Below are 72,089 nucleotides of genomic sequence, written 5' to 3'. Positions count from 1 at the left end.
ACGCCCATTTGCCAAGCCGTGCCATTGTGCCAATGTATATTGCCGTGTGCTGGTCAGTATGCGATTAAAGTGTAAGTCCACTTTTACAGAAAATCATATACCTAGTACATGATCCTGTACTTCCAGGTCTGGGGCGTGCACGCATGCTGCTGGCAATCCACTCCCACTGTAAAAGCAGAACGGCAGTCTGCCTATGTAAACAAGACAAACTGCCGTTCTGTCAGTAGGGAAGGTATTGATCCTGTGTTTCTGCAAAGCAGGAACATGAATCAATGCCTTCCCTTAGCAAAAGCACCTCCCCCACAGTAACCAAGCACAAGCTAGGCACGCAGTTAGCAAGCACTCCCTAGACCAGTAATGGGCAACCTTTTTGGCGTGGTGTGTCAAAAATCGGCAAAAAATCTAGCATAACTCGCGTGGTGTGTCACTTCGACAAAAAAACATAATTTTGCGCAATTTATAGTTTAAACTACAAAAATGCATAATTGCAATATATAATTGTATTTAATAAACCAAAAACAAATTATTTAACATACCTGCTTAGTAACTTCTTTGTTCATCAGTCGATTTCGTATGTTGCCCTTGATATTATTGAACTTGTTTGGGGTGCCGTGAACCAGGGCTGTGGAGTCGGCTGCTTCCAGCTCCACGTCCTCATCAACATGCCGCTCCAGCCCGCCCCTGCTATGAATATTCCTAGTGACGCGAGGGCGAAGATTATGAATATTCATAGTGGGGGCGGGCCGGAGCGGCATGTTGATGAGGACGTGGAGCTGGAAGCAGCAGACTCCACAGCCCTGCCGTGAACTGAGATAAGTGAGGGGGAGGGCGAATTCTTTAACTAACCTGCCTATTAGTGACTTTTTTGTTGCTGAATTTCATTGGCTAAATCTTCAATTGAAGGTTGGTATTTTGTACAGTTCAGGCCCAAGAAAGCGCTACTAACCTCATCTGTCAATCTGTTTCTTTTGTTGGTTTTGATATTATTTAATGCTGAGAATAAGGTCTCACAAAAGTACGTAGAAGGAAAAATTGTGAGTAAAGCTGTTGCTATATTTGTCAGGGTGCTAAAAGTGTCAGGTAGTCTGTTCCAGGCACTCCAAATTTCCTGTTCGTAGTGGCACTCATCTTTATTCTCCAAGCGGCCCCTTTCCAGATTCTCCAGCTTTGACCTCAAGTCGACAAACACCTGAGCCCAGATGCTGTCTTGAAATTCTGCAAGCTGCATCTCCAAATCATCTATTTGCATCCATTGGAAACCATTTAATTCCAAACTATTGTAGACTACTACATCAGGATACTTAATTATTTTCATGGTCTGTTCTAGGCTTCTAAATTGACTAAATCTATCAGTAAACTGGTCAAGTAACGAGTCTAAAACATGCTGGTACTTCATATGCAAGAGTTCCACTTCATTTCGTACAGCTGCACTGGCCTTCTCAAAATGCTTTTGTACTCGAGGAAAATACTTATACGTTTTAGTTTCTACATCTCGCTTGAAAATTTTTACTTTACTTTCAAAAGCTTTTATGTATCCAAACATAACATCAATACTTTTGCCAAAACCTTGTAACTTTAAGTTCAGTTCATTAACATGAACAGAGAGATCTGTAAAAAACATCAGGGTGTTGGCCCACTTATCATCATTGAGCTGAGGAAAGTTTCCCAGATCCTTCTCTTCAAGAAATACCTTAATTTCTTCAAAGCACTCCACAAAGCGCTCAAGAACCTTGCCTCGGCTCAGCCATCTTACATTATTGTACATCAGCAGTCCACTGTAGGTGGAATCAACCTCCTGTAAAAGTGCTGAAAATTCTCGCTTGTGAAGGGGGCGAGCAGCTATTAAATTAACTATTTTTGTTAGAATTGACATTAAGTCATTTAAGTCAGTGAATCCTGCCTTGGCACATAAAGCCTCCTGATGGATAATACAATGAAAAGGCACAATCGCATGTCCAATAGCTTCTGTAAACAATTTCACAAATCCAAAGTTTTTCCCCACCATGTTTGGGGCACCATCTGTCGTCACTGACACAACTTTAGATATATCAATGCTTAGGTCGCAGAATGTTTGCATAACAACCTTACATATTTCTCTTCCTGATGTACTTGTTGGCACTGATACTAACTTTATCAACTCTTCTCTCATTGTGTGACCATCAGAATATCGACCAATAATGGCCAACTGAGCATGCGATGTGACATCAGTAGTTTCATCAAGAGAGATGGAACAATATTTACAATTCCTTATGTCTCTCTTTAATTGCTGTTGTACATTTGTGTTCAGTCTCATTATTCGGTCTTTTATGATATTTCTACTGAGTGGTAACTCAGATATTCTCTTAATAATTGCATCTTTATTCTGCATATCATGAAATAGAACTGGCGCACATCTTAGGAGAGTTTCTTTAATAAATTCTCCCTCATTAAGCGCTTTTGCATGCTGAGCTATGGAGTGAGCAATGCTCAAACTTGCTGAGTTTAAATTTGTAGAGCCTTTTATAAATTTAAGGATGGAGTTAGATTGGCTCTTATAAAGGTGTAGCTTCCTGGAAATGTATTCCCTCCTTTCATCCTCACGTTTTTCCAAGAGCTGGGAATGATTAGTTTCAAAATGTCTATTTATATTCCACGTTCTGCTTACTACCGTTTCAGTACATAGAACGCAAAATGATCTGCCATTTTTTTCTATAATGCCATACATCTCGCTCCATGTCTCTTGAAAGGGTCGGCCACTGCTACTACCACTCCCTTTACTTAACCTTTGTTTTTTATTTTTTGGGTGCTCCATCAGTGGGCCAGTGACAGCAGATTTATAGATAGCTTGTTAGGCTAGTTAACCCCTAATTGGCTAACACAAACTCCCCCTCACTTATCTCAGTTATTGTGGGCAATCCATGGCACCCCAATAGTTGCTGCTAATGGCGCTCACAGTTCCCCTTGGCACTCCGCTGTTCCCTGCTGTGGTGCGGTCATAACCGGCAGTCCCAGGAGTCTGTGCCGGCCTGACTGGAGAGAGGCGCGCACTGTTCCCGCGCTCCTCTCCTGCGGGTCCTCCCTCGCCGTGCTGATGACGTGTGTGCGCACGGCACGCACGCCTTACCAGTAGCCCCTGCGCTCAGAAAGGGGCGGAGATACAGTGAGTGAGTGAGTGTGGGCGGGGGAAATCGCACGTCCCGCCCCCCGTTCCTCCAGCAGAGATTCTTTCATCCTCGGCGGCCGTGCAGGAGCCGAGGATGAAGCGCTGTGCGTGTCACCCCAAATGGCTACGCGTGTCAGCACTGACACGCGTGTCATAGGTTCGCCATCACTGCCCTAGACACACAGTTAAACCCCGGGTGTCAATACAGTGACAGTTCATGTTTTTAGCACTGATCACTGTATTGGTGTCATTGGTCCCCAAAAAATGTCACTTATGCCCCGTACATACGAGCGGATTTTCTGTCGGAAAAAACTTGGCTTGCATACACACGGTCACACAAAAGTTCTCTGAACTTTCGACTGTCAAGAATGCAGTGACTTACAACACTGCGACGAGCCGAGAAAATTAAGTTCAATGCTTTTCGAGCATGCGTTGAATTCTTTCCGAGCATGCGTAGGAATTTTGTGCATCGGAATTTGTACAGACGAAAAGCTCTCATCTGACTTTTGCTGGCGGAATTTCCTATATCTATACACGCTTATTGGGATTTGTTTTTTAACCAAAAACATGTAGCAGAACACATATTGGCCTAAATTGATGAAGAAATTCGATTTTTTTTTTTATTAGAAATGTTTTATAGCAGAAAGTAAAAAATATTGTTTTTGTTTATTTTCAAAATTGTCGACCTTTTTTGTTTATAGCACAAAAATTTTAAATCGCAGAGGTGATCAAATACCACCAAAAGAAAGCTCTGAAATAGCCACCCAACACAGTCCTACCGTGTGGTAAAATATACCTTAACCACTTGTTATCCACTCACTGTAGTTTTATTGAGGGTAAGCAGCCCAGGCAGGATAGACAACATGCTTGTACATCGCCACCTGTCTTCTTGGTTTTTGGGGCATGGATGCATGTCCACTGTCACCCCATGCTACGATTGGACATAGCACAAGTTAATTAACAGGTTTCACCCAATGTTTTTGAAGGAATCCTGCTAATCAGCTGTGTCCAATCACAGCATGCAGTTCTGTGTTAAAAAAACACACATAACTCTGTACACAGAAGAGCAATTTGGCTGTTTCTTCTCCCTGGAAAGCAGGGAGAAAAAAACAGCCAGTTCTGTAACTAAAAACAGCACATATTACACACATTATACTTGCTAGGCACATAGTTAAAGAGGAAGTAAACCCTGATGAGTTTACTTCCTCTTTCATTCCCTGCATCGCATAGTAGTCCATTATGTGTCACTTACCTGACACAGGAGCCAGCGAAGTCACTGCTGTCCCCTGTAGTCCACCGCATCCATCTTCTCGGTGGGTCTCGCTGCTCCGCCACTGTCATTCGGCGAAGCCGCAATGACGTCACTCCCACGCATGCGCACGGGAGCCGCCGCTCACGGCATATCGCTGTTGACCGCGGCGCGCTCAGTGCGCCTGCACGCCGCTGTCTACGGCGCATGCGCCGTAGACAGCGGTGCCTGTCTTTCGGCAAATATCTCCTAAACCGTGTAGTCTAGGCTTAATCTAGGCTTACCTGTAGGTCACAGTGTGTTGTAAGGGTTTACAACCACTTTAACCCCTATATGTTAACCCCTCCCCAGCCAGTGTCATTAGTACAGTGTCAGTGTATAGTACTGTATGATTTAGTGGGACTGTGATAGGGTAGCAGGAAATCTGGCGCTAACAGACCCTCACAGGGAGGTACACTGACTAACTGACATCACTAGTGACACAAATACAGTGATCAAATATAATACTTAATATAATATATAATATAAAACTTTTTATACTGTTTATTAAAATTGATCAACTATTTGTATTTTCATTCTTGAGAATAGGTACGTAAATTGGGGAAAGCTTGTAGGGGCCCCAGTGCATTAATTTGACCAGGGGTACATGATGCTATTAAGATGGCCCTGGCTCACACATCCCCAAAACATCAGCGATCCACCTCCGTGTTTCACAGTAGGAATGGTGTACCTTTCATCATAGGCCTTGTTGACTCCTCTACAAATGTAGTATTTATAATTGTGGCCAAAAAGCTCAATTTTGGTCTCATCACTCCAAATGACTTTGTGCTAGAAGGTTGAGGCTTGTCTCTGTGCTGTTTGGAGTATTGTAAGTGGGATATTTTGTGGCATTTGCGTAGTAATAGCTTTTTTCTGGCGACTCGACCATGCAGCCCGTATTTCTTCATGAGCCTCCTTATTGTGCATCTTGGAACAGCCACACCACATGTTTTCAGAGAGACCTGTATTTCACCTGAAGTTATGTGTGGGTTTTTCTTTGCATCCCAAACAATTGTCCTGGCAGTTGTGGCTGAAACCTTAGATGGTCTACCTGACCGTGATTTGGTTTCAACAGAACACCCTTATTTTCCACTTCTTGATTAGAGTTTGAACACTGCTGATTGGCATTCTCAATTCCTTGGATATCTTTTTATATCCCTTTCCTGTTTTATACAGTTCAACTACCTTTTCCCACAGATCCTTTGACAATTATTTTGCTTTCCCCATGACTCAGAATCCAGAAACGTCAGAGCATATATGCTTATTGCAATTTTTTTTTACCAAAAATATGTAGAATACATATTGGCCTAAACTGAGTAAAACATTTTTTATATTCTTTGGGGGGACATTTATTTATGCAAAAAGTAAGGCTACTTTCACACTGAGGCGCTTTACGGGCGCTACAGTTCTAAAAATAGCTCCTGTAAAGAGCCTCTCCTGTCACTCCAATGTGAAAGCCAGAGGGCTTTCACACTGAAACGGTGCACTTGCAGGACGGTCAAAAAAGTCCTGCAAGCAGCATCTTTGCAGTACTGTAGGAGCGGTGTATACACCGCTCCCAAAGCGCTCCCTGCCCATTGAAATCAATAGGGCAGCGCCGACCAAAATGTTTTAACATGGTTTTAACCCTAGCAGGGGTTAAAACCGCCCCACTAGAGGCCAAATAGCGCCGCTTTACCGCTGACACCCGTCCGCCCCAGTCTGAAAGTAGCCTAAAAATATTGCTTTTTTTTCAAAATTTTCCCAATTCTTTGTTTTTAGCGAAAAAAAATTAAATCACAGAGGTGATCAATTACTACCAAAAGAAACATCTATTTGTGGGTAAAAAATGTACATCAGTTTTGTTTGGGTGCAACGTCGCACGCAGTTAAAGTGAAGTCAGTTAAAGCGACACTGTGCCGTTTCGCAAAAAATGGTCTAGTCAGGAAGGGGGCAAATCCTCCTGGGGCAGAAGTGGTCAATAGCCATTTAAACCCCTTTGTGTCAACTTGTGTCCATGTTATTAGGCCAAACTCACCAGGGTATATATACTTTTGATCAGGGTTATTTGAGTAGTTTGTTGTGATTATGATTTAAAAAGAGTAAACACAGTTGATTGATAATAAATGGCTTCAGACAAACACTAACCATGAGTGAAAGGAAAGTATTTTATTTTTATTTCTTTCCATAAATTTTTTTATTGAAGTGAATGAAACGTACATTTTTACAGATGATGTCAAAAGAACAGTTAGGGAATGACTGGTAGAACAATAAATCATATGAGTTATCCTAGGACTAAAGTTAGCATCTGTATGACAAATAATGAGATAAGATATGCGTTTTCATATCGAAACTGTGCAAACGCGAGTATTGTTTTCCCTTGTTAAGACGTAAGTCATTGTGTGACAATGTTGGTTATATGGTATTTGTGTTTAACGTTGAAAATATTTTGATGCTGATTTAATTGTATTGCAGTTCAAATAGGAAAAAAGAAGAAAGGAAAAGAGGGTATAGAGGTTGGTATGGGAGGAAAAAGGGTAGGTGGGGGGGGGGAGAAGGGGGGGAGAGTGGAGGGGGATTTCCCAGACTCCCCTCTCTCTCAATTCAGATTGATAAGGAACATTTATGCCGCGTACACATGACAGGACTTTCCGGCAGACTAGGTCCGACGGTCTTCTCGACGGACTTTCGGCAGAGTTCCAACGGACCTTCTGAACAGACTTGCCCACACATGAATGGACTAAGTCCGTTCAAAAGTCTGTTCGTTTTGACTGTAATGACATAATACGGGACTAAAAAATGAAGTTCAATAGCCAGTAGCCAATAGCTTCCCTTGCGTCGTATTTGGTTCATCGGAGCAGCATACAGAGGTTTTCCCGAGGAGTTGAGTCCATCGGACAGATTTAAAACATGTTCTATTTCTAGGTCCATTTTTTATGTGAAAAACGATCGGATTAGCCCACACGTGATCAGATTGTCCAACGGACTGATTTTGTCAGACCTAGTCTGCTGGAAAGTCCGGTCATGAAAGGCATAAGATATTTGGAGAAGTAATATCTTATTAAGAGATGGATATGTAGGTCCCATTTATCCATGAGGATTGCATTAGGTACCGGAGGGGAAACTGCCAGGAAGAATAGTTTTGGATTTTTTATTACAGTAAGGTGAATGTGTCATCCATTATTCATAGAATATGCATCTGTAGTCTTGAAGTGCTTGATGAAATGTTGCCAACTGTATCATGTTGATATGAATTTGGGTTGTTTTTCGTGGGAGTTCTTCAATTCTTTCTTTTTTTTTTCTTGACTCAATGTTATTGAGTCAGTCTGCGATACCACTCCTCTTTCGTGGGGGCAGATGGGGAGTGCCAATGGCATGGAATGCATTGTCTAGCTGCGTTTATCATAAACATGTTAAGTGACTTGATATAACGCCTCTTAGGTATGATGGTGTGATGGAGCAGGTAAATTGCAGGTCAGAATTCAATTTTAATTGAGATGATGGTGTCATGGTCTATCTTCCAAAATGTTTGGATCACAGGGCAAGACCACCAAATATGAAGCATGGTTCCTTCCTCTGCATCACAGCGCCAACATCTATTTGTGATTGAGCGTGAAAATTTGTGAAGTAGTGTAGGGGTGCTATACCATTTCAATTCGGATCTTAAATCTGCATTCTTGAGTGGCTACATTGAGGGTACCCTTACGAATATATGAACAAATTAGTTCCCATTCAGAATCAGTGATTTTTATATTTAGGTCTTGTTCCCATGTAGTGAACGCCTTGCTGGAGAATGCTGAACTATCCTTGAAAAGTGACAAGTAAAGGGCAGATATGAGATGTCTTTGGGGGGATTTTTTGGAACATAGTTCTTCCAGAGGGGATGGTAGTGTGTGGTAGCTTTTCTGGTCAGAAAGTGTCTCAGTTGTGTGTATGTCCACCATAGTATATATTTGGGAGATAATTTAACATTTAGTGTTAGGAATGCTCCTCCTCTATTAAACAGTTTGTTTGCTAGTATATCTCTGTGGGGCCTAATATAAACAAGGCAATTGTCATTTGTACCTGTGTGGAAGTCAGGGTTGGTGCGTAGTGAAGTTAGTAGGCTCAACCATGGAGTGGGGTTTGTTGCTTCGGTCGCGTTTTGGAATATTGTCAGTGTGGGGCTTATTAGGGGGTGATGTTTGGTTTGAGAGTATATGTGATGTGGTTGTATCCATGGTAAAGATCTCAAGGATTTGGGGGGTGATGGAGTGTTCTAGTGTGACCCAATCTTTTACATCCTGATGGATGTTCCAATCCACTATCCTGGTAAAGTGTGTTGCCCAATAGTACTCATGTAGATATGGGAGGGCTATTCAACTTTTGGGAAGATGAGGCGGTCAAATTTAATTCTTGGCGGTTTGTTTCTATAAATAAAGGAGGAGCAGGCTTGTCAAAAGGAGTTTAAAAAAAGCAGGGATTTTGTATTGGGATGGTTTGTAATAAGTACAGGAAGCATGGAAGAATTGTCATTTTGAGGAGTGAAGCTCTGCCGAACCAAGACACATTAAGAACGTCCCATCTTTTTAAATCTTCCTTAGTGTCTTTTAAAACTGGGGCAAAATTGTCCTGGAAGAGATTTGAGAGAGATTTTGGTACTTGTTAGTATTGCTCTTCTCCTGTAGTCAGTCAAACTCCAGATGTATTGATAAGAAGAGAATTTATTTCAGATGTATCAATACAAATGGTTGAATCTCTTACAGCAGGAGATTAAACAAGATGTCATTAGTCCAGTCCACTTACCGAACATCCCTCAAGCCAGTTTGTCAATGGATCATTAATACCTGAATTTTCTGCTAATTCATTCGATAGGGCAGTCAAAACTTCCAGGCCTCTGGTCACGGTTCCTCCAAGAGCTGTGTTGTTCAGAATTAAGGTGCCACATATACTGCCAAACATTTTGCATATCCCTCTTCTTTTTAGCCAGTACCATATATAAGGCCATGTGGTTCTGCCAGGCCATTAGAGATGTGGCAGTCCCTGGCCAAATGTCCTTGTTGCTGACACTTCCAGGACTCCCTTCTCTCTACGCACTCTTTGTTCTCCCATTGCTCTCTACACCTTCCTCTCCCTCTCGACTTTCCCCTATTTCTGAATCTTCCCCGACCTCTTCCCCTGTTGGGGCCTTCTGGAGCCACTTCCGCGGTGTACTCTTCCACATCCTCATCTCCCTCTTCACCTTGCACAAAAACCTTCACTTTCACATTCTTTTTTGGCATTGTTTTTAAATACTTTTCGGAGTACTTTGCATATTGTAGAAGGTCTAAAACCCCAGCCGTTCAGTAAGTGATCATATTCTTGATAATATAATCCTTGTGGTCTTGTTTTAGTCCATTAACAAAAGCAATATTTAGCTGTTGCTGGTATGCACTATTCCCATCCTCAGCTTCAGGGAGCCCAAAGAACACTTTAAAAACCTACCGTAATTTATTTAGGTAGTCACTGACACTCTCTTTGCCTTCCTGGACTGTCATATTTATTTTCTGCCAATCAGTCCATTGCACCCATCTAGCTTGTCATCTGGTCAATAAGACAGTCAATCTGTTTGTGAAATGTGGGCTATCTGGAGCCAATGGATTACTTCGCCCCTGTCCGACTACTTCACCACATGGGTCCCAATCCCCCTTTACCGAAGCCCAATCTGATCCTAGTACTCTCCTCAGGGCTCTCTCCACCTTTATCCCATTTAATTTATAACTGTTTTGTAATCCCTCTGTTTTCAACAAACTCAGCAGGACCTAGCTTTAGATGTTGTATGTGTTCCGTAGCCTTTTTTATGTCACTTTTGGTCCCTGGTCGAAAAACAGTCATAGTCAGAGGGTATGGTTGACCCTGTGCATCATTCTGTCCTTTTCTTGGGTTCGGGACCTCTATCAAGGGATATTTCTCACCCTCCTCTACACCATACCTAATAGGAGGTTTACTTAGTCTCTTGGTTCCCAGTGGGGCACCGAGTACCTGGGTTATGGCGACAGACACAGTTTAAAGATCGATCTGTTTATCTCCAGGATGGTGCTACTGTCTGGGGAGATTGGGGAAGTGGGAGCTGAGTTTTGTCAAGGGGCGTCACCTCTAAGGGGAGCGGATGTTGCTGGAAGGGCGGTACCCTGGCTTGCATGGCCTGGGGAGGGTCATTATAAGGAGGTGGTCTTTGGGTATATGAAAAAATGGGTGTACCCCTCGCCAACCTAATTACAATATGTGAATTAAAACAAACTGAAAAAAGCTGGTCCCCTAATTAAGTAATAATGATACTCGAGATACTGATAAAATGAAGTGTAGAGGGCGCTCTAGAACAATATATGATTGACTAAGCAAAAAATAAAATGTGGAAGTGTACTCAGACAACTATCATCTAAATATACAAATAAAGTGCAATGTGCCATATGTAAATATATACAGGTGATATAAACATGTGATGCTGGCAATAAATGAACCAGAAAAGAGTGAAACGAAATGTCCCAAAAACACAACAAAGGAATCCTGAGAAACTTCTGTATTCAAATTCTTAAGAAGAAATAGTGAATATTCCTTCACCAGCTGATAAGAATACAGCTAACATGCTCTTATATAAAATCTGCTTACCAGAAAATGTTGACCCTTTAATTAAAAAGCGAGTCAGAAAAAGCTTTAGCAAGATAATGCTTGCTGCAATGAAAAAAAGCCTCCATATAGAGTAAATCCGGTTGATCGGGTTAATACGCTGGCTCGAGACACCTCATACTGCGCTGTTCTTATTGTTCAGTTGAACCATTTTTATCTTTATATCCATCCGTTTGGATTTTTTAACCCAATAAATTCCATCAACCACATTTATGCTATGTGGAGGCTTTTTTTCTCTTTTATGCCTTGAATATACATATCCACCTATGGAGGAAACACTTGGAGAGTTGTGTTTGCTACTACCCACTGTTGGGAAGTTCCATCTTTCCCTACACCTATTGGATTATCTGGATTTCCACCAGTCTACAGAGGGGACTGTCCTATGGCTCATCCTGGTAGCCTCACTTCACATCTTCGGTTCCATGCCTAATAGATCCACCACCGTACGGTTAGTTGGGTCCGCTAAGGTAAGGTACCCTCTTTTTTTCCCAAATTCCCTGGAAGGTGATCACACTCCTGGGTGTATTTTCCTATTGTCCACACATCTACTCAAGAGACTGTCAGAGATCTCTAGCAACAGTGTGTTCTCAGTTGCCACTGTTCATTCTGATGTTTTATGGACTATCACATGTCTGTTTTTTGAATCAATATATATTTTTTGCTCACTTATCACATACCTATGATTATACATGGGTTTGTTTCTTTCATTCACATATGATATTGTGTTTTGGTGTTTTGTTCAGTTGCCACTGTTTATTTTGATGTTTTATGGACTGTTTTATGTCTGTTTTTATCCACACTTGAATCAGTATTTTTTTTGTTTACTCATTACATGCCCATGGTTATATATTTGGTTCCCTTTTTGTCATTTACATATGATATTATGCTTCTGGTACTGGGCTATCAACTTTATGTCACCATATGTTTTTTGACTACACCGCCCCACTGAGGTTAACATATTTTCATCACAGTGTTGGGATTTTTTTCTGCAATTCACTATTGCATGAGGTTGCTCACATCTATTCCATGCTCTTCACTATGAGAGACGGGTCATTATATATTTACAATATATAGCTCCTTTTTTAAGGTATGCTATGTTTTTTTAGTTTTTAGTACTACACTTATTATTTACATGTTTGTTCACAATTAGTCTTATTATGGTGTTGGCTGCTTATACTTGGGGTTGGTGCAGTATTTTTTTATATTTATTCCACTTAGCACAATACCTAACAGATTCAGGTTCTTTACCATGCATACATTTCTTATCGCCTTATAATAGAGCATTAGGAACACAACAGCAACATAAACAGGCACAAGACATTCTTTTACAGAGAATATTCCCCATTGTGAGCGTTAGTTGGATCTCTCATCAACTTATAAAACACCGGACTAGCGATCCTCGGCTCACGGTAACAATAAGAATACAAGAAAAGTAAAAATACCAAAACTCCCCACACCATGGGGAGAATCAAGAAATAATTAAAACTTCTCTCCGCAGTACCGTTGAAAAGAGAGGTGAAATGGGGGCAGAAGGGGCATTGGGACTTTATATGAAACACAACACTAGGGCAGGACGAGTCATTCAATAAAAATAAAATTGATATTTATTAATAGCCAATTGGAGCATAATGCAATACATGATACATATATTAATCAATAAGTATGACACAGAGTAGATAAAACATAATTAATACATCATATCATAGTAAAATAGTAAAATTGGTAGCATATTTAAACGCATGATTAATAGTAGTAACATCAGCAGTACACCCAGCATGCATAAACATATTAGATATTGTATTTAGTAAAATTGATGACATTTGGAAGTGCTTTAAGTCTTTTAGCAGGTTTGGTATCGAGATATGTGGGTCTGTTAAGAAGAGTAGATCATCAAAAAAGGCTGCAAGCTTATAGGTTTGTCTTTTCATTGTAATACCTTTGATGTCTGGGTTAAGTTGTTTTGTTGAGTAAGGGTTCAAGAGTAAGTACAAAGAGTATCGGAGAGAGAGGGCAACTCTGTCTGGTTCTAAAACTAAATATATATATATATATATATATATATATATATATATATATATATATATATATATATATATATAAATTAGATTTCTTTTTTTGCCATTATGGTGTGTTGTCATACTGAATAACATACAGTACATACATATAGATGATAGATTGGGCTTAATAGCTGAGCAATAGGTACTATGTCATTTCTCTGTTTTCCAGCTATGCCAATCAAGGCTTATTGTCATTCTAAGCTAACCTGTTTAATAGAGCAGATAACTGACAGTATCTGTATGATCAAAATATGTTAATATTAAACCGGTAGACAAATCTTGAACTTATGATGTATCCCTAGGAGACTTATAAAGGAGGGATTTGCTATTGATCAATATATTCTATTGGATGCATTCTGGTGGGATGTTTCTATATATTAGATTATTGTGGTTAACCTATATAATCGAGGAACATTAAACATAAAAGGAGTGAGTACTCATACCTATAACTGACATTGTTTTTTTTAAAACATAGAAGCGGCTGTCAGATATTATATTTTATAATTAACATTTCCCATCTATGAGATTATCCGGCAAGTCTGTAAATGTAAAAAGAGGATTATCCGGCAGTAGTGATAAAGCAGCATGGCATATAGTTGGTATGTGGGCAGTTCGTATAGCAAAAACTGGCAATAAACAATAAAGAACAATGTTACCAGATTTATACTTGCTGTGGGTGCTAAGGGCACAATTCAGGGTGGTGGTTAGGAAGGTGTAGTAAGTGTTTTGCGGTCCATGGAGGGCTGTTCTGCTCTTCTTGAAGAATAGACCTCTTGCAAACACTGTGGTAGGTTAACTGGTTAAACAGTAAATGATTAGCTTCTGTAATCGAATAAGAGCATAAAAGAGAGGAGAGAAAAATTATATTTATGAAAGACACTTAGTTGGCTGTTAAAGCATGGGTGTAGAACAAAGACCTTGCTCCTAGTACATTTCTGATGAGTTAGGGAGGTCTGTTAAACATAGTTGTGAAGGCGAAGTTCAGGTGTCCATGCGATCTCTTCTCTGAGGAGGTGAGTGACCTGGCCTCCTGGGGTCTTCTCTTCTGCGATTCAGTTTATGATTTGAAGATAAGGAGTTGTTTCTGTTTCTTCGGTCCCTATGTCTCTGTGCTTTTGGGGTACAGTTGTTGGAGACTTCAATCCAGGTTTCTGAAATGGAAAAAGAGCTATACTGCTCTGGAACTTCAGTTAATGGGATTTTCAGTGTGTCGCAAAATGACTGCAGTTCATCGGGTGTATGGAGATGGGCTGTGTGGAACTCTCCATGTGGCAGACAAACAGAAGGGAAATTTCCATCTGTATGGAATGCCTCTTGTGCGAAGCTGATCCAGCAGGGGCGCAGGGCTCTCCTGTGCTGGACAGTGATGGTGGAGAGATCTTGGAAAAGTTTTATTTCAGACCCATTTAAAAAAACTTGATTGTGCTCTCTAGCTTTCCTGAGGATTGCTTCTTTTAATGGAAAGTTTACCAGGCAACATACTATGTCCCTGGGAGGATCGTTTTCATGGTCCCTTGGTGCGAGTGCCCTATGCATTCTTTCGTAATCTATGAAGGAGTCAGCCAGCCTATCTAACAGATCATTGAATATGCCAGCGACAGTCTGTTCAATATTCTGTTGGTCCACACACTCTGGGATCCCTCTAATACGTATATTATGGCGATATCTTAATTGTCGAGATCCTCCAGATGTCTATGGATTTCTAGTATATGGGACAGATTGGTATCTGATGAGCGTTGGACTTGCCTGATAGCGTCCACGTGGTGGGTCACTGACTGCAACATTGTCCCCATCCGTGCAGCTATGAAGTGGAGATCTGTTTTCATATCTGTGATTGCAAAAAGACCACTGCCCACGTGGCATCAGTACCTTAAATACCACCTCCCAGAATGCATAGTAGGAAAACACTCCCACTGGGCTGGTTCAGAGACAGGCATGTACTGGCCATCGGGACTACCGGGAGATTCCTGGTGGGCTGATGGCTCAGTGGGCCGGTTGGTTTCAGTGACAGACAGCCTGTCAAAATAATGGATGCACGGCGCAGCCATTATTTTGAACACTTCTGTACTGCCCAGGGCCGGCCCAAACATAGGACCAAACCGGCAATTCAGGGGTGGACTCGGTAGGGGTGGTGCTTCAGTGTTTCGCTGCTCTGTTGCCGGCCCGCCCACCACCTGTAGCACAGGGCCGATAGGCTCTGCCGCTGCAAAACGTGTCTGAAAGGTCACGCTGGTGGGCAGGGACAGAAGTCCTCCCATAGCCACTGCATCCTCCGGAACATCCCTGGTGCCAGTGTGTGGGTAACTGCTCAGTGCAGCCAGCTTGTGACACACACCGCTTCCCGCCCCTCTCTCCCTGCCTGTGCGTTACATCGACTCTCTCTCTTCATGCCCCCCTCTCTCTCTCCATGTCCCCCTCTCTCTCCATGTCCCCCTCTCTCTCTCCATGTCTCCCCCTCTCTCCATGCCCCCCTCTCTCTCTCCATGTCCTCTCTCTCCATGTCCCCCTCTCTCTCCATGTCCCCCTCTCTCTCCATGTCCCCCCTCTCTCTCTCCATGCCCCCCTCTCTCTCTCCATGCCCCCCTCTCTCTCTCCATGCCCCCTCTCTCTCCATGCCCCTCTCTCTCTCCATGTCTCCCTCTCTCTCTTCATGTCCCCCCTCTCTCTCTCTCTCTCTCTCTCTCTCTCTCCATGCCCCCCCCTCTCTCTCTCTCTCTCTCTCTCTCTCCATGTCCCCCTTCTCTCTCTCTCTCTCCATGTCCCCCTCTCTCTCTCTCTCTGCCCCCTCACCTCTCTCTCTCCAGGTCTTCCCCCTCTCTCTCCATGTCCCCCTCTTTCTCTCCATGCCCCCCTCTCTCTCTCCATGCCCCCCTCTCTCTCTCCATGTCCCCCTCTCTCTCATGTCCCACTCTCTTTCCATGTTCCCCTCTCTCTCTCTCTCTCTCCATGCCCCCTCTCTCTCCATGTCCCCCTCTCGTTCCATGTCCCCCTCTCTCTTTCTCTCTCTCTCCATGCCCCCTCTCTCTCTCTCCATGCCCCCCTCCTCTCTCCATGCCCCCCCTCTCTCTCTCCATGCCCCCCCTCTCTCTCTTCCCATGTCCTCCCCCTCTCTCTCCCCATGCCCTCTCTCTCCATGTCCCCCCTCTCTCTCCATGTCCTCCCCCTCTCTCTCCATGTCCCCCTCTCTCTCTCCATGCCCCCTCTCTCTCTCCATGTCCCCCTCTCTCTTTCCATGCCCCCCTCTCTCTCTCTCCATGCCCTCTCTCTCCATGTCCTCCCCCTCTCTCTCTCCATGTCCTCCCCCCCACTCTCTCCATGCCCCCTCTCTCTCTCTCCATGCCCCCTCTCTCTCTCCATGTCCCCCTCTCTTTCCATGTCCCCCTCTCTCTCTCCATGCCCCCCTCTCTCTCTCTCTCCATGTCCTCTCTCTCCATGTCACCCTCTCTCTCTCCATGCCCCCTCTCTCTCTCCATGTCCCCCTCTCTCTTTACATGCCCCCTCTCTCTCTCTCCATGTCCTCTCTCTCCATGTCCCCCCTCTCTCTCCATGTCCTCCCTCCTCTCTCTCCATGCCCCCTCTCTCTCTCCATGTCCCCCTCTCTTTCCATGTCCCCCCCTCTCTCTCTCCATGCCCCCCTCTCTCTCCATGTCCCCCCTCTCTCTCCCCATGTCCTCCCCCCCTCTCTCTCTCTCTCCATGCCCCCCTCTCTCTCTCTCTCCATGTCCTCTCTCTCCATGTCCCCCTCTCTCTCTCCATGCCCCCCTCTCTCTCTCTCTCTCTCCATGCCCCCCTCTCTCTCTTTCCATGTCCTCTCCATGTCCCCCTCTCTCTCTCCATGCCCCCTCTCTCTCTCCATGCCCCCCCTCTCTCTCCATGCCCCCCTCTCTTTCCATGTCCCCCCTCTCTCGCTCTCTCTCTCCATGCCCCCCTCTCTCTCTCCATGCCCCCCTCTCTCTCCATGCCCCCTCTCTCTCTCTCTCTCTCTCCATGTCCCCCTCTCTCTCTCTCCCCATGTCCTCCCCTCTTTCTCTCCATGTCCTTCCCCTCTCTCTCTCCATGTCCCCCCCTCTCTCTCTCCATGTCCTTCCCCTCTCTCTCTCCATGTCCTCCCCCTCTCTCTCTCCATGTCCTCCCCTCTCTCTCTCTCCATGTCCTCCCCTCTCTCTCTCCATGCCCCCCTCTCTCTCTCTCCATGCCCCCTCTCTCTCTCCATGTCCCCCCTCTCTTTCTCCATGTCCCCCTCTCTCTCTCTCTCTCCATGTCCCCCTCTCTCTCTCTCCATGTCCCCCTCTCTCTCGCTCCATGCCCCTCCTCTCTCTCCATGCCCCTCCTCTTTCTCCATGCCCCCCTCTCTCTCTCTCCATGCCCCCCTCTCTCTCTCTATCCCCCCTCTCTTTCTCTCTCCATGTCCTCTCTCTCCATGCCCTCCCCTCTCTCTCTCCATGTCCTCTCTCTCCATGTCCCCCTCTCTCTCTCCATGCCCCCCTCTCTCTCTCTCTCCATGTCCTCTCTCTCCATGTCCCCCCTCTCTCTCTCCATGTCCCCCTCTCTCTCCATGTCCCCCTCTCTCTCCATGTCCCCCTCTCTCTCTCTCCATGTCCCCCTCTCTCTCTCTCCATGTCCCCCCTCCCTCTCTCTCCATGTCCTCCCCCTCTCTCCCTATGTCCTCCCCCTCTCTCTCTCCATGTCCCCCCTCTCTCTCCATGTCCTCCCCCTCTCTCTCTCCATGTCCTCTCTTTCCATGCCCCCCTTCTATCTCTCTCCATGTCCCCCCTCTCTCTCTCCGTGTCCTCCCCCTCTCTCTCTCTCTTTCTCTGTCCCCCTCTCTCTCCCTGCTCCCTCTCCCTGGCAGCAGATGACGTGGCATGTGACACACTGCATGTGTTGGCAAGCGACGGTGGCAAGTGACACGCGGCATCTGGTGGCAGACGGCGGTGGCAAATGACATGCTGGTAACAGGCAATGGTTCCTACTCATTCTGCATTCAGGTGAGTTGAACTATTTCATTATATATTACAATGTAATAATAGAAATAATGTGATTTGATCATCCTGACACCATATTAAGCATGATGTTGGGATGTTTTACTTGCCAGCACCAGCCATTCACCCAATAAATCACCCCCGCCGCTGAATTCTCCATCAACCCTGACACTACACCCCCCCCTGGTCTTTGGCAAAATTGTCCCTGAATGGCAGTCTAGAAATGTGGTCACCCTACCGGGGGGCAAGGTGTACATTTTCCCCCGGGTCGCTCTGATGCCCCATACAAAGGCCTCACTGCTTCCCTCAGATCCATCTGAAACTCAATATATTGCGCAATTGTATATAGTTTTATATACTGTTTTTGCGCATGTTTGCAAAATTAAAGTGGGCCACTCTGGGTGAAGTCCAGGGCCACATTTTTGTCCCAGTCCAGCCCTGTTCAGAGAGAATAATGGTATTCAATGCACCCAGCTAGACTGCGTTTATACTCTTGACGGCGGTGACAGCGACACCTGCGGTCAAGGAGAACCCAGTGCAACCCAGCTGGACTGGTACTGAAAACAGAAATTCAGAGAAATAGTCCTGAAACCCAACTGTTGTTTCAGGCAAATTAACTTTTCAAAAAACCATAGCGCCTGCTCGTCAGGAGCCAGCGCTACATATATATATCATTTTTTTTTTAATGTAATCTTTATTTAGAACAACAAACATGACAAATTGTGAGGATGCACGCAATGAGCTTTGTCTTCAGCATACTGTAAGGCAGGAATCAATTACACAGATCAATACAACCAGTAGTAGGTCGTAAACATCTTTCCAATGCTATGATGACCTTTCCCAAAAAGGGGGATAGACTACCTGGCTGGTAAAAAAGCTACCTAGGCTTGTGGTAGTGTGGTTAAGTGAGTATGTGTTGTCTCACAGGATGAGTGGCCTGTCTAGGTTTCCAAGTCTAATAAAATGGCCACCCCTGCATGTCATCGGTGGAGAGGGGTGGTTCGAGGACCCTCTCCAGCCAGCATCTAGCCCACAGACAAGCAAGAGAAAGGCGTCACACCTTTATGGGCCCTATCTGCATTACAGAGGAGGGAGCGAAAGAAGAGGGAGCGTCGACCATTGTAAAAAGTGGACCTAGTCGTAGGAAAGTGCCTAATTTCCACTAGGTAGCCTGGTCTAGGTAAATATGTGTGAATCCATAACATAACAGAGAAACCAGAAAAGTAAAGAAGACAGGGAAAATAAGAGAGAGAGGGAAGAGAAGAGAAGGAGGAGTCCTCTCCTCCTGGCACGCACCCACATTCCTGCTGAGAACTTATGTGTAATTGCTCACAACCGTCGGTCCACTTTTCAGAGAAGCTTAAGGTGTATTTAGAGTGGCGGCCCTGTCAGTTCTTGTGTTCCTCTTCTTAAAGGGTTGAGCTGTGCTGACCATTACATCCCCTGAGGGAGTGCTCAGTAAGTTCCAGTAAGGTGATATCTAAGCTGGAGGGGATAAACCCCATGTCAGAGGTGTGTTTTATCCAAGGGGCCCAAGTAGTGTTAAAATGCTCCCTAGTGCCATTACAAGTTGCTACCCATTCTTCCGCTTCCCTAATCTCCTTCATCTTCCTAGTCCATTCCTCTCGACTAGGTACATGGGTCTGCTTTCAATAGATGGGGAGTAGGCGTTTAGCAGCATTCAAGAGGTGTGGCATAGGAAGTATAGGAAGTGCTCTTCCTATACTGACTAGTAGGCATAGGAGGAATATGGAAGAGGAAGTGCAAAAGAGAAAGAGGGATGTCAATATCTAGTATGTCCTGTATCTGAGCTTTAATTTCCTCCCAAAAGGGCCTGATTCTCAGGTATTCCCACCATAGATGAAGTAGTGTACCGCGGAGGCCAAGGCCTCTCCAGCAGCAGTCGGATATGGAGGGGTAAATTCTGGCGAATACAGCCAGCACCCTGTACCATCATGTCAGTATCTTGTAATTGGTTTCTTACATTCTGGACTCAATGGACCTAGAATGTGTTAGCTGGTACAGGTGAACCAGCTGCACCTCGATGAACTCCCTCCCCAGGTCCCGTTCCCATTCCCTGATGTAAACAAGCTTAGTCTTTGAGGCGGCTGATCCCAATAATTGGTATAACTCGAAGATCATGCGAGGGATGGGTTCATCCGCAGCAAAAAAGCTCAAAGGGTGTAAGTTGAGAGGTGGCTCTAATGGGTTGACCCTGCGTAACAAAAAAGTGACTGAGTTGATTATATATCGCCAGAAATCCATTGGGCAGCTTCCATGGTGAGCCTTAAGGGTCTCAAGAGTGGGGAGTCTACCGTTCTCCAGGAAATTGCCGCAGCAGGCATTAGAATCATCAGGGGGGCCGGAGAGTATATACTGTTGATCCTATCCTAGATCTTAAGAATCTGGGTCGTTAAGGGAGAGGTAGCATCGGACAACCCCCTGTGTTCTCTAGCCAGCCACGGAGCATAAGCCAGGTCTCTACCTGCCAGGCATTTCTCTAGGGGTACCCAGAGCCTGGATCAGGTGTGGAAACGCCAGTTCAATATCCGCTGGAGAACGATAGTCCTGTAGTACCTCCAGATGTCTGGTATACCTAAGCCTCCGGCCCCCTTTGGGCGTTTCACCACTCTCATAGCTATGCTGGGTCTCTTTGCATTCCACACAAATTCCGAGAACATGCTGGTGATCGAGGAGAAGAAGGTTCTAGGCAAAGGCACCAGTATCATCTGCAAATAGAAGAGCACTCGTGGGAGAATATTCATTTTATCCACTTCCTATCCAGGCCAATTCTGACATTTCTCTCCTACATGTAGAATTGATATTTTTTTTGCTAGAAAATTACATAGAACCTCCAAACATTATGTTTTTTTAGCAAAGACCCTAGAGAATGCCATGGCGGTTGGTGCACGGTATTTGCACAGCAATTTTTTGAATACTTTTTTTTGAAAAAAAACAGTTTCATGCTTTAAAAAAAAAAACATTAAAGTTAGCCCAATTTTTTGCATCATGTGAAAGATGAAGGTAGACCGAGTAAATAGATACCTAACATGTCATGCTTCAAAATTGCACATGCTCATGGAATGGTGCCAAACTTTGGTACTTAAAAATCTCCATAGGCGACACTTTAAAATGTTTTACTGGTTACATGTTTTGAGTTACAGAGGAGGTCTAAGGCTAGAGTTATTGCTCTCGCTCTAACGTTAGCAGCAATACCTCACATGTGTGGTTTGAACACCGTTTTCATATGTGGGCAGGATTTACATATGCGTTTGCTTCTGCATGCAAGCACATGGGGACAGGGGCACTTAAAAAAATATAATTTTTTATAGTTTTCGTTACTTTTTTTTTAGTTTGACAGTTTAAAAAACAAAAATTGATCACTTTTATTATTATTACAAGGAATGTAAACATCCCCTAATAGGACTATGGCATGCTCAGTCTTCTTTACAGTGAGATATGGGGTCAATAAGACCCCACATCACACCTCTAGGCTGGGAAGCCTGAAATAAAAAAAAATGATCTCTGCTTCCCACCCGAGGTGGCACCATTCGTTTGAATGCAGAGGCCGGCCGTGATGTCATAACATCGCGCCAGGCCTCCAAACAATCAATGGAGCTAGAATGTGTTAGCTGGTACAGGTCTATCGTCCGCATCCAGGGCCGGCGGATTCTGTGTCCGACTCACTGATGGAAGCGGTGAGTCAGTATAAGCACCAGAGGGTAGCGAGAGGAGGGGGGGGCGTTCCCTCTCGCCGCCCGTAAGAATGATCAAGCAGCAAGACAGCCACTATGATCATTCTTATGGTGTAGGGAATTGCCAGCTGAAAAAGCTGAATGATGCCTGTAACTGCAGGCTTCATTCAGATATACCCCCGCAAAGTCAAGGACGTCATATGACATACCTTGGGTGGGAAGTAATTAAGGATATTCACCCATCCGAGCTAGGTAAAAGTGGTTTTAGTCCAGTGTTTAAGGTCATTCCTGACCGCTGCTAGTACAGCTAGTACATATGTCTCGTGGGGACTCAGGATCCTGTGAAGTTGGCTTCAGAACTCTGTGCCCCTGATCGATTTTTACCAGGGTAGTGTCCGGAAGTCCTAGGATTTCCCTAAATACTCCTACCAGGGATGGAATGATATCTCTTGGTGCAGTGGCTTCTGGCATGCTGCGGATGTGTATATTAGCAAGTCTGCTGTGATTTTCAAAATTATCCATGTGGCATATCAGGGCCTTCATTTTATGGCTCTGTGTGGTACATTTTTCCTGCAGCATGGCAATATGGGGGAGAGTGTCATCAAAACACTGTTCGAGGGTCTCCATCCTGCCCCCCAGGTGCGTGGTATCTGCTTTCAACTGAGCAATGTCCTGTGTGAAAGCCTTTTCCATCATGGCTGTGAAGAGTTCCAGGTCTTCTCTAGTGGGGAGAGACCAAATATGGTGCTTGAGGTCGCTATCCCCCAGGAGATCTGTAGGGTCAGGGCCTTGCCCTAGTGAGGACAGTGAGCCTGAGGATGCAGGGGGAGCGGAGTCACTCACCAATAGAGATGCCACCATTTCAGGTTCTGGAGCCGCGTGTTGTCGAGCTGCCTTATTCTCCGACGCTATCTTGGGACCTCGCCTCCTGAACCGGCGGGTCTCCAGGAAGTACGTGTCCAGTAGGCCCTGCTTCGCCCGGTCAGTCCTCGGCAGCTGAGAGAGTGCCCTTGATCGTTGTGACATGGCTGGAGCCGGTCACAGTCAAGTTTGCCCCTGTATAACTGAGAGAAGCTGCGGTGAGAGCGGAGCTGAGGGAGAACACATCCTCACTCCTACATTGCTTGGCCATGCCCCCTATATATATATTTTTTTTAAGCACATATGTCACTATAAGGCTTACAATGAGCATTTGCTAGCTTTTGTTTGAATCTTAAACTGAGCAGGTTTTTTTCTTGTTTTTCAAGGTTTCATAATTAATGGTTAAACAGGTAGTCCTGTTTTCTCCAACAACAAGATGATTAACCACCTGTTTATGTTCCATTAGCCACACATGGGTGATCTTTATCTCACGATTAAATTACATTTAAGTCATTTGCATATATTTATATATATATATATATATATATATATATATATATATATATATATATACCTATGTTTGTGTCTATCATTTTAGCTTTGATTAAGCACCAGGAATACTGTGAAACGCGTTAGTGGTGCTGAATATTTCTACCCCCATTTTCTGTATGGATTGTCGTTTTATCACATGGATCAATAAAAGGGATTTCATTGGAGTGCGACCCACATCATATGCAGAGGCGGTGGAGTAGCAGAAGAGGTGTTACCTTGAGCAGTATATTATCTACACTTGGTGTGTATTGCTAGAATTTTTTTCTTTCTTGGGAGAGTGCATGTGATCAGCACAGGGCCAATCAGCACTGTTTAGACATTCTGCTAGGACAGCTCAGTGCAGTAGGAAAACTCCTCCTACAAGCTTTAACCAGGAACTGATAGAAGTCACAAGACTGCTATATAATGCTGATGAGAAAAGGTATTTAGCAGTTTATATTTAGTAAAATTATTGCATTTGTAGGGAAGTGTTCTTTTGTACACTGTTTGTGAGGTTGTTTACATTCATGCCTGGTAACTACAATAGAGTTCTTATTACAAACAGATTCTTCCTGTTAAGAGGTTGTTTCCTGCCCCTGTTTAAGGGTCAGGAAACCCCTCAAGACTATATATGTGGGTGGGTTACAGGAAGTGAAAGGAGAGAGAGTGGCCAGCCACATGCTGTGCAAGCCTGAAGGTGCTGGAGGCTGATTTTGTTTTGTATCCATCCTTTCAGGCTGAAAAGGGACAATGGGAAAGTGTCGCTGTACTGTGTAGCCCACTGTTTGTTATATTACTGTCACTCCTGTGTGGGAATCAGAGATAGCTGTCAGAGGCTTCTCTTAATGGACCAAAACTTTCTATTTGCATACTGCAATATACTTGGGCTATTCTCAAGTGTATGAGAGCAAAGCTTATTTGATTATAACCTATAAAGTGACTGGTTTGTGTTAAAGTGTACAGTATATCTGCCACTTCATTATGTTGAGTCTTGTATCATCTGTATTTGGAGCAAGAACAGCAAAAATTAAGGCTTGGAGTCTGCTGAAACTGCTACCCGTCCCAGGTAGACCCTGGAGGATGATTTCTATAGACTTTATTGTCGAGCTTCCTCCATCGGAAAGCTACAGCACCATCTTTGTGGTAGTGGAATGGTTGTCTAAAATGGCACATTTTCTCCCTATGAAAGATACACCATCTGCTCAAGAGACTGCACACATTTTTATCAAAAAAATTATAAGACTTCATGGGGTCCCAGCAAATATTGTGTTGGATCGTGGGGTGCAGTTCACCTCCAGATTTTGAAAAGCCTTGTGTACAGCCTTAAGGATCGAACTATCATTTTCTTCAGCCTATCACCCACAAACGAATGGACAGATGGAGAGAACCAATCAGACTCTTGAACCGTATAGGCACTGTTTGTTCTCATTCTCTCAAGATGAATGGTTGTCGCTATTATCACTACCTGAGTTTGCTGACAATAACTCTGTCCATTCAGCCACAAAGCAATCTCCGTTTTTCGCCAATTACGGCTTCCATCCTTCCTTGTCCAATACAGTACTAGAATGCTCAGTACTTGCTGTCCTTGAAATAATGGAGTTCTTTGACACTGATAACAAACTGTTGCAAGAAACAATGGCTAAAATGCAGGCATACAACAAAAAGGTCTTTGACAAGAGGAGAAGAGGGGAGTTGATTCTGAAACCAGGAGATCAAGTATGGTTGTCCACAACCAATCTAAGGTTAGCCTGTCCATCAAAGAAATTGGGTACTAAGTTTGTGGGGCCTTTCTCAGTAAAGAAGAAGGTCAACGTGGCCTACGAATTAGAGCTACCGGCATCTTTTATGATTCATCCCGTTGTTCACGTGACCTTGCAGAAATCTGCTATTCCTAATTCCTTCCCCGGACAATATGTTGGTCCACCCGAGTCAGTACTAGTCAATGGGGAGGAAGAATTTGAAGTGGAAGCAATTTTGGATTGCATGAAGAGGAATAACCAAATTCAGTTCCTGATAAAGTGGAAAGGATATGGGCCAGAGGAAAACTCTTGGGAACCCGAAGGCAATATTCATGCCAAAAGACTGATCCAGGCATTCAAAAGTGCTCATCTCGTTAAGTTGGTCCGGTTGGGCTGCCCATTGGAGGGGGCAATGTTAGGAAGAGCATGCCAGCAACCAAAATGGCAGCCGAAGAAGATCCCTTGTGTTCCATGTCCCATTGTTCTTCCACCGCTCTGCCTCTAGTTCCGGTTCAGCCTCCCTGCTAACAACTTGCCAGGCACTCGTGCGTCTCTGCACTCCCCCTCCATCTGTCTGCTCTACCAGGGGCCACGAGTGGGAGGTGTAAGAAAGGCTTTCCTCTGCATAACAGATTCTACCATCAGGTATGTGACAGTAAGTATCCAACTTTCTCTTTCTCCTTCAATCTTAAGGTTTTAATTTTTCCCTTACAGCTTTCAGAATTTTTGAAAGACCCCCAAAAAACATATATTTTCTGAAAGCATATGACCTCTAGAATAAAAAGGTGCTACTGATTTTTAGACCCTGCGGTATTTGTGCAAATCTTTATCAAACCAATATATTTGCAAAAATACACTAAAACCATTATTAGCATATAAAAACACAGCTAATTTTACAAAATTCCTGCTAAATCCCTACCAAATTTAAAAGCTTAACTTGTTTGGAGTTAATAATTAACAAAAAATTTAAATTTTTACATTGCACCTCAGAGCAGCCATGGATCAGGGGTACGGGGGCAGTATGAGGGGTGATCAAAGGTATTGAGGGGATACATCTGGATCTCCTCAAGCCCCATACAGCAACTGAGACTGGCAGAAGCGGCAGAGGAGGGATGCTAATGATGGTGGCTGCAGGGATCAGGTTTGCTGGGGGGGGGGGGGGGGGTTGAAGGGGATAAGAGAGTGGTGAAAGTGAAAGTGAAAGTTAGCGGTGGGAGGTGGAGAGGCAGGGGACAGGGAGGCGGCAGTGTTGGGAGTACACATTAGGGGTTAATAACTCTGATCAGCCGGTTGTAATCCAGAATTGTTCAGCAGTGTCTGCTGAACAATTCTGATTTAAGCTTATGGTCACTGAAGTGACCATAAGCTTAAAGGAGAGGGAGATATTAGGTCTGTACGGCATACGGACTTGGCCACCTGCGGGCACTTTTTTAGGTCCATACGGTGTACGGACCTGGCAGTGAAAGGGTTAGATGCCTTTAGTTATATATCCAGATAAATATATAGATACATATATACACTGTTCTTTTAAGACATATGTACATTCTTCTTATTATTGCTTTGGTTGTATGTAATGCCATAACTTTATCATATATAAAGTTACAATAATCACCTGCTGCATATCTTTACTTTTAGAAATCATTGCTGGGTATTAGTACTACTACTGTCAGTTATTTAGGGGGAGTTACTAGTTATTGTCCTAGAAAGGGATCATCTCTACATACGCTGGAGCCCTGTTCTAGGTGGAGGCACTGGCAGTTATATATTCATAGTCCACTCTTCCATTTGGTTACGCCCCCTATAACAGGGCTATACATTTCCATGTTCTGTGTACTGTGGGAAACCAGATATAGTGAATGAAGGCTCTTGGGTTTAGTAACACTTTAATGCTGAGAATGCATTAAGCTAAAAAAGACCTTCTGCCTTTAGAACCATTTTAAATATCTTAGGTCCCTTTCACACTGGAGCGCTTTGCAGGCACTACGGTGCTAAAAATAGCGCTTGCAAAGTGCCCTGAAACAGCCGCTACTGTCGGTGCACTTGCAGGACGGTCAAAAATGTCATGCAAGCCGCATCTTTGGAGCGCTGTAGGAGCGGCACATTTACCGCTCCTAAAGCGCCCCTTCCCATAGAAAACAATGGGGCAGCGCTGCAAACCTGCCTGCAAAGCGCTGCTGCAGTGGCGTTTTGCGGGCGTTTTTAACCCTTTTTCGGCCACTAGCGGGGTTTAAAACTGAATAGCGCCGCTAAAACGACGGTAAAGTGCTGCTAAATATAGCGCCGCTTTACCGCCAGCACCCGCAACACACTAGTGTGGAAGTAGCTTTAGTTTCAGGAACCTCAGCACACACACCGCAGCAAGTTCAGCCCAGCAATACTGACATTAAAGGGGTTGTAAAGGTACATTTTTTATTTGCCAACTAGCTTATTTAAGCTAATGCAGTACTAGTTCACTTACCTGTTCCTTCGATTTCTCTTCTAAATGTCACTAATCCTTGTTTGAAATCCTCACTTCCTGTTTGTTTTCATGGAGCTTGTCAACCGTCAGTCGAGCCGTTTTGCCGTTTTTACAATAAATGTAGCCTTGCAGAATATGAAGTTATAAGTAATTAAATAATCCCTATAGTATGTTTTGACAACATGTTTTTTTGGGGGCGTGGTAGAGTTAAAGGAACTTAAATGGTTAAATAAATGATTGTTAATACCCAAACACATTTGTGAACTTATTTTGAATCTTCAGTGTAGGCCCTTTGCATATGTGGATTTTATTTATATCTAGGGCACTTTTACAATATAGGACAGGTTGCATTCATTTGCATTTACAAGCATACAGTAGGCCCTTTAAAATGAGTGATACATGCAGAAAAACACATGAATAACATAGTATGTTGCCATCAGGGAAAATATCAAGCCTGAATGTTTCTTGCTAGCTTTGCATAATAAATTAGTTCACCTATATTGATAAACTGACTATGCAGGTAAGGGGTGCCTGCAGTTAAAAAACAAACTGTGCAGCTTTAACCAAAGTTAAATAATGCCCTCGTCATAGGTGTAGGCCCTTTATGTGTCAAAATGAGCATTATTGCATGTCCCTCTGACCCTTCGATGAAGTAACGACCTTTAGTGCAATTAAGAGTTTAAACTTTATATCTCTTTTAGTTAAATTTTATTGACAGACAAAATTCATCCATTCAGGTATCACAGCTTTTGAGGTGGTTGTACATGCTTAAAGTTTTTACCTGCATAGAATGGAAAAGCCTTCTGTGTGCAGCAACCCCCTCAGTCCCATCTCGATCCAGAGATATGCACAAGATCAGCCACTCTGCCAGGTCTCTTCCTTCTCATTGGCTGAGGCCGCTACTGTCATTCACAGCCTGTGAGCCAATGAGGAGTGATCAGGAGCATGGCAGAGCACGCTCTGTGTATGAATGGACACACAGAGCACGCTCTGTGTATGAATGGACACACAGAGCAGCTGCTTTGGCTGCTTGGGTGCTCCCATAGCAAGCTTTAAATTAAAAGAGATATAAAGTTTAAGCTCTTAATCAGCAGGAGGGAGGGGCCAGGAGCGTCGGCGGGGGATCAAAGAAGAGGAGGATCAGGGATCAGTGCTGCTCTGTGCAAAATCAATGCACAGAGGAGGTAAGTATAACATGTTTGTTATTTTTTTTTAAAAGCTGCCTTTAATATCACTTTAACAGAAAACCACTAAATTAGAACAGGTGGCTCTTAGAGGTGACTCTTAAGCTGTCATCTGCTGTCATTGTGTGAGTGACACTTTCAAATCAAGTATTTTGAGAAATATAGCAAGATTAAGAAAGATTTGAACTCAGTTTTCAGGCGTAGTTTTCATTGACTTGGTTGTGAAGCAGTGTAGTTGTTGGCAAATAAAAAATCATAAGAAATCCGCCACAAAAGGGTTCACCTGCTGGTGGCACTGTGGCTCCCAGGTCTATAGGCTGCAGTTCCAGTGAACACCAGCGGGTGTTCCTTAGCAGCCAGAAGTTCATGGGAATCAGGTTTCATCCAATCATGTTGTCAGAAACCATGAATCAGACTGAGACAGAAATGCAGTTAAAATCACACTTGTTTAATAATAAAAGTAAAAGGTAAACAGAGCAATGTAGTCAAATCATAGCCAGGACAGGCCAGGAAATCAGGAAACCAGAAGAATTAGCGTAGTGGAACATCAAGCAGCATCTGGAACCAGAAGGGATGTCAACCAAGCAAGTCTTCAACAGGTACACAGGAGAGAGTTTCTGGATGTGTTGACCAAGGCAAAGGCAGAGAGGATCTGGACTGAACAGCTTATTAGCAAGCAGGACTGATGAGCAGGATATCATCACCAGGTGAGTCACTGTGGAAAGATTAGAGCTGGCAATTAACCGACAGCTGAGTGGCCTGCTCTGAGAAGGAAGGGCTGAGCCCAGCCCTGACACATGTACAAGCAAAAATGTTGTTTTTTTATTTTCCTTGCATGTCACCCTTGAATCTACAGCCAAAGTGGATTTGCCTTTAGTAAATAAACCCCATAGAGTATATGCAAAGAACCTACAAACAGAGCACACTCAGTATGCAAGCAGCATACACACAAACAGAGCACCTGCATACAGACTCCACAGAGAACATGCACAGTCAAGGAATACTGTACAAGGATACTGTACATGCTGTACTGTTACACTTTGCCAGTTATGTCAAATGTAAATTGATATGCATATATTATATTATATACACATTAAATCAGTATTAAACGCAATAACAAGCATTTAATATATTGCAGCTTACCAAGGGCAGGGGCCTTTATGTTTATCATTGTGGGTTGTATTAAAGTGTTACTAAAGCCACAACAGTAAAATCAGTCTGTGTATATGCAGTAAAGCATGCTGGTTATACTCACTGGGCAGCACAGTGGTGTAGTGGGTAGCACTCTTGCCTAGCAGTAAAAAGGGTCGCTCGTTCAAAGCCCAACCATGACACTACCTGATTGGAGTTTGCATGTTCTCACTGTGCCTGCATGGGTTTCTTTCCACACTTCAAAGACATGCTGGTAGGTTAATTGGCTTCTGTCCAAAATTGGGGACCTTGGATTGTGGGCTCCTTGAGGGCTCCTTGAGGGCAGGGACTGATGTGAGTGTACGATGTATGTGTGGAGCACTGTGCAAATTGACGGCGCTAAATAGGGATAATTGTAGACACACACCCACACTCACACAGGTTAGACTGGTGTCTTTATTCAACCTTACTAACTATGTAACTGTGGAACCTAAGGTGTTAACCCTGTGCATTGTGTAAAAAGGCTGTTTGATCCTATCCAGCATTTGATCCTATCTTCTCTGATCCCCCCTTCTTCCACAGTCCTCAATCCATCTCCTGATAGAACAAAGTTTTGGGGGCATAGGTGTAGCACGAGGGGTTGCAGGGGTCACAATTATGACCCCTCCCATGCTCCAGGGGGAGGGTGTCCTCCCTCCTTTGTGCAGTTGTCAGAGCACTCAGTGTTATGTGCACTCGACTCATGTGGTCAGAGGAAAGTGTGCATCCTGTGTTCCACCACACCCCCCAATTCTTTATGATCAGTGACAGTTCAGAGCTGCCAGCAGTGTACATAAGCTGGCGGGGAAGTGCTAAACCATTCTATGGTATGAGGACAGAAAGGGGGCCCAGAAGTCCTCCTTTGATGGCCAGTGCTAGGAGGAATCTGAGACCCAGATAAAGCTGTTCAGCAGTAAGCTGCTAAATACTTTGCAACCAGCTGAACTTTATTGCACTTTCTATTAGGATGAACAAGAGTGTCTATGTATGTTAATTTACTTGATGAGCTGATTGTGCTTTATAGCACCATCACTGCACTTTCTAGCTTTGCTCTTTAATAAGCTGGATCATTCCTGAAACCTTGCTTTAGCTTCCCAGATTACATCTCCCACCTGTTTAAGAGGTTCTAAAACCTCAAGGGTTTTCACCTTGATTGCATTAAGGTGAGTGAAAAACCTTCTCTGCTGCAGAATACCCTGATGAGTTTACTTCCTCTTTCATTCCCTGAAAAGGTAAAGCATTATGGACTACTATGCGATGCCACCGCTGTCCCCTGTAGTCTGGAGCATCCATCTTCTCAGTGGGTCTCGCTGCTCCGCCGCTGTCATTCGGCGAAGCCGCGATGACGTCACTCCCGCGCATGCGCACAGGAGCCGCCACGCGCGGCACATCGCCGTTGACGGGTGCCGCGCTCAGTGCGCCTGCGTGCCGCTCTCTACGGCGCCTGCGCCGTAGACAGCGGTGCCTGTCTTTCGCCTAATATCTCCTAAACCGTGGTTTACCTGTAGGTCAAAGTGTGTTGTAAGGGTTTACAACCACTTTAAACCACTTTAAAGGAGAAGTACAGCCAAAGCTCGTTTGTTGATCACAGGAGTGCAATTCATTCTGCACTCCTGTGACCCGTTTTTAGCTGCCGGCTGATGTCAAAGAGCTGGTCCAGGCTTGGGCAGGATTGCGACAATGGAGCCGCTGAGAGGCTGAGCAGAGAGCCGATGACTGTCAGCAGCTCTCTGCTCAGGGAGCTGTGAGAACCGAGCAATCAGTGATGTTCGATCACTTGGTTCTCAGTGTTAGAGGCGCTGAAGGACAGATGCAGCACCAGCCTGATGCTGCATCCACCTAGATGACTAGGATTTAAAAAAAAAAAAATTCCCATACGTTTCTTTTAACCATTTTTGGTTGCTCCTTGTGCTTTCATTACTCCTGCCTGCTATTTAATTTTTATCTTAGAGTAGGCAAGTATTTATGATTAGGCGGGAGACATTTCCCATGCCTGGCTGTCACATAGTGTTTCATATGCTGTTTGGTTGTCACAGTGCTATCATTTGCTATTGTGTGCTCTAGGCAGCTGTTGAGATGGGTTCTTATCCATGATGGTAATGATCATTGTCCCTGCGATATAGCACTGTGACTCCACCTTTGGTTGTCTGTGTGTTTGCCAGTAAGCCCCTGCACAGATTCCAAGGTCTATTATGCTAGGGCCAATGCTTTCTTTTGGTGAGCCGCCTCACACTACCTGTCCTGACCAGTACCCACCCCAGGCTCTGAGCGCAAAGTGCAGGACTGCTGTAGTACTAAGAGTCCCAGCATGGGGGCTGGGGAGGAGGTTGGGCTGACTAGAATAAATGCTGGAGCTGTGGTCCCTAGCAACAGTAGTTCCTGGAAACAATGGTTTCTAGCAAACAGTCAGATGTCTCCTCCACTCAGAATGACTGCTAGGGCTCAGGGCTCCAGGCTTGTGAGGGTTGTCTTTGTACTACGTCTATACATCACCCCAGTGCTGGTTTCTATATCCTCTGTATCTGGGAGTCAGAACTCAGACCCTGGAGCACATTGTGGCTGTATGATCAACCAGTATTTTTTTAATTAAAAAGACAAATGGCTAGGTTGGATTTTTGCACACCGTTGCTGTTGGCTCTTTAAAAGAAGACCAGCCCCAGTGATATCTGAGCACATAAACATGAACACCTGGTATATAAAGGTATGCATGCATATGGGGGTAGCTGATAACCACATAAACATACACACTTGGCAAATAAGGGCGTGGTTTATTTTGTATGAAGGTATCTGATGAGAGCATAAACATGCATTAGGCCTATATACGGTAAATATGCATGGTTATATAGGAGTATCTGAGCACAAAATCATGCACACTTGGCCAATAAGGGTATGCATGTTTATATAGAGGTTCCTAAAGACACCATAAACATGTGTATTTGGCCTATAAGAGTATGCATGTTTATATAGGGGTGCTGATAAGCACAAAAACATGCACACTTGGCCAGTAAGAGCATGCTTATTTATATAGAGGTATGGGATAAGGGTATAAACATGTACACTTGGCCTATAAGTGTATTCATGTTAGTTTGCTGTAGGTGTATCTCATGAGCTCAAAAACATGCACACTTGACCAGTCTATGTGACAGCACTAACCAGTCAGAATCCACCTGGTCCTGGAAGCGCAGTCAGAGAATGTTAGGGATTTCAATTCCCTGGACTGCTGACAGATCGGAAACCCTGGAGGTAAGTACAGCGGGCACCAGGGTGGTGGGGGAGGGTTTCCAGCATTCACCTTTACAGTTTTTCTGTAAAGGTGAACTAACACTTTAGGTGATTACTTTTATTGGCTAATTAAGTTGATAATGATTCAAGCTTTAAGGATTCTTTAGGTCCCTTCATTAGGCTTTATACAACCTGAGGGAGGGGATCTAAGGAATCCTGAAATTTCTGTTTGTAAAATGTTATTCAGTAGGGGTTTGAAATAAATTACAGAGAAGCTGCTGGTAGCCACGAGAACTTCCTTCACAAGCTATTGATGGATAGCTGTTGTAAAGCATACAACCCCAAGCTGAGTGTAGAGTGTCTGTGGCACCCTTCCCCTACACTTATTAAATACTCATTAAGTCTAGGTACAGGTATTCAAAAGAATTGGAAAGGTATGGCAAAATGTGGACAGTTTCTCCAAATGACCCTTTCAATATGTCTTGTAATATATCTTGGCGCGCAGTAGATGCTGGGGGGGATAGTGGGGGGGCCCCAGGGAAACTTTTGCATCATGGGCCCACACGTTTAAAGCTACGCCTCTGCTTGGGGGGCATGCTGCACATGCTCAGTTTGGTGTGTATTTCTATTTTTTTTTTTTGGGAGGGTGCATGTGATCAGCACAGGGCCAATCAGCACTGTCCAGGGAGAGGGTCAGGGGTCATGCAGCCTCATAGGACAGTCAGAGTACAATGAAAACTCCTACAAGCTTTAACCAGACACGGATGTAAGTCACAAGACTGCTATATACTGTTGATGAGAAAAAGTATCCAGCAGTTTATATTTACTAAAATGATTGCATTTCCATGTTTTGTGTACTGTGGGGGATCAGATATATTGAATGCAGGGTCCTAGGTTTGGTAACACTTCAACATGTTAATATTTAGCAACTTGAGGGTTAATGTGTGCTGTGTAACTTCCCTCTGCGTGTGTCACTTCTTGTTTTTTGTGGTGACATATGCAGGAAGAGGCTGGGTCTTGTGGTCCCTTAGCAGGTGGGAAGTTGGAGTGAGGACATTGAGAACCATATACATCAGATGTAATCATTTGGGCTTGGGGTGAGACCCTGATGTGGGACTATGGACTGAACTTTATTTGACACTTTATTGGAAACAAGTTTATCTAAAAATGTTTGGAATACCGCAGCACAGTTTGAGCATAGCACTTAAGGAAAGCAAAGTTGTAGAATGTCATATTTAGTTGAACTTGTCTGATTTACTGTGAAGAGAGAGTGAGGCTGGTGCTCAACATTTTTTATGGGGGGGAGCGTAAACAAACTAAACAAATCTGAAAAAACCCATCAAATGCTGCCACTGCTCCCATCAAATACAGACACCCCCTACCTGCTCAGCACTTTTTTTAAAGCCTATGCCTCTAATAAGGTGCTTCAAAAAAACACCCCCATCGCTGTAATTCAAGCACCCGGCGTCCGAAAAGGGGCCGGATGCTTGAATAGGGGGTGGCTACAGCAGCCATGGATAGATTCATGCTATGCATGAATCTATTCATTCTACACAGAGGGGGTGGCGTGACAGAGGAGGCAGTGTCCGGGTGCCCCTAATGGACGCACCATCACTGGTATGCTCCTACAATGAAGGGGAATGGGAAACAAAATGTAAACTTCATGTTAACCTTATGGGTGATAGACAGTAAGATGTAAAGGGTAAAAGGGGCAAACAGCTCGTTAAACAAGACAGTGGTGGTCAGTGACAGAGATTCTGTGGAATAGGTGGACTGGTAGTTGCAGGGTCCGTAAATTACCATCCTAAGTACCAGGCTTGGACCACAGCATGCAAGGACTCTAAGGCCGCGTACACACGCGGGGACTGTTCGGCCAACTTTGTCCGCTGAACAGTGTTTCGGCGGACAGTCCGCCCGTGTGTGGGCGTTCAGCGGACAGTTTCAGCGAACAGTCCGCTGAACAAGGTTTTTCGGAATTTCCGAAAAACTGTCCGCTGAAACCTTGTTTCAGCGAACAGTTCCCTCGTGTGTAGGCTTGTTCGACAAACTAAGTTCCGCGCATGCTCAGAAAGGATTTACACGCCGAAAGTTATAATGCAGTGTATATGACGTCGTATTTTTCGTCCCGTCGTACGTGCCGTTCACGTCATCGCGCACGGTTTCAGCAAACTGTTCGTACGTCATGTGTGGCCATGTCCGTCCATGCTAATTTTGAGCGGACTGTTTGCCGAAACTGTTTGACGGACAAAGTTGGCCGAACAGTCCCCGCGTGTGTACGCGGCCTTAAAGTATACAGCAGCTTAACTCCATGTCTTTGGATTGAAGCAAATAAAGTGTATAATGTAACGTAGGGGTAGGCAACCTTAAAGGGGTGGCGATCCACCTGAACAACATGGGATAAGGCAGAGATCACCGGGCACAGTGTCGCACAGTGACACTATGGGGGAGATTTACTAAAACTGGAGAGTGTAAAATCTGGTGCAGCTGTGCATGGTAGCCAATCAGCTTCTAATTTCAACTTGTTCAATTAAGCTTTGAAAAGGAAATCTGGAAGCTGATTGGTTTCTATGCAGAATTGCACCAGATTTTGCACTCTCCAGTTTTAGTATATCTCTCCCTATGCCTCACACCTGATTTAAAAATGTAATTGCTGTACTAGCATGTCGCAATTGCGTGCATTGTACGGCAATCATGGGTTTAAATCAGGTGAGGAGGAGGCAACATATCGCCTCCCCAACCTGTCAACGCACTCAGATCTTTTCAGAGGCACGGCAACACCTTAGGGCTCATTCACACATAACATTGAGGGGGAAAGAGTGGTTTAAAACCCTTCAGTTGAGTTACGGTTTTACCATCCTCAATCCCTACCCTTTTAGCTGCTGAGGCAGCAGTCAAAGGCTTACACATGCTGCACCAGGAATTAAACCCCCTGTTGCTTTTGGTGGGTGCTACTGCCTGCTAATCACCACCCATTACAATTAAATTAAGCCACTCTGCAAATGCCCCACAACTTCATTCTTCTGTGGGGTCCAAGGGGTTAAAGCAGGAGGTGAGCAACCAACACAAAGCTACCTGCTTTAAACCCTTGTTTGCTGTACTGCACAAGGTTGCATGGCATTTGCAGAGGAACCCCATACACTTGAATGGGTCCGATTTGGTAGGTGCTACACCCACCAACCATGACAGGGCGCATAACTCTTGCTGCAGCTGTGACGCGTACACCCCTGGCCACTACAGCTAAAGGGGGTGTGGTTGCGGTGGGGGTTGTAAAAACACATCTTAACTATGGGGTTTGACCACCCCCAAATTACAAATGTAAATTAACCCTTACTGTTCTGAACCCCTATAAGGCTGTTTTCACAATTATGTGCTGCGGCATACCTGCACTATAGGTGCAGTGCAGTGCATTTGTAACTTTCCTGGATTAGCTGTGCTTTGCTTTGGCCTCTATTATATCCTGCAGATGTGGTGCACATTCTGAAAGTGCGCCAGAACTCCTGCATTCAGAAAGTGCACCAAACCAGCAGGATATCATTTAAGTCTATGGCTAATCTCCTCTTCCCTGTTGCTGGCACCACTCTGGAGACCACTAGCTGTCTTTAAGGCAGAGCGAAAGGGGCAGCTGCCCAGGGCCCTGTCATTGTTGTGGGGCCCAAAGCAGCTGTCTCATACTTGCCAACCATCCCAGTTTAAATTCCATAATCCCTTGAGGTTTTAGTCCCATGCTGTGTCCTGATATCTCAGTGTGAATTTCTGTTACTAATGCTGCCCAGCTCCGCCCTATTGTTGTGTACAGGTGACTCACCTCTCGACCCTGTGTTTACATGTAAATACAGGCATTGATATGTAAATAGCAGTGGCATTCATATGTAAATAGCGGCGGACCGGCAGCATTCATACTGTATGTGTATCATGTTCCCCTGAGGTCATATCCACCATCACCTATACTGAATGCTGCCCACTGGGGAGATAAAGGGGCATGCTTGAAAGTCCTGCCTACAACTGTGGTCATTAAGCCTATCATCACCCTGTTCTGCAAAGGTAAGCAAATTAGTGTGGGGGAGGGTAGTGTAGGGTGCACAGAGGTAAGCAGAGAAGGAATTACAGTTTGGGGTGCACAGGTGAGCAAGGAGGGAATATATGGAGGTAAGGAAGGTGGGTGCAAAGATGAGCAGAGAAGGCAGGTAGAGTTAAAGGGGAGGGGGACTGGAGTGGAGGGGATGGGTGAGGTTTGGGGTGCAGAGGTTAGCATGGGTTTTAGGATGCAAAGGTGTACTGACAGGGTGGATAAAGATGTAGGTCGTGTGTAGGGCAGCCCATTTATTTCAATTGGCTGCTCTATGCGCTACAAATGCGGAAGAAAGTCCTAAACCCGTTTTCAAAATCATACGGTGCCAAGGCACATGTCAGCAGATGCGTGAGGCTGTCATTAACAATTAATGGTACTGCTGTGTATCTGCTAAAGGGCAGCGCATTTCTGTGGTGTCAGGAAAGCGATTTTTGCATGCATTCCTGACACACAAATGTGAACGCAGGCTAAATGTTTCAGTTACATTGGTGGTCAGTGTAAATCTTCTCATTACATTGGTGCTTGGTGTAGAAGCCTTTCATTCACACTAGTGGCCAGTGTGAATGTTCCCCCTTACATTGGTGGTCAGTGTAAATCCCTCCTTACATTGGTGTTTACTGTGAATGGAGGATTTGGCAGAGGGGTATAGCAGACACTGCGGTTTGGGAGGTGGATGAGCCAGGCAGCAGAATTCATGATGGACTGAAGTGGGTATAGCCTATTTAGAGGTAAGCCAATGAGGAGGGAGTTGCAGTAGTCGAGGCAGGAGATGACCAGGGAGTGGATTAGAAGCTTTGTGGTGACATTGGTCAGGAAGGGGCGTATCTTGGAGATGTTGCGGAGGTTGAGGCAGCAAATTTTGGATAGCGAAAGGATGTGGGGCCAAAAGGTTATTTCAGAGTCTCTAATGAAATCGGGATCTGCTTGCTCTTTCTGTGTATGTGTCTTTGGTATGTGGCCTTCTCTATCTGTTGCCCTGTGTGCATAACCATGATGCTGCTCTTGACTATCTTACCTAAGTTTTATGTGTTGCTCTTATCTTGACCTCTAGCCTCTTGCTATTCTGAATAGAAGCGAAAGGTCCACTTTGATTGTTATGCCGCGTACACACGTAGCCAACTATCCGGCGGACTTAGTCTGACGGACTTCCCGCCGGACTGTCCGCCGGACTTTCCGAACGAGCTACTTGCCCACACACGGCACTTTTTCAGTGGACTAATACGGCGTACTAAGTCCGCCGGACTATCCGCCGTACTTTTGAAATGAACGGACTTGCCCACACATTGTACCCCATACTCATTCACATAGGGTGGGGGGCCGGTATCCGGGGGCCAGCTTATTAAAGGGGGCTCACGTATTCCGATAAGGCCCCCTGCCCGCAGACCCCGACAACCAACGGCCAGGGTTGTCGGGAAGAGGCCCTTGTCCTCATCAACATGGGGACAAGGTGCTTTGGGGTGGGGGGGCGCGGCCTGGCACGGCTCAGGAGGGGGGGTGCTCGCTCATCCCCACCCCCTTTCCTGGCCGGCCGGGTAGCGTGCTCGGACAAGGGTCTGATGTGGACCTAAGGGGGGACCCCATGCCGATTTTCCGGCGTAGGGGTTCCCCTTTAAGTCCATACAAGGTGACGGGGCCAGTGATGCCTCCTTCGCTGGCCCCAGTTACCTGGAGACGCGCTCAAAATCAGCGGACTTTTCTCCGCACGGGAAAAGTCCGCTCATTTCAAAGGTACGACTAGCACACACAAGGCCGTACTGTCCGCTGAAAAGCGAGTCCGGCGGACAGATTGGAGTGCAAAAATACTTTCTTAGTCCACCGGACTTTTGGGTAAAAAAAGTCAGTCGGAGGCTACACACGGGCGGATAATAGTATAAATTTGAGCACCCTTAGGGTGTCGGGGGGGGGGGGGGCACATTGCAGAGGCCTCTATCCTGCTTCTTTCTCTAAGTGATTCTTACAAGTAATATCCACTTCAATCTCTGAACTTCAACGATTGCACAAAGCAAACATACATAGCATACTGCACTGGAAAGCACCCAACAGACTGCAGGTGACCCTGTCTCTCTATTAAGCTCTCCTTTCACTCTGTAACATGCGCTCTACCACTCCTTTTGACACTTGTGTCCTCTCTCCTCAAACTCTCTTACCTTCACCCCGCTTCTACACCCCCCTGCTTATAAATATCACCCTGCCTTCTGTACTCTCCCTATTACTGCTCCTACCAACTCTTGCTTATTCTACATCCACATACTGATAAAGCCTTCAGTACTCTGAGGCATGCCCCTTCATATAAATCACATTCCCACATTACCTCCCTCATTCTCCTGCTTCTCCTAACCTCTGGTGACATATTGCCAAACCTTGGGCCTCCATAATATGTCTTTCCCCAACGCTCCCACCCCCCTACACCCTCTGGGCGCAGCCGCAAACCCACAGAAATTAGTCTCTATTCCTCTACTTTCCAAAACCAGTGCCCCTTCAGCTGTGCCCTTTGGAACGCATGCTCTGTCTGTAACAAACCCACCGCCTTCAACTACCTCTTTATCAAAACATTTCTTTAACTTACTTGCCATTACTGAAACCTGGCTTCATGAATCAGATACTACTTCTCCTGCTTCCCTCTCCCATGGTGACCTTCTCTGGACTAACTCCCCCAGACCAAGTGGACGGAAGGGAGGGTGATTCGAAATCCTTCTAGCCCCATGCAGCACCTATCAGGTACTTCACCCACCTCCCTCTCTGACACTCTCCTCTTTTGAGACATATTGCATTCGTCTATTCACTCCCATTTCTCTAATGCCCCATACACACTATCAGTTTTTCTGCTGAGTTTTTCCTTCAGATTTACCAAAAAAATATAATATGAGGTCAAACCTTAGGAGTTTCAATTTGTATGCAATAAGGCAGTCCCTTGCACTACATGGTTTTGGTAAACCTGAAGGAAAAACTCAGCAGAAAAACTGATAGTGTGTATGGGGCTTTAGAATTACTGTCATCTACCGGCCCCCTGGACCAGTATCAGCCTTCCTTGATGACTTTTCTGCCTGGCTACCCTACTTTCTCTCTTCTGAAATCCCCACAATTATTCTCGGTGACTTCTACATCCCTGTTAACATTAACACTATTATTACTTCTACACTTCTCAGTCTAACCTCATCTATTGACCTGAAGCAATGAATACAGGCTCCTACTCACTCCAACTGCAACACCCTTGACCTTGTCTTCTATCTGTGCACTCCATGCAACCTTTCCAACAGTCCTCTTCCACTCTCTGATCACCACCTAATTAGCTTTGCCCTCTCCCTGTCTTCCACCTCCTCTCTCTGCAACCTCAGTTAATTGATTATCATTGCAATTTTGTCTGGCCCATGACAAAAATCTCTACAGCATCTTTTGGATTCAAGTGTATGATCAGTTTTTTCTTCTCTTCTTGATATTGCCTACCTTCAACACTCTCTTCCACTACCTCCACCCTCTAACTCACTCACTGCCCAAGAGATCGCCAATCACTTCAAAAATAAGATTGATACAATTCATGAGCAGATCTCCAATGTGCTTAAACCTCCCCCACGCAACACCCCATGTGCACAAATACAATCATTACTTCCCTCATTCAACCCTGATAGTATTAATAAGGTTGCTAAACTTTTTTTCTAACACTCATCTAACCACCTGCCCCCTGGATTTTACTCCCTCGCAAATGCTACACTCACCCTCTGACTGGATTCTACACTCTCTAATTCACATTTTCAACCTCTCTCTCTCTTGTGGCATCTTCCCAAATTCTCTAAAACATGCACTAGTCACCTCTATAATTAAAAAGCCCTCACTGGACCCCACCAGTCTTAACAACCTACGTCCCATCTCCTTACACACCTTCTCCTCCAAACTTCTTGAAAGACTGGTCTATAACTGACTGAGCAACCATCTGACCATGAACAAACTTCTTGATCCCCTTCAGTCCGGATTTCGCCCTCAACACTCCACGGAAACTGCTCTCCTTAAACTCTCAAATGACCTACTAATGGCTAAAACCAGCAGACACTATTCTGTACTACTTATCCTGGATCTCTCTGCTGCCTTTGACACAGTGGACCATCCCCTCCTCCTCAATAAACTCCACTCCTTTGGTCTCCATGACTGTACTCTTCACTGGTTTTCATCCTACTTCTCCCACCACTCCGCCAGTGTCACTTACAACTCTACTTCCTCCTCTTCTCTTCCTTTTTCCGTTGGGGACCCCCAAGGTTCTGTTCTTGGACCTCCCTTTTCTCAATCTACACCACCTCCCTGGGTCAGTTGATTCCTTCCCATGGCTTTCAATATCACCTTTACGCTGATGACACCCAAATCTATCTCTCCACCCCCCCAGCTCTCTCACAGGCCCTCCTTCTCTGAGCTGACCACTCAGCTGTTGGCTAATTGCCAGCTCCCATATCTCTCCACAGGTACTCAGCTGTTGATGATCCTGCTCGTCAGTCCTGCCTACTTAAGCCGTCTAGTCCAGAGGAGCTCTGCCTTCGCCTTGGTCACATCACAAGAAACTATCTCCTGTGTTCCTGTTTAAAGACTGGTTTTGCTGACATCCTTTCTGGCTCCAGATCCTGCTTGCTGTTCCACTACATTGATCCCTGACTTCTGGCTTGGCTGACTATCCGTTCCGGTTACTGAACATTGGCTATGTTTTGACTACGTTTGTTCTATTTACTTTTATTATTAAACAAGTGTGATTAAACTGTACTTCTGTCTCGGTCTGATTTCATGATTTCTTACACGAACTTACTAGCAGACTATCCAAAACCGAGCTCGTGATATTTCCTCCCCCAGGTGCCACTTCCCCTGATTTCTCTGTCAAAATCAACAGTTCAACTATCAACTTGTCCCCCCCACGCCAAGGTCCTACTTGTAATCCTAGACTCTGAACTAACCTTTTGGCCCCACATCCTTTCGCTATCGAAAATTTGCCGCCTCAACCTCCGCAACATCTCCAAGATACACTCCTTCCTAACCAATGTCACCACAAAGCTTCTAATCCACTCCCTGGTCATCTCCCGCCTCGACTACTGCAACTCCCTCCTCATTGGCTTACCTCTAAATAGGCTATCCCCACTTCAGTTCATCATGAATGCTGCTGTCAGGCTCATCCACCTCCCAAACCAATCAGCGTCTGCTATACCGCCCTGCCAATCCCTCCATTGGCTGCCACTCAGCCAACGAATTAAATTCAAAATTTTAAACTATAACTTACAAAGCCATCCACAACCTGGCCCCCAGCTACATCACTACTCTAGTTTCAAAATACCAACCTAATCGTTCTCTTCAGTCCTCCCAAGACCTCCTGCTCTCAAACTCCCTTGTTACCTCATCCCATGATCTCCTTCGGGACTTCTCCAGAACCTCTCCCATCCTCTGGAATGCTCTACCCCAGTCTGTCCGATTTTTCTCTACTTTATCCACTTTCAGACGATCCCTGAAAACTCATCTCTTCAGAGAAGCCTATCTGGCCCCCACCTAACAACTGTACATTTATCTTCTCCATCAGCACATTCCCCACAGTTATTACCTCTTGTATCTCTTGACCTTCCCTCTTAGATTGTAAGCTCTAAGGAGCAGGGCCCTCTGATTCCTACTGTGTTAAAGTGTATTGTATTTGTACTGTCTACCCTCAAGTTGTAAAGCGCTGTGTAAACTGTTGGCGCTATAGAAATCCTGTATAATAATAATAGATAAATAACAGTGGTCAGTGTAAACCCCTATTACATTGGTGGCCAATGTTGAAACTCCTCTTTACATTGGTAGTCGATAAAATAATCTGCATTGTCATTAATCACCCCCCCCCCCCAGCACTGCCCCAAGAGTTCTAGGATCCCTAGGAGTTTTCTGTCTAATAATGGGTCCCCTCATCTCCCTAGTCCAGGGGTGTCCAAACTACGGCCCTCCAGCTGTTGCAGAACTACACATCCCATGAGGCATTGTAAAACTCTGACATTCAAAGACATGACTAGGCATGATGGGGATTGTAGTTCCTGAACAACTGGAGGGCCGTAGTTTGGACACCCCTGCCCTAGTCCATGGTGTGCAGGCAGTGAGGAGATGATGTGCTGTAACCTCTAGCAACCAATCAGCAAGCAGTATTGATGTACAGTAATCTCTAGCAACCGATCCACAAGTAGAAATAATGTGCTGTAACCTCTAGCAACTAATCAGTGATCCGTAATGTGTGCTATAACTTCTAGCAACCAGTCAATGAGCGGTAATGATACACTGTAACCTCTGGCAACCAATCACAATCGCTGCCTGATCTGATGCGGTAAATGGATTTTGAGTCTAGCTGCTATTATTATATGTCTCAGAGCAGGTGGAGAGCAAAACTGCATGGGGGGGGGGGGCAAGAACATTTTTGCCCAGGGTCCAATCAATATTTAAGATGGCCCTGGGTATCACTCTGCATGGCACAGAAGACAACACTACAGAGGAGGCATCAGTTTATGAGGCTCTTGCTCCCTACTACAGCTCAAACTGTACAAGTAGTCCCTCTGCATTGCACTCTGTTTGATGCTCTGGAATGGTGGGTCAGCAAGTCCAGACTGCGATCTGCAGTCAGCTGGCCGTGATCTACTGGTAGATCACGATCTACAGGTTACTGACTGCCGATGTAATGTCAAAATGTCTCTGTAGTCAGTGCTGGAACAGGTGTCACTGGCTAATGAAAAGATGTTTTCCTTCCAGTGTGAGGTCCGGGAAAAGTAATTTGACCTCCAGCCATAAGGGAGAAACCCACGCATTTAAATAACACCCACATGCTTATTTTTGATGAAAGCAATGATAAAAATTCTTAACATACATTTCCCACATAATACGTTTTTTAACTGCTTCAGCCCTGGAAGAATTTATTCCCTTCCTGACCAGAGCACTTTTTGCAATTCGACACTGCTTTAACTGACAATTGCGCAGTCGTACAACGTTGTACCCAAACAAAATTGACAGGTTTTTTTTCCCGCAAATAGAGCTTTCTTTTGGTGGTATTTTATTGCCTGTACGGTTTTAAATTTTTTCCAATATAAACACAAAAAAAGCAACAATTTTGAAAAAAAGCTATATTTTTTACTTTTTGCTATAATAAATATCTCCCAAAAATATACATATTTTTGTTAAAAAAAAAAAAAAAACTCAATAAGCGTAGATTGATTGGTTTGTGCAAAATTTATATCATCTACAAAATAGGGGATAGTTTTATGGCATTTTTATGTCTATTTTTATTAGTAATGGCGGTGATCTGCGATTGTTATCGGGACTGTAACATGGCGGACAGATCGGACACTTTTGACACTATTTTGGGACCATTGTCATTTATACAGTGATCAGTGCTATAAAAATGCATTGATTACTGTGTAAATGAAGCTGGCAGTGAAGGGGATAACCCCTAGGGGCAGTGAATGGGTTAAGTCTGTCCTAGGGAGTGATTCTAACAGTGGGAGGGGAGGGGCTACACCTCAGATGACAGCAATCACTGCTCTCCATGACAGAGAGCAGTGATCTCTGTCCTGTCACTAGGCAGAATGGGGAAATGCTTTGTTTTCCACCTCTCTGTGACATGATCGAGTCCGCGGTCACAGAGACTGCGGCGGCTGCACACGCACCCGAAGCACCGCTTCTTAAAGGGGACGTACCTGTACGCCCTTTTGCCCACCAGTGCCATTCTGCCGATGTAAATCGGTGTACGCTGGTTGGCAAGCTCTTAAAGGATTTTTTTCCACCTAGTGATCCAGCCAGTAAGTCTGTTATTGGTCAGCTTCCTTTAAAAGCAAAAGTGGCAGTTAGGGGGTTCATACAAACCATTTAGTTACAGATTACAATGGTCAATTTTCTTTTGTCATTTGTGTAAAACCTTTATCCAAAAAGGAAAACAAGCTGTTGCTGTAACTGTTATCGGGAGTTCAACTTTAATTTGTTGGTCAAGTCTACCTAAATCCGTTAGCCTAAAGCCTCATACACACGATCAGACTTTATACAAACTTTCCCGTGGATTTCGGTACAAAGGGCGTTACCCCGTGAACTTACGATTGGACTTTGTCAGCCAACTTAAACCAAATCACGTGATTTTTCTGCTCTTTACCGCCACCTTTGGTCAACTTCTGTATTGTTGTCTGATCTTTTGCATTGGTTCTGAGCAAGCGTGTTTGTAAAATCCAATGGTTTTCTGTACACACGATTGGACTTTGTTCCATCGGACTTATGTTGTCGAAAAGTTTGTCTGTTCGCACAGCCAACATTTGTCTGATGAAAACAGAAAAAGTTTGTCCAATGGAGCGTACACATGGTCGGATGTTGCCTTAAAACAGCTAATTTGCATGTTATGCCGCATACACACGAGCAGACTTTTCGACGGACTAGGTCCAACGGTCTTTCCGACGGACTTTCGACGCAGTTCTGACGGACTTTGCGAATGAATGAACTTGGCCACACACAATCACACTAAAGTCCGACGGATTTGAACGTGATGACGTGCGACCGGACTAGAATAAGGAAGTTCGAAGCCAGTAGCCAATAGCTGCCCTAGCGTCGCTGTTTGTCCATCGGACTAGCATACAGACGAGCGGATTTTTTGATAGGAACTGGATCTGGTGGAAAAATTTGAAACATGTTCCATTTCTAAAGTCTGTCGGATTTTTGCAAATCAAAAGTCCGCTGCAGCCCACACACGATCGAATAGTCCGCCGGAATCGTTCCGTCGGACCTTTGATGTCGAAAAGTCCGCTCGTGTGTACGGGGCATTAGTTGTCAAAAAGTCTGATCGTGTGTATGGGGCATTAGTTGTCAAAAAGTCTGATCGTGTGTACGGGCCTTAACACTACCCTCTCCCTAGTCAATGCTGCTGTTCAAAAGTGTCTCTGTTGCTCCTACAGTACATCCAAGTGCAACCACCACAATTAAGGATCATTAAACTAAAAAATATTAAAATGTTGTTTTAATAAGGAAAGTTATGTAATGCCGCGTACACACGACCGGACTTAGGTCCGACAGACTTTCAACGGAGTTCTGATGGAGTTCTGACGGACTTTCCGAATGAACGGACTTGGCCACACACAATCACACCAAAGTCCGACGGATTTGAACGTGATGACATACGACTGGACTAGAATAAGGAAGTTCATAGCCAGTAGCCAATAGCTGCCCTCGCGTCGGTTTTTGTCCGTCGGACTAGCACACACACGAGCGGATTTCTCAGTAGGAACTGGGTCCGGCGGAGTTCTGTCGGAAAAATTTGAAACATGTTTCATTTCTAAAGTCTGTCAGACTTTTGCAAATCAAAAGTCCGCTGCAGCCCACACACGATCGAATGGTCTGCCGGAATCATTCCGTCGGACTTTTGATGTTGAAAAGTCTGGTCGTGTGTGCGCGTCATAAGAGTTTTCTGGGGTATAATTTGTTTTTCCCTGGCATGATCAGTGCTGTTTTGAAAATCATGCATGCAGGCTATAATGGGACTTGTCTTCAGGCTGATCAGACCAGTGTGGTCCTATTACAATCATCAGGCAAAATAATTCTCTAATGGATTTAAGACCAAAACCAAGAGATTACACTTGTGACGGAACCTCTTGTTTGGGTCATATTTTGCAGTGTTGACTAATAAAATGCAGATGGGAAACCCTTAAACCCACTTGACATTTGGATTACCTCTCTGCAAGCTCTCTGACTGAAGCTGAACCTCATGGATTGTATGAAATAGATATGCTTTATTACACATGCAGTACATTGTGAAATATTATATATGAGTTTTCTTTGTGAAAATAGGTTTTCTTTTGAAACTGGTGCTTGCTTCTAAGTATAATTGTCTTCTCTTTTATTTTGATAACATAAATGAGCTACTTACATTTCTCTCTGTTCCAACGCTACATAAAATGCTCAGGTGAATCACAAGGGTGACGTTATTTACAGTACTGATAAAGTACCATAAAAAAAACTAGTTAACTGCAAATATGCAGAAGACAGAAACTGTCATCAAGGTTCCAATAAAAATGTGTACAACGTCATATACTCACAATCAAGTAAAAGCATAAAAGAAGTATAAACATAAAATACTTGGGAATACAACTAGCATGACGGTTTGTTGCAATTTGTTTAAAAAAATAAAACATAAAACCATCAAGTCAAGATGACTTATTGCTGTTCTACAGTCATTACTGCATTACAGGTTTTCCAGCATGAGCATGGAACCAGTCCTAGTAGTCAAGAAAGATACTCTTGTTAATTTTTGGTAAATCATTTTAATTACATGGTCTGCCTCTATATAGCCAATCTTAACAGGTTCCCGACCGGCCACCGCAGTTATACTGCGGCAGGTTGGCTCCCCTGTGCAAACCGCTGTAACTGTACGTCGGCCCTTTGAGACGCTGTAGGAGGCGTGCACTCGACCGCACCATGTGCCCGGAGCCGATGCGAGTGCCTGGCGGGCGCGTTGACCGCCGGGCACCCGCGAACGCTCGTGACAGAGCGAGAACCGGTATCTGTGTGTAAACACAAATTTCGGTTCTCTCAGGGGAGAGGAGAGAGATTGTGTGTTCATACTAAGTATGAACACCGATCTTTCTCCTCTCCTAGTCAATTCCATCTCCCCTACAGTTACAACACACCTAGGGAACACAGTTAACCCCTTAATCACATACTAGTGTTAATCCTTTCCCTGGCAGTGACATTTATACAGTAAGCAGTGCATTTTTATAGCACTGTGTCAAATGTGTCAAAAGTGTCCAATTTGTCTGCCGCAATATCGCAGTCCCAATAAAAAATCTCAGATCACTGCCAATACTAGTAAAAAAAAAAAATATATAATAAAAATGCCATAAATCTATCCCCTATTTTGTAGACGCTATAACTTTTGCGCAAACTAATTCTGGATAACTGGGGACGAAACAACGCCACTAAGGTCTGTCTGTGACAGGACCTCAAGGGTCGGGCGTTCCTCGGGTGGTAGGACAAGACTTCAAAAAGTGACCTGCCTGGCCATAATAAAGGCACAATCGCTCCCTCCTACTAAGGGTTCTCTCAACCACAAAGAGACGCGTGAAGCCCAAGTGCATGGGTTCATCTTCACTGACCAACTCAGTACCAGGAGGCATGGGAGGTGAGGGATGCAAGGGTGGGACTGCAAAGCTCGGAGACAAATATACAGAAGGCTTCCGCAAGCGCTCCTTTAAAAGAGAGTCTTTCTCTGAGTCTAGAGTCAATGAGGATGGAAAACATGATCAACTTCTACAGTTCACTGGATATATCTTGGGCTGCTATCTCATCCTTGATGGTATCTGAGAGACCATGAGAAAAAGCAGCCACGAGGGTCTCATTGTTCCAAGCAACCTCTGCTGCCAGAGTACGGAATTCAATAGCGTAATCACCAACAGTTCTCGTACTCTGATGGACATGGGGCACTTGGCAGCAGAAGCAGAACGTGCGGGAACATCAAATACCCTTTTAAAGGAAGCCACAAACTCAGGGTAACTCAAGACAACAGGTTTTTGCGTCTCCCATAGAGGGTTTGCCCAGGCCAAGGCTCTCTCAAAAAGCAAAGATATCACAAAACCTACTTTGCTTCTGTCCGTGGGAAACGCCTGGGGCAGCATCTCAAAGTATATCTCAACCTGGTTGAGAAACCCTCTGCATTGGACTGGATGGCCCCAAAATTGCTGGGGAAGTAGAGCGGAACCAGACATATCTCTTATAGAGGTAATACTCGAGGTGGGTGCCTGCACAGAGACTGGAGCAGCAGCAGGGATGGCTTGCAACACAGGTTGTACCGGGGCAGCCACAGTGGGAGATTCCAGGTGTGCCGTGCGACTCAGGAATGTTTGTAACACCATGGCAAACTGATCCATGCGGTGATCCTGCTCATCCAATCTGGAAAAAATATTACCAACAAGTGGATTGACTGTATCTTCTGAATTCATGGCCTTCGCCTACTGTCAGAAACCATGAATCATCCTGAGACAGAAGTACAGTTAAATCTCACTTGTTTTATAATAAAAAAAGGTAAACAGAGTAAACGTAGTCAAAACATAGCCAGAGTTCAGGAACCGGAACGGATAGTCTGACAGCCAAACGTCAGGGAGCCAGAGAACAGCAAGCAGGATCTGGAGCCAAAAGGAATGTCAGCCAAGCAAGTCTTTAACAGGAACGCAGAAGAGCATCTTTAGAGATGTGACCAAGGCAAAGGCTGAGATCATTTCGGCTGGACGGCTTAAGTAGGCAGGACTGATAAGCAGGTTATCATAAACATAGTCACTGTGGAGAGATAGGAGCTGGCAATTAAAAATCGCAGATCACCGCCATTACTAGCAAAAAGAAAATTAATAATAAAAATGCCATAAAACTATCCCCTATTTTGTAGACACTATAACTTTTGCGCAAACCAAACAATATAGGCTTATTGCATTTTTTTTTAACCAAAAATATGTAGAAGAATACATATCGACCTAAACTGAGGAAAAAAATTTTTTTTAATATATTTTTGGGGATATTTTTTATAGCAAACAGTAAAAAATATTGTATTTTTTTCAAAATTGTTGCTCTTTTTTGTTTATAGTACAAAAAATAAAAACGTAGAGGTGATCAAATACCACCAAAAGTAAGCTCTATTTGTGGGGAAAAAAAGGACGTCAATTTTGTTTGGGTGCAATGTTGCACAACCGCGCAATTGTCAGTTAAAGCGACGCAGTGCCGAATCACATAAAGTGCTCTGGTCAGGAAGGGGGTAAAATCTTCTGGGGCTGAAGCGGTTAAGCTTGGGTTTTGTGTGTCTGATCTTACAACTGTGTGATGTAGTAGAATACCCCCGGGACCAAACTGGGACTGTGTAATTTGTAATTTGTGTACATTAGGAGTACTAGTCACTGCCATGTTGAGGAGGTCAAATAACTACAGTAACTTGGCACAAAGGAATATTTTAGAATTGAGCAAATTAGGAATGTATTCTTTAAAGGAGGGACGGCAGTCACGTGCAAGGGCCTGGTGAGTACTTGGAAAAAAAACTGAGCGCAGTACTGTAAATTAAATGTACGCCAATTAGCCATAATATTATGACCACCTACTATAACATGTGAAGGCATGCACTCTACTAGACCTCTGAAGAAATGCTGTGGTATCTGGCACAAAGCTGTCGGTAGCAGATCCTTTAAGATCTGTACGTTTTAAGGTGGGGCCTCCATGGATCGGACTTGTTTTTCCAGCACATATCATAGATGTTTGAGAATTTGGAGGCAAAGTCAATATCTCAAACTTGTAGTTTTGTTCCTCATACCATTACTAAATTCATTAAACCAGACCACCTTCTTTCATTGCTCCATGGTCCAGTCCTGATGCTCATGTGTAAGCATTTTTGACTGTGGACACGTGTCAACTTGGGCACCCTGACCATTCTGCAGCTACACAGCCTCATACACAACAAACTGCGATTCACTGTGTGTTCTGACACTTTTCTATCGGAACCATCATTAACCACTTCAGCCCCGGAAGGATTTGCCCCCTTAATGACCAGGCCATTTTTTGCATTAGAGCACTGCATGGATTTAACTGACAATTGCGCGGTCGTGCGATGTGGTACCCAAACAAAATTTACTTTCTATTTTTGCCACAAATATTTCTTTTGGTGGTATTTGATCACCTCTGCGGTTTTTATTTTTTGTGCTATAAACAAAAAAAGAGCGACAATTAAAAAAAAATATATATATATATTTTAGTTTTTGCTATAATAAATATCCCAAATAAAAAAAAAAAAAAAAGACTTCATCAGTTTAGGCCAATATGTATTCTTCTACATATTTTTGGTAAAAAAAAATTGTCATATATACAGAGATCAGTGCTATAAAAATACACTGATTACTGTGTAAATGTCACTGGCAGGGAATGTTAGGGCTGGGCTCAGCCCGTCCTTCTCTGAGCTGGCCACTCAGCTGTCAGCTTATTGCCAGCTCCTATCTCTCCACAGTTACTCACCTGTTGATGATATCCTGCTCATCAGTCTTACCTACTTAAGCCATCCAGTCCAGAGGATCTCTGCCTCCACTTTAGTCAACATCACAGAGATGCTCTCCTGCATTCCTGTCATCCCTTCTGGCTCCAGATCCTGCTTGCTGTTCTACTACGCTCATCTCCAGCTCTCTGACGTTTGGCTTGTCTGACTGTCATTTCGGTTCCTGAACTCTGGCTATGTTTTGACTACGTTTGTTCTATTTACTTTTATTATTAAACAAGTGTGATTTAACTGTACTTCTGTCTGATTTCATGGTTTCTGACAGGGAAGGGGTTAACACTAGGGAGCGATCAAGGGGTTCAATTTGTTCGCTCAGTGTGTTTCTTACTGTGGGGGATGTGACTGACTAGAGGAGCCAGATCGTTGTTCCTAGCTAGTAGGAACAGACAACCTGTCTCTCATCTCCTGACAGAACTGGGATTTATGTGTTTACACACACAAATGCCCATTCTGTCTCTTGTGCCCACGATCGCGCATCGGCTTCCCCCGCTGTGCAGTGGGCGCCCGTGCCGGCACTAGCTGTTTAAAGGGTCGATGTACAGCTACGGCTATTTGCGGAGAGAGCTGACCTGCTACAGTAGAATGACGGATGCTGGTTGACTAGTGGTTAAAGTGGTTTTAAACCTTTTTACAACCAATTTAAACTACAGGCAAGCCTATAATTAGGCTTACCTGTAACTGCACTGGATATCTCCTAAACCTACACTGCAGAGTGCTTGAGCATCATGGGAAATGTAGTTCCAAAACATCTGGGGTGCCAACAATGGTTTAGGTGATATCCCTGTATTTGCATGTACAGACGTCATGCGTCACATGCACACTTAAGCCAACTGAAGCAATGACACGTACGTGCCATTGCTTCAGTTGTACTGTGCCGTTCCCGGCGGCCCCCGCGCATACACGGGAGTGACATCATCGCGGCTCCAGCCAATCACAGCACCAGAGTCGCATTACCTGTAAGTAACCTCCGGGATAGATGTCGCTGGCCGGAGGGGGAGACGAGGACGGCTGCAGGTGCTTCGTTCACGGGTAAATAATTCATAATGAGCTAGTATGCTATGCATACTAGCTCATTATGCCTTTATCTTGCAGGGTGTTTTTTTTTTTTTTATTAGGGTTTACAACCACTTTAACATTTTCAACAATTTGTGCTGTAGTAGCTCTCTATTGGATTGGACTACATAGGCCAGCCTTTGCTCTCGACATGTATTAATGAGCCTGGTTCAACGACTCTATTGCCAGCACACCGGTTTTCCTTCCTTGGACCACATTTGGTAGGTCCTGACCACTGCAGACTGGGAACATCCTACAACAGCTGCAGTTTTGGAGATCCACTAACCCAGTCTTCTAGTCATTACAATTTGGCCCTTGGCAAAGTCATGCAAATCCTTGTTTGCTAATTTTTTCTGCTTTCAATACATCAACTTCAGGGACAACATGTTAACTTGTCGCCTAATATATCCCACCGACTTTGAGATGCCATTGTAACAAGATAATCATTGTTATTCGCTTTACCTGTCAGTGGTCATAATGGTATCACTGATGAGTGTATTTTTTTTTTAGTTTAAATATATTCTAAAAAATAATAAATGCATGAATTTTTTCGTAGTCTAATTTTCCTATTACAAATTACATAGAAAAAAATATATATATCAAAAACAAAATGTTCTATGTCTGGCATTAAGAGTTAAATTCCTATACTTGGTACTGTAAGTTTACATTAGGTGTAAAAATGCAATAGACCCAGGCATTCTTTAATGTGACGTTATGACTTTGGTGTACAGGGCACGTCTCTGATATCTGTGCACCTATGTTCAATTTCCCTGAGTGCAGAAGAAAGACCTACCCAAACACCATTCCTGTAGAAGGACACACATTACTAGCTTTATCAAGTCTGATAAGCAAGGAATAAAGCAAAGACCTTCAAGACTTGCAAGTCAGGGATTACCAAGGCAACAAAGTCAAGTAATAACATTGTAAAAATATAAGAGTCACTAAACTGTATGTTTTTTATAATGCAGAATTCCTCGTAAATGCATCCATCAAACTAGGCCGGACTAACTGAAGAGCCATAAACAAAGATGTTGCCTGTGTGTGTATATAGAGCATATTTACTGCATAGATAGCAATGAATCGTTGACATTCTCAGGGCTTCCAAAGGAGACTGGGACCCTATATATAGAATGTTGTACCAGGGCTGGACTGGGAATAAAAACCAGTCCTGGAATTCATTTCATACCAGCCCTAGAGCATTATTATACCAGCCCAATGTCATTATTTTCTTGTTCATAAAAAAGGGAAAACCATACATTTTAACGTAAATTTGAAGAGCGTATTATATATAGATAAGACAGATATGAAAACACATAGGGCTATATATATATATATATATATATATATATATATATATATATATATATATATATATATATATATATAAAAAACAGAAAATTTCAGTTAAAAGTAGTAAAAGTGGAGGAATCATCAAGGGGGCAACTGGGACTCTGGGAATATGGGAGGGGGGTTGCTCTGGTGACCAGAGACCACCTTCCACAGAAAGAATACACTAAGGTAAGGGGGGGGGGGGTACTGATATAAGGGGGAAACCTTTATATCAGTGCCCCTTTACATTACTGTATTCACTCCCCCCTTACATCAGTGACCCCCCCAGACTGGTCTGGCGGTGCTGTTACTGTCCTCCTCTCAGGCGCATCATGCAGACTTCTCCCATGACTCCCATCCTGGTAGCACTCCCACTCTTGACTCATCTCCAGACTCCCTCAGAGACTGCAGACATGACATAAGACAACAGATGGTCAGAGGTTCCAGACATGATACAAGAGAGGCTGCAGGCATAGTACAGGAGATGGTCAGAGGCTGTGGGCATGGTACAGGAGATGATTAGAGACTGACGACATGATACTAAAGATGGTAAGAGAATGCAGACATTATACAGGAGATGGTCAGAGACTGCAGACATGGTACAAGAGATCAATGCAGCCTCACCAGTACCCATCATTGCAGCCTTACTGTGCCCATAATTGCAGCCTCACTGTGCTCGTCAATGCAGCTTCACTGTGCTCATCATTGCCACCTTACCGTGCCAGTCATTGCCGTCTCAACATACCAATCAATGTAACTTCACCATGCCCATCATTGGTACCTCGCTGTGCCAATCATTGTCGCCTCACTGTGCCGATCAAGGTAGCCTCACTGTGCCCATCATTGAAGCCTTACTTTGCCCATCATTGCCACCTTACCATGCCAATCATTGCCACCTCACCGTGCGAACCAATGTAGCATCACCGTGCCCATCATTGCAGCCTTACTGTGCCCATAATTGCAGCCTTACTGTGCCCATCATTGCTGCCTCATCATGCCCATCATTGCCACCTTACCATGCCAATCATTGCCACCTCACCGTGCGAACCAATGTAGCATCACCGTGCCCATCATTGCAGCCTTACTGTGCCCATCATTGCAGCCTTACTGTGCCCATCATTGCAGTCTTACTGTGCCCATCATTGCTGCCCCATCATTGCCGCCTTACCGTGACCATCATTGCCACCTTACTTTGCCCATCATTGCCACCTTACCGTGTCATTCATTGCAGCCTCACCATGCCAATCAATGTAGCATCACCGTGTGCATCATTGTTGTCTTACCGTGCCAATCATTGCCGCCTCACCAGTTAGTGCCAGTTGATTACGTACAGGCACAGCACGCATATCATGCTGTGTCATGGAGCTCAGTGTGAAGCCACTCTGTGACAAAAGTCCCGCCCTCCTCCTAGACCAGCTTGTGTGATAGACAGAACACTGCGTCTATCACATAAGCTGGTCTAGGAGGATGGTGGGACTTTTGTCACAGCGTGGCTTCACACTGAGCTCCGACACAGTGGGACTCTGCTTTCCTTTGAACTGCGCTGCAGCCACAGCGTAGCTCAAAGCAGCCCCAGGGCAGGCAGCCTACCAGGAAATGTCCCGGTATACCAGTAGGCCAGTTCGGCCCTGTGTTGTACTGTGTTAGCCATATATATGTGCAGTCACCCTGTTTTTTACCCCTCTCGTCCTATGGTCATATGTGTAAAATGTGTATTTTGCTTTTTTGACTTCTGTTTCTAAAAGGTAGACATTAAAGCGGGAGTCCGCCGGGAGTCCGCCGTTTTTTTTTTTTAAAAGCCAGCAGCTACAAATACTGCAGCTGCTGACTTTTAAAATAGTGACACTTACCCGCCCAGCGCGCCCGCGATGTCGGCACCCGAATGCCGATCTCTCGATCGTCTCTCGGGTGCTGCCTCCGCCATCTTGGGTATGGGAATCAGGAAGTGGAGCCTTTCGGCTTCATTTCCCAGTTCCCTACTGCGCATGCGCGAGTCGCTCTGCGCAATAAGGATGGTCCCCGCTGTCTCTTGGATCCGTGTGTTTCCCAGCAGGCAGCGGGGGGTACTTTCGGAAAGGGGCGTAGATTCTGCAGAAAGGGGCGTACCTTCTGCAGAATCTACGCCGGAAGTGGGTGCAGATACCTGTACTGTTCAGGTACCTGCACCCCCCTCCCCCCTGAAAGGTGCCAATTGTGGCGCCGGAGGGGGGGGGGAGGATTCCAATGAGCGGAAGGTCCACTTTAGGGTGGACCTCCGCTTTAATGCTCGGTACACACGATCAGATAATCATACAAAGAATACTGCTTTTGAAACGATCGTACGATAATCTAATCGTTAGTACAGGGTTTTCAAGAGCCGATCAGAACAGTTCATCTGATATTATTTGATCGGACATGCACAAAATAATTTTTATGCACGATGCCAGATCGTACGATTTTCATTTAAGCAGTACAGCTGTCGTTCCAAAATGCAATACAATTGCATTACAACACACAACATCACTTCCGAATTTTTATTCTGTTGTACACAAATTTTCATGACTTTAGTAAACTCATCAGATTTGATCTGAGATTAGTATGCAAAAAAAAAATGGATGATCATTCATCCGATAATCTCATTGTGTGTACTGGGCATTAGATATGAACATTACAAAGCATTATTTCTTTTGTTATACACATTGCCTATATTATTCAATGCCCACATTCTCTATGTATGGTCTCTGCACAGCACCATTGATCATGTTCTGGGTATAGTTGTCAGTCTATGTTCTTATTCTGTATGTATGGATGCTGCATAGAAAGACTTCTCTTTTATCCTGAAACTGATTTTTTTCTGCTAGTAAATACCTTATGCTGCCCACTTCCTGTTTCTTGTCTAGTCATTAGCCTAGGCTATGACATCATGTACAGCTCTCTCTCACTTTTGTGAGAGTTTGCCAGGAAGGGAGGGGGAATGAGTCATAAGAGGGCCAATGAAAGCTGTAGAGCTGGAGGTGTGCCTCTGTGTGTCTGTGTAAATCCAGCAAGTGAACAGACAGCAGCTTCAGCTGCCAACAATTAAAATGGAAGCAGTCAGAATTAGTGGAGGGAGATTTCTGCAGCATATTTGGCAAGTACAGAATCACAGTATATATAAAATAATACATAAAGTTGTTGGAAGGAAGCTTCAGAATAGCAAAGATGTTTTTATTACAGATTATGTGAGCAGACTGCAGTTCCTCTTTAACCACACCAGACCGCCCACTTCACAAATACTGCAGCAGGGCGGCCCAGCTGCGCAAACCAACGTACCATTAGCTACAGCAGGCAAGCGCCTGCCAAAGGAGCTCACCCGCGGGTCCAGCGGACTCGATGTCCCCCGGCCACCCACGATCGCAGTAAACAAGGCACATCCCAATTCTGACAAGGAAGGAGAGCAATCTCTCTCTCTCTCTCTACTTCCAGTCAGTCCATCCCCCTGATAGTTAGAAAGCACCTCCCTAGGGAATACTTAATCCTTTGATCACCCCTAGGGTTAACCCCTTCCCTGCCAGTGCCATTTATACAGTGATCCATGCATTTTTATAGCACTGATCACTGTATTTGTGTCACTGGTCACCAAAATGTGTCACTCATGCTGCGTACACACTATTGGACTATCCGAAGCAAAAAATATAGTTTTTTTTTTCAAAATTGTCAGTCATTTTTTAGTTTAGAGTGCAAAAAATAAAAACCACTCAATTAAAATACCACCGAAGAAAGCTCTATTGTAGGGAAAAAAGGATGCCAATTTTGTTTGGGTACAACATCGCGCAACTGGCAATTAAAGCGACACAGTGTTGTATCGCAAAAAATGGCCTGGTCATTAAGGGGGTAAATCCTTCCAGGGCTAAAGTGGTTAAGGCCTCATTCATGTGGCCGTAAAAAAACAGCCTTAAAAACGTTACTGATCATTAGGCAAGAAACAAAAGATTTTCTTCCTCATCGCTTCCCTACATATAGTTCAGGATTGTGTTTGTGTGTGTAAGGACACACATAGAAACATAGATAAGTAACAGCAGACAAAAGACCCGTTTGCCCGTAATTTTTTTTCTATACATTCATTTTTTTTTCTTTTCTGAGTTGTCTATGTTTGTCCCAAGCATATTTGAAGCCATTTATATTTATTCCAAGCATCAACTACCTTTTCAGTAACGTAATACTTTCCTTCTTTTAGTTTGAGGTCATTTCACCGTGTTCTTGATTTTGATTTCATATTGAAAAAACTGGCCTCCTGGACCTTATTGGCCCCTTAATATATTTAAAGGATTCAATCATGTATCCCCTTTCCCTTCTTTCCTCCAGACTGTACATATTAACCACTTTTCCTGGTGCCTCCATGGCAGCATACCTGTGACAAGCTCCGCCTTGGCTCCTCCCTCAGGACTAGTGAATATTATAAAAGAAAAGGTTAGTACAGCCCCCGCATTCTCCTTTTTTTCCTCATACCTCATGGCAGTGAATCCTGGTCGGCGTCCTTACCTTCTGCATTCGACAGCGTCTGTCCGGGTTCAAGCCTCTCCCGGACGCAGTTCCTTCTCTTGGGCAGCTAAACGCGCTAATAAGGTTGGAAGTCCCTTCTGTAGGATCTTTTGGGACAAGCAGTTTGTCTCTTAAGTAAGAGCTTTACCTGCAGTATGGGCATTCAGGCTCCAGTCTATGGCAGCAGAGGTGGCAGCTTTGCTCTGTCCCTGAGACTTGTTGTTCCCCTCCTGTCTCATCTGTCCTTTCTCTCTCTCTCTTTTGCGCTCTGTTCCCCTGGTCCCCATAGTTTTAGGAGACCCCCTTCCCTTCCCACGTGCGTTTGTTATCCTCAGACTCACTAGGGGCCGCGCGCGGCGAGTCTGTGTCATTTTATAATAGATCAGCGTTCCCGCCGTCGTCTGCGCATGCGCCGGCGGGTCGTATGTTTCGACGGCCAGTCTCGACGTTCGGCGCATGCGCGGTAGCGTCGGAGGATTCGACGGCCATTTTTACTGAGGGCGAATGGTTCTTTTTGCCCTCAGAGTGTCAGGGGAGGAGCTCAAGCGTGACATCACTTCCCCTCCTCCTATTTATTTCCCCAGCAGCACAAGTGAAATGCCTGTGGTCAACAAGGGAATTACACTCTAGAGTTCCAGGCTATACCCACCCCTGTTAAGGTAAGGCATGTCTTAATGCATTTGTCTTCTTATACATGTGAGCATGCGAATATATATATGTATAGCTCTGATGGAACAACTTGTTCGTTAAAAGTGTATCAATTTATTAATTGATTTATTAATTTATTAAATGATTTAAAAAATTTCTCTTTTCATCGGAGCCTCCTAAAAAAAAAAAAAATATATATATATATATATAAAAAAATTTTTTTTTTGGATGTTTTAAAAAAAAAAAAAAAACACACAGCACACAGTAACAGTGGGGGGAAGTCGTTACTTATGTAGGCAAATTCCCTTTTTTCCGTGAATCAGCGCACGACCGGTTGACGCCTTTTCCTCTGACTCTTTCCTAGCCGTTACCTCTGCTTAGCCGCCTAACATGAGCCTTTCGCCGCCCGCTCAAGATCCTACTCTACTCCCAAGGTAAGGACCTACGCCCAGGTAAGTTTAAAAAAAAAAAAAAAAAAAGAGTGCACTAAGGACGATACTTTTTGTATTTCAGTCCTGTACGCCAGAAGACGTCTAAGAAGACCTCAAGGCGATATGAAGATGACGATGATGATTCCTGTCACAGCAGGGACAGGTCGCCCAGACATGGGCATTACAGAAGTGGCAGGAAAGCTTCAGCCAAGAGGCGCCGTCATTCGCGCTCCCCGAGACCTAGACCTAATAAATGTCAGGCCTGCGGAGGCACCCCACTTCCGGACAAACTAATTTGTCGAGATTGCCTTAGAGACTATGCAGCTGACAGAGAGTCTGAGGGCCTACAGGTGGCAGATCTCCTTAAAAAGGCAGTAAAAGACTCCCTTGCGGAATTGGTCGCCACAAGGCCAACGCAACAACCGGCATCCCCTCCTCAGGAACAGATGGCCGAGGCCTCCATTCCCGTTCCATCCACGAGTGGAAGTGGTCGTCCGTTCCCTCCCTCCTCCTCTAAGCATCAGGACGAAATGGCCATTTCAGAGGATTCTTCAGATGACACAGATGCCTCTGGCTTTCCCTTCGCCATGGTCCAGCCCTATGTGCAGGCTGTTAAACAAGCAATCGGTTGGGAGGATTCCAACACGGAGGTCAGGAAGTCCAAATCATACTTCCCCTTCCTTAAGCGCCAGATCTCCTTCTTCCCTCTTATGGAGGAAATCAGGGAAGTGATCAAGGAAGAATGGGGGAGGACAGACAAAAGACTTTCCATCAATCGATTGGGAAAATTATACCCTTTCTCCGAGGCAGATTCCAAAATGCTGGACGGCCCTCCGGTGGTAGATGCCGCAGTGGTAAGGCTGGCCAAGAATGTCACTTTGCCCCTAGATGATTCAACCTCCTTCAAGGACCCTCTGGACAGGAGGATGGACCTCGACCTTAAGAAGGCCTATCAGATGGCAGGATATGCCTGTAAACCTGCAATAGCTCTGACATCAGTGTCCAACGCATTACGCGTCTGGACAGATAATATAGAGTCGGCAATCCAACAAGATGTCCCTAAAGAAGATATAATCAGGGCATTGGATGAGCTGAAGCTATCAGCCGACTTCATTGGGGAGGCCGCGATCGATTCGATTCGTTGCTCCGCAAGGGCAATGCTTCACACAGTAATGGCCAAAAGGGCACTGTGGCTAAAACCATGGGCAGCGGACGTTGCCTCGAAGCAAAATTGGTGCAAGATACCCTTTGACGGTAAAGCCTTGTTCGGGGAAAAACTTGACAAAGCCATCTCTCGGGTCACTGGCGGAAAGTCAGGCCTACTTCCTCAAGACAGGCGCTCCAGACGTTTCAGATCATCTGCACCAAGGTTCCAATTTTCCAAAAATAGGGACTACCGACAATCCAGACAAGGGAAAGGCTTCAGGCAAAACTGGAAAAGCACACAGTCTACATTTCTCAAGTCCAGGAGGCAGAGGCCAGTACCTACCCCACAGGATCCATCGAAATCCTTTTGACGCCAGGCCAGCCCAAGTGATCCCTGTGGGGGCCAGGTTGAAACAGTTCTCAAAGATCTGGGAACAAAAATGCAGGGATCCTTGGGTTGTTGCAACAGTCAAACACGGTCATTTCTGGTCCTTCCTAAACAAACCCCCCAAAGACTTTTTTTCTCCGACAAGGGTATCAAGATCTCCTCAAAAAGCGGAAGCTCTGAAGCAATTTCTTCTTTCCCTACAGGAACAACGAGCAGTAGTTCCAGTGCCTCCATCCGAGAGATTTTTAGGTTTCTATTCCACCCTGTTTCTAGTCCCCAAAAGAAACGGAGGGTGGAGACCCGTGATAGACCTAAAGAGGCTAAATCGCTATATCTTTCTGGAAAAGTTCAAGATGGAGTCTCTTCAGACGATTATTCGCGTAGTCCAACCAGGGGATTGGATGTTGTCAATAGACCTGCAAGACGCTTACTTACACATACCCATACTCCCTACGTTCCAGAAATACCTGAGATTCGCGGTGGGGCAAGTACATCTCCAATTTCGGAGCCTTCCATTTGGCCTCTGCACGTCACCCAGAGTCTTTACAAAAACCCTGATCGCCATCATAGCACCTATGAGAGAATTGGGGCTCCGGGTGTATCACTATCTGGACGACCTTCTACTCCTGGCGAAGGACCCAACCCAGTTATTAGAACACAGGAATATCCTGTTAACAACACTAGTGGATTTTGGATGGAAGATAAACTACGAGAAAAGTCTTCTCTCTCCGACTCAAGAGATGGTCTATCTGGGAGCCCTGTTCAATACAATGAACGGATCGGTGTCTCTCCCACCTCAGAAGGTATCTTCCATTGTCCAACAGATGAAGAAGGTGAGCTCCAGATCCTACCTGACAGCCTCAAATTGTTTGAGCCTGATAGGTCGGATGTCATCATGCATTCCTATGGTCCCCTGGGCCCACTGGCATTTGAGACATTTTCAGCTGGAGTTCTTAAGAATGTGGAACAAACGATATCTATCCCAACCCATACACCTGACGACCCGGATGCTCAGGAGTCTACATTGGTGGATGAAGAGACAGTCGTTTCTGAAGTCTCGCCCGCTAGGGCATGTCGACTGGATCATAATTACTACCGATGCCAGCGCAGCTGGTTGGGGAGCACATTCCAACAAGACCTCCGTACAAGGAAGATGGTCCTTCAATGCAGCCGGCATGGTGTCCAATGTCCTGGAGCTCAGAGCGGCCTATCTTGCACTGCTAGCCCTGGAGTTCGAGATTTCGGGCAAACCAGTTCTCCTCAGGATGGACAACAGGGCAGCGGTATCTTATGTGCACCGTCAAGGGGGAACGCGCAGCAGATCTCTCCTGAACGAGGTGGAGCCCATATTCCTCTGGGCCGAAAGGAATCTGAAGGACCTGAGGGCAGTCTATCTGCCCGGCCATCTCAACTCAAGGGCAGACGGCCTTTCCCGCAGGTTCGCAGACACCAACGAGTGGTCCTTACACCCGGAAATCTTCAACTGGATAATGATCCAGTGGGGGCCCCTCGAGCTAGACCTCTTTGCGACAGCATCCAACACCAAACTTCCAAGGTTTATCTTGAGATTTCCGCACCCCCAGGCGGAGGCAACAGATGCCCTATCAGCCCCTTGGGCATGCGATCGGGCCTACGCTTTTCCTCCACGGCCCCTCATACCGAGGTTCCTGTCAAGACTCGTGAGGGAGACATCGACGGTGATAGCCGTTCTACCATACTGGCCAAGAAGGCCTTGGTTCCCTACGGCAATGGATCTGAGCACCAGTCCTCCAGTCAAGGTTCCAATAGTACCCCTCCTCCTGTCGCAAGGATGTCACACCCACCCAGATCCCCGCAGGCTGGACCTTCACATCTGGCAACTGAAAGGAAAAGGTTCCAATCCCTGGGGTGCTCCGACAAAGTGATCGCAACCCTGCTCAAAGCGAGAAAACCATCCACGAACAACATATATGATAAAGTATGGAACAAGTTCAGGACCTTCATGCTTGATAGAAACTGTGATCCAGGTTCCCCTTCGTCATCTCAAATTCTTGAGTTCTTGCAGGCAGGCCTGGACCTAGGGCTTGCATTAGGTACATTGAAGGTACAGGTGTCAGCGATCTCGGCAGCAACCAGTAGAAGATGGGCGGAGGATCCATTGTTAATCCAATTCTTTAAGGCCGTCAGGAAGATCAGACCACCAACCAAACAATCTTTTCCCACTTGGGACCTTACGGTCATCCTGGAGTCCTTAGCCAATCCACCCTTTGCCCCTTCGAGCTCAATATCACTCTGGAATCTAACTTTAAAATTAGCCTTTCTGATAGCCATAACCTCCGGCAGACGGGTGTCAGAGCTCCAAGCTTTGGGAGCAGATCATGATCACATTATATTTTACCCGGATAGAGTGGAACTCAGAACAGTACGAGGGTTCATTCCCAAGGTCGCTTCATCCTTGAGCATGTCAGAACCCTGGGCACTCCCAACATTTTCTGAACAGGACTCTGTTGCTCTTCATGAATTAGACATCGCCTCCACTCTGAAATGCTATCTGCAAGCCACAGCTTCATTCCGGGCTTCCATCAGACTGTTCATAATTCCCTGGGGAAAATACAAAGGAAAGGAGGCATCAGCTAGAACGATCGCCTCATGGATCGTCAAACTCATCCACAAGGTGTACAGGACAAAGGGACTAGAGACCCCTTCGGCGGTCAGGGCGCACTCCACAAGAGCGGTTTCTGCCTCTTGGGCGGCAAGAGCGAATGTGTCGATTGAAACTATTTGTCAGGCAGCGACCTGGTCGTCCCAACACACATTCCTGAAACATTACAGGGTGGACCCAGGAGCTCTCTCCTCAGTGGAATTTGGCAGACAGGCAGTCACTTCGGCCTTCGCCTCTTCTAAATAATAAATTCTTTAAATAAAACTCTAAGCATTATCCCACCCGTCTCAGCTAGTTATTTGTCACAGGTATGCTGCCATGGAGGCACCAGGAAAACAGAAAATTGTACCATACTTACCGTAATTTTCTTTTCCTGGTGCCTATCCATGGCAGCATACATTCCCACCCTCGGTATTCTATGTTAACGAGAATGCGGGGGCTGTACTAACCTTTTCTTTTATAATATTCACTAGTCCTGAGGGAGGAGCCAAGGCGGAGCTTGTCACAGGTATGCTGCCATGGATAGGCACCAGGAAAAGAAAATTACGGTAAGTATGGTACAATTTTCTGTTTTTGCACTTTGAATGACAATTACACAGTCATGCAACACTGTATTTAGTAAGAAGCATGTTGAGTTTTTTGAAGTTGTAATTTTATGTCACAATTTTTTAGAAAAATTAAGAAATTTGAAAAAATTGAGGATTTTTTTTTTTTTTTTACATACTGTCACCAGTGCAGTACAGCATTATCATATTAAGGGGCGATCAGGGATACAGACTGGTGACAGTATGTCAAAAATAAAATTTATTTTATTTTTATTTTATTTTATTTATTTTTTTAACACACTGTGACCAGAGCAATACAGTGTTACCATAGTAACATTTTACTACTCTGGAAAAGTGATCAGAATTTTATTTTTTAAAAATTATGATTGTTTATACCAGTGGATTTCACTGTTATAAGGAGCCATTTTTACTGAATGAAACTGATTCAGTGTGTTTTGTTGTGATTAGCTGTGATTGGCAACAGCTAATCACATGATACAGATGGGCTGTGATTGGCCCTGTCTGTACCATGTGATCACTGTGACCACAGCTAGCAACACAACTGTACACAACGGATGGCATGAAAGTAAACCATCCATTGTGTACAATTGTCATGTGATCTGCTGTGATTAGTACACTGATCAGTCATTGACCGTGTCCGTGGAATGACACATTTCCACATCTTTATTACATTTTGTTAATAAGCTGCCCCCCCCCTCCCCGCCCATTCCTCTGTTTAGTGATGTTGCCCGTGCCATCTAGCCACAGAATGCAAACGAGTTGGTTGACTGGATTACAAAACCATCACCACCCTCTTCATTCTCCGTCACCCAAGCAGAGACTAGTTAGTCCACTGCAGCTGCCAGAGTGACTTAGAGAGCCCCAGCATCAGGCATGGAGGAGTCAGCTGAGTTATTTGAATACAGTTTTAGCTACTTGCTTCTTGACGATGCACAATCATTTCTTGATTCAGATCTTGGTTCTGAGGTTGAAGATGGTAGGAATATGAGCCTACAAAGAGGGGAGGGCACTGGTAAACAAAAAATTGTCAGTCTTCTAAAATCAAAAGTGAAGCGCTACCTCACAAAAAAATCCCACACTGAAGGTGACTAAATGTATATAAAACAGTGATAATATCGGAGTCTAATGGTGTCTAAATCTGACAAAATATTGCTAAACAGTGCTAAAGAATATGCATAAACAAATTAATAATAATATCCACAGAGATAAATATTAGGCAAAACTTCAAATCATATTTCATCCAGTCCATTAATATTGTGCATTCATCTATACAATCGTGCAATCCTTAAAGTTTCCAATCGTAGATAATCAGTAATGGTAGTTGTGACAGACTCCCCCAGGACAGAGGCTTTTGGATGGGACTGAATGCTAGCCTCTAGCTACCGACTATGGGCCCTGGCATTTGAGGGAGGCATTTAGGAAGATATTCTGTTATGCAAGGCAAAAGGATATTATTAAGGAGGCCATGATGGTCTCTGCAGGCTTGGGACCCATATAGCAGATGTATGTGAAAGGAATGCTGCTTAATGAGATCTGGAAAGCCCTGGGTCTCGTGTTGTCTACTAGACATGTGCATTCGTTTTTGTCCGAATGCATTTTCGTCCGAATTTCAGCTATTTTCGTTTTCGTTTTGACAAACGATAACGAAAGCACAAAATCCGAAAAACAAAAGATCCGACATAAATAACTGCTTTATTTTCGTTTTCATTGTTACAACAGTTCGATATAGAATAGGAGATTCGACATGACTCTGACAATAACAATCTGTCTATAGAACCTGTGGTCGAATGTGCCTAACCTTACCTCTATTAGTCCAAGATTATATAGAGAAAATATTCGACAGAGAAAAAAGATTTGGCAGAGAGAAAAGATTCTGCAAGTTACTGCCCTAAAAAGTGTTTGGGGACCCGGGTCCTGCCCCAGGGGACATGTATCAATGCAAAAAAAAGTTTTAAAAACTGCAGTTTTTTCGGGAGCAGTGATTTTAATAATGATTAAAGTGAAACAATAAAAGTGTAATATTCCTTTAAATTTCGTAGGGGGGGGGGGTGTCTATAGTATGCCTGTGAAGGGGCTCATGTTTCTGGTGCTTAGAACTGTCCCTGCACAAAGTGTCATTTATGCAGGAAAAAAAGTCCTTTAAAATCACTCGCAGCTATTATGAATTGTCGGCTCCGTAATACAGAGAACACTCATTGAAAGTCATTGATAAAAAAAATAAAAAATAAAAAAAGCGTGGGGGTCCCCCAAATTCAATTACCAGGCCCTTCAGGTCTGGTATGCATATTAAGGGGAACCCTGCCTCAAATTTAAGAAAAAATTTGACGTGGGGTTCCCCCTAAATATCCATAACCAGACCCTTCAGGTCTGGTATGGATATTAAGGGGAACCCCGCGTCAAATTTAAAAAAAAATTGACGTGGGGGTTCCCCTAAAAATCCATACCAGACCCTTTATCCGAGCACGCAACCTGGCAGGCCGCAGGAAAAGAGGGGGGACGAGAGAGCGACCCCCCCTCCCTCCTGAACCGTACCAGGCCACATGCCCTCAACATTGGGAGGATGCTTTGGGGGTCTGTGACCCCTCAAAGCACCTTGTCCCCATGTTGATGAGGACAAGGGCCTCATCCCCACAACCGTGGCCGGTGGTTGTGGAGGTCTAAGGGCGGGGGGCTTATCAGAATCTGGAAGCCCCCTTTAACAAGGGGACCCCCAGATCCTGGCCCTCCCTGTTTGAAATGGTAAGGGGGTACAAAAGTACCCCTACCATTTCACAAAGAAAGTGTAAAAAATAGTTAAATAAGACAAACACACTTTTGAAAAATTCCTTTATTAAAAATAAAAAAAAGATTCCAGCGGTGGTAATCCACTCTTGCTATCCAGCGACGGACGGTCATCTCTCCAGCGATGGCTCATCTCATCCAGCGCAGCGAATCCATCCTTCTTCTGTCTCCGCGGAGGAGACACTGCAGGGATTGCGGCGGCCTGACGTTTCTTATATACGGAGGACGGGGCCACCCGTCACCTGACCCCGCCCCCCTCTGACACAAGGGGAAACACAGGCAGGTTTCCGTTACATCAGAGGGGGGCGGGGTCACCCATACGTCACAGGGAACCCCGGGTTTCCCCTTGCATCAGAGGGGGCGGGGTCAGGTTTAATAAAGGAATTTTTCAAAAGTGTGTTTGTCTTATTTAACTATTTTTTTACACTTTCTTTGTGAAATGGTAGGGGTACTTTTGTAACCCCTTACCATTTCAAACAGGGGGGGGGGCGGGATCTGGGGGTCCCCTTGTTAAAGGGGGCTTCCAGATTCTGATAAGCCCCCTGCCCGCAGACCTCCACAACCACCGGCCACGGTTGTGGGGATGAGGCCCTTGTCCTCATCAACATGGGGACAAGGTGCTTTGAGGGGTCACAGACCCCCAAAGCATCCTCCCAATGTTGAGGGCATGTGGCCTGGTACGGTTCAGGAGGGAGGGGGGCCGCTCTCTCGTCCCCCCTCTTTTCCTGCGGCCTGCCAGGCTGCGTGCTCGGATAAAGGGTCTGGTATGGATTTTTAGGGGGACCCCACATCAATTTTTTTTTAAATTTGATGCGGGGTTCCCCTTAATATCCATACCAGACCTGAAGGGTCTGGTAATGGATATTAAGGGGGAACCCCACGTCAAATTTTTTCTTAAATTTGAGGCAGGGTTCCCCTTAATATCCATACCAGACCTGAAGGGCCTGGTAATTGAATTTGGGGGACCCCCACGCTTTTTTATTTATTTATTTATTTATTTTTTTATCAATGACTTTCAATGAGTGTTCTCTGTATTACGGAGCCGACAATTCATAATAGCTGCGAGTGATTTTAAAGGACTTTTTTTCCTGCATAAATGACACTTTGTGCAGGGACAGTTCTAAGCACCAGAAACATGAGCCCCTTCACAGGCATACTATAGACACCCCCCCCCCCCCTACGAAATTTAAAGGAATATTACACTTTTATTGTTTCACTTTAATCATTATTAAAATCACTGCTCCCCCAAAAACGGCCGTTTTTAAAACTTTTTTTTGCATTGATACATGTCCCCTGGGGCAGGACCCGGGTCTCCAAACACTTTTTAGGACAGTAACTTGCAAATTAGTCTTTAAAATTAGCACTTTAGATTTTGAACGTTGGAGTCCCATAGACTTTAACAGGGGTTCTAAAGTATGCTATATACTAGCTCCGTCTAATCTTCTTTATACATTCGACAGACACCATAAGCCTTCAAAGACAGATTCGACTGTAATTCATGTGGATTTTCGGACTAATGCAATTTTTGAACGAAAAACGAAATAAATAAAAACGAATTTCGGGAGTAACTAAATAAATTAAGTTTTCGGACGAAAACGAAATTCCGAAACGAAATATTTTACTCTGCACATGTCTATTGTCTACTAGTGTGGCTTCTAGTGCCCCATACACACGATCAGAAATTCTGCCAGCAAAAGTCGGATGTGAGCTTTTGGTCAGAAATTCCAACGGTGTGTATGCTCCATCGGACTTTTGCTGGCAGAATTCCAGCCAGCAAAAGATTGAGAGCGGGTTCTCTATTTTTCGGTCGGAAAAAGTTCCTATCCGAAAATGTGTTCATCTGTATGCAATTCGGACGCGCAAAATATCATGTATGCTTGGAAACAATTTGATGCATGCTCGAAAGCATTGGACTTCATTGTGTCAGCTCGTTGTAGTGTTGTACATCACCGCGTTCTTGCCGGTCGAAAGTTCAGAGAATTTTTGTATGACCGCGTGTATGCAAGGCAAGCTTGAGAGGAATTCAGTTGGAAAAACCATCCAAGTTTATTCTGACGGAATTTCTGATCGTCTGTATGGAGCATAAGAGTATTTCACCGTTTGTGCTAATTAACCCTGCTATTTTATGAAGGAGTTCTTTGTTGATGTTTATGATAATGTGTATTGTATAGTCAGTGAGCTATGAGACGTGAAGTCAACCCTAAAAGGTTATATCTCTGAGTCACCTAGTCTGGGTAAATGATTAGATAACTAACTCATGTTAATTAGGTTTCTGGTTACAGTTTTTATTGTAAGCCTGCTGTATATATTTGTGTGTCATCTCAAATAAATCAGTTCACGATCAGCAACTAAACAAGTATCGTCTTGTTTTGTGCTTGTGAGCGGTTGGAATATCTGATATCTATATTCAGACTGGAAGGAAGTGGTATATGACAAAAGCACTCAAGCGGAGTGCTGCCTGAGGTTTTGTGACAGATAAGAGAGCGCGTCTGTCCACAGATTGCGTGGACCGGCTGACATTTATCAAAATGTATCAGTCCTGGATCAGCTATCAAGCCCCTGATGTAGATGTCGCTGATTAAATGTGTTTGGTATCTGGAATCTCTGAAAGACTTTCTGGGCTGTCCAGCTTTGTGGGTGTTGACTTTATCTTGAAGTCATATTTTGGTATAGATTTCATGGGCACAATTAACACCAAAGAACCATTTTTCACACCTGTTTGACAGGTGCATATGATTACATTTTTTTACAGCAAGGCCAATTCTTGCTTTCATTAAGAGTACCTTTATAGGGTAATGGTGTGAAGGCACCACCAACACCCAAAGCCCAATTTTCGACTCCTGTTACTTCTATGCAATGTATGCTTGAGTGTATGTGGCCTGAGTGTACTATAATTTGGCTTCTTCACATAAGGTTTGCTTACTGTTGTGCAAAACTTTCTATCTACCCAAAGTTTGCCAGACACCACAATTTATCCAAAAAATCTCTAATCTTGTTCAGGATGCACTAAAATGCGGCCTCTTGCAGGGAAAATGTAAATACATTTTTTTTATTTATATATGTCAGTTTTAGTGGTTTTATACACAGCACAGGTGTGCCAGTTTACAGGCAGACTAAGGGGACCCCCCCCCCTCGGCACTAACTATATTTACCCACCTAAATACAGGGAAGTTTCTCCCCCTTCCTGCCTAGGCCATTCTTCAGCTTTCAGCGCTGTCACATTTTGAATGGCAATTGTGCGGTCATGCTACACTGTAACCATGTGGAATTTTTATCATTTTCTTCACACAAATAGAGCTTTATTTTGGTGGTATTCAAAGCGGAGGTTCACACAAATTATTAGCCTAATTTTATCCCCATCAGTGCATTGCACAGATGTGCAAATGAACAAAAACATTTTTTTAGTGTTGCATTTACCTTAGTATCTGTGTTTATTGTAAAACTTCCTGTCTTTCACTCCTGTGGGAGTAATTGTGTATATAGCTTTTCCCCGCCATCTCCTGGGAGCTAATTCTCAGGCTTGCCAGGAGTCAGTGTGAAACGCCACAGCAAAATCTGTTTGTTTGGTTGCCACAACAGGGCAGCAACTTCAGGCGATGACGCCCACTGTGATCCGCGCCGTAAACACTGAGCATGCGTGAGAAAGAGCGGTGAGCATTCACCGCATCCCCGAAATCAATGCTTGTGGGCTTCAAATACCCACAAGCAAGATAGAACCGGCCATCATAAGATTTTATAAGTTCATTTTCTAATCGAAAACAGACATCGGGGGAATTAATACACCAAACAAGTGAGCATTATATAGTGTTTAACAAAGTGTCAGAATGGCTGAAAAAAAAAGAGAATGGTTGGCATACCTCTGCTTTAATAACTGCTAGGTCCCTCCCCCCCCCCCCCAAATAAAAGACCAAATTTTAGTTTCTGTCAGTAAATTTCTTATGTGTGCTGATGAGGCAGCACTGATGAGCACTAATAGGTGGCACTGATGGGTGGCACTGGTGGGCACTGATAGGTGGCACTGATAGGTGGCACTGATGGGTGGCACTGATGAGCGGCAATGATGGGCATTGATGGGCGGCACTGATAGGCAGCACTGATGGGCACTGAAAGGCAGCACTGACTGGCATCACTAATGGAGGTCTGGAGGTGAAGAGGGAAGGAGAGGACGCTGGCGTGGCCTGTTGCTTGTTCGCCGCTTCTCCGCTCCCTGTTGTTTCTCCGCTTTGGTGGGCAGGTTCCAGCCAGCGCTTGTGTGTTCCACTTGTGTGTCCTGTGTCGGGCTGGAGACGAGGAGGGGACGAGGGGAGGACGAGGAAGGAGGAGCCCTATGACATCTGTTGCCAGCTGAGCGGCCGGCCAGTCGATTCCAGAGCCATTGATCAGGCGGGCAGCCGAACATGGCCGAGTATTCAAAGAGCCGAGCGGCCGATTATTCAAACAGCCGAGCGGCTGAAATCAGCTATCTGGAGATGTGGAAGGAAAATGGAGTGACGAGGAACAGCTGAATACTATCACTGGCAGAGAAACTGAGTAGCAGAGTGTTTGAATGGCTGAGCAGGTCCTCTCCCTTAGGCTACACAGTTTTGTTGCTCTTGTTTGAACTTGGAAGCTGGTAAGCAGGTGCGGGGACTTGGATTATATTTTTTTAATTCTGCATTTTCCTTACTGTATTTTGCAATTTTTCACATAAACTGGGAACAGTGCAATTCTGGAAGGACTACAGTGTATTTGGCCTAAAATGAACTCCTGCACTATGTGGTAGCTATCCAGGGTATAGATTAATATAACCCTGATTGTATTTTATTTGTATTTCTTCATAGACATTTCGTGCATTGCACTTTAGTGCTACGGATATTTATTTTGTGCTTTTAAAATGCTGCCATTGGTACCATTATTACGTCTGAGTTATTCAGTTAAACAGCTGATGAATTATACCAGTTTTTTGGCTCCACCATGTATTGCGGTGATTAAACAGCTGGGACTACTCCGCCGCCCACGTTATATCCATAGAAGCTCTCGGCGAAAGTTTGTTTGTTCACAGACTAATCATACCATCCCGACTCTTTGGTCAGCAATACGAACTGTTACTTCACGTATGCGTCAGCGGCGCGCTGGTGATCATCAGTTATGTGGTTTAAACATTTCTATGGCAACATCGCTTGCTGAGTTGAAGGAGAAACGTGGGGTGGATTTTAGTCTGTTGCGACCGGTGCGAAGATGTGTTGCGTTTTCAAGTAGCAAAATTGAACTTTTAAATGCACAATCTATCACAAACAAATCGTGTTTTATTCATGATCATATTCTGGATAAATGTTTGGATTTTATGTTCGTTACAGAGACTTGGCATCAGCCAAATATTTTTTCTTCTTTAAACGAGAGCTGTCCTAAAGGGTATAGTTATCTTGAAATAGCCCGTAGCACAGGGCGAGGTGGGGGCCTGCTAGTTATCTACCGCAGCCATTTGGAGCTATCTTTGCAATTAGTACCAGATTTAGTGTCATTTGAATGTCTTGCTTTTAAATGTAAAATTCCTTTCCCTGTGTTGTTCATTCTTGTTTATA

Source organism: Lithobates pipiens, unplaced genomic scaffold (genome assembly GCF_037356315.1).
Source record: "Lithobates pipiens isolate NorthernLeopardFrog02 unplaced genomic scaffold, aLitPip1_a1.2 Scaffold_13, whole genome shotgun sequence".
Lineage (NCBI taxonomy): Eukaryota > Metazoa > Chordata > Amphibia > Anura > Ranidae > Lithobates > Lithobates pipiens.
This window is presented reverse-complemented; position numbering follows the sequence as displayed.